General features: G+C 36.1%; 3 protein-coding genes across 4 annotated transcripts; 1 reads left to right on the forward strand and 2 right to left on the reverse strand.

Annotated features, from left to right (window-relative positions):
- The first annotated feature begins 22,846 nt into the window (after positions 1–22,846).
- Positions 22,847–28,179, forward strand: LOC127127296 (vacuolar-sorting receptor 1). Of its 2 annotated transcripts, XR_007805306.1 has the most exons (13): positions 22,847–23,320; positions 23,911–24,606; positions 24,720–24,808; positions 24,928–24,997; positions 25,250–25,333; positions 25,506–25,582; positions 25,686–25,767; positions 25,958–26,040; positions 26,164–26,230; positions 26,352–26,480; positions 26,636–26,736; positions 26,939–27,095; positions 28,018–28,179. XR_007805306.1 is itself a non-coding variant. In XM_051056446.1 (12 exons), exons 1-12 carry the CDS (start codon positions 23,026–23,028, stop codon positions 27,038–27,040), a joined length of 1,875 nt encoding a protein of 624 aa, XP_050912403.1. In that variant the 5' UTR covers positions 22,848–23,025; the 3' UTR covers positions 27,041–27,207. The 2 variants fall into 2 exon arrangements, 1 of the variants encoding a protein (XP_050912403.1); XM_051056446.1 differs by lacking the exon at positions 28,018–28,179 and having other exon boundaries at positions 22,848–23,320; positions 26,939–27,207.
- A 3,391-nt stretch (positions 28,180–31,570) lies between these two features.
- Positions 31,571–34,574, reverse strand: LOC127130997 (secreted RxLR effector protein 161-like). The gene is made up of 2 exons (XM_051059946.1): positions 34,131–34,574; positions 31,571–31,861 (listed from the first exon to the last, which is right to left on the reverse strand). Exons 1-2 carry the CDS (start codon positions 34,572–34,574, stop codon positions 31,571–31,573), a joined length of 735 nt encoding a protein of 244 aa, XP_050915903.1.
- Positions 34,575–41,060: 6,486 nt separating this feature from the next.
- Positions 41,061–45,053, reverse strand: LOC127127297 (protein FATTY ACID EXPORT 3, chloroplastic). Its single transcript, XM_051056447.1, has 7 exons — positions 44,650–45,053; positions 44,153–44,552; positions 43,300–43,467; positions 41,827–41,873; positions 41,693–41,721; positions 41,429–41,531; positions 41,061–41,293 (listed from the first exon to the last, which is right to left on the reverse strand). Exons 1-6 carry the CDS (start codon positions 44,836–44,838, stop codon positions 41,441–41,443), a joined length of 924 nt encoding a protein of 307 aa, XP_050912404.1. The 5' UTR covers positions 44,839–45,053; the 3' UTR covers positions 41,061–41,293; positions 41,429–41,440.
- Between the last annotated feature and the right edge of the window lie 27,036 nt (positions 45,054–72,089).

Consider the following 72,089-nt stretch of genomic DNA (forward strand, 5'->3'; position numbering starts at 1 on the left):
ATCATTCAGAAGATGGTTGTGACTTATAAAGATTGGAATAAGATGCTCCCATTTGCTTTACATGGGTACCGTACATCCATAAGCACTTCAACCAGGGCAACCCCTTTCTCTCTCGTTTATGGCATGGAAGTTGTGCTCCCCGTGGAGGTTGAGATCCCGTCATTGCGTGTCTTGATGGAAGCCAAGTTGACAGAAGTTAAATGGTGTCAGACCAGATATGATCAGCTGAATTTGATTGAAGAGAAGAGATTGGATGTCATGTGTCATGGTCAGTTGTATCAATAGAGAATGAAGAAAGCATTTGATAAGAAGGTCAAGCCTCGTGTATTCAGAGAAGCTGACCTCGTGCTCAAGAAAACTTTATCTTTCGAACCTGATGCTAAGGGAAAATTGACTCCTAATTATGAAGGTCCATATGTTATTAAGAGAGCCTTTTCAGGCGGTGTTTTGATTCTTACAACTATGGATGGGGAAGAGTTCACTCGTCTTGTGAACGTCGATGCAATCAAGAATTACTTCGCCTAAAAAAAAGAAGAACAACTCGCTAAGTTGAAAACCCAAAATGGCGACTTATGCAAAAATGAGCGTCTCGGTGGATTGAAAACCCGAAAGGGCGATCCAGGAAAAAATTACAGACATAAAAAAGAAAATTCATCCCGGTAGATTGAGTACCCCATCTTGGGGAAATATGGGCAAAAATAAGGGATTATGACAAGTAACTACATCCGCCTGGTCCTGATCTTTGAAGTAGTTTGAGCAGTCATTTGGTTCTGATTCATCATTCTCAACCGAAGACAAGCACAATGGATTTTGAAGTTGGTAGGGACAGTAGTGATCATTGTATTTAATGTATCTCTTTTCCATTTAAATTACCATTTTTCAAACTTTTGTAAAAATTCATGGAGTCCCGCCATTTGCGGACTACCATTCTATTAAATAAAGTTGAGCTTTTATCATTTTATTTCTATCCTTATTTATTTCTGTTTTAAAATTCAATTTTAGTGATGATAATTTTGAAATAAATAAATCAATGAATAATTATTTTTCTTAAAATAACAAATACATTCACGTTAAGAATAATCGATTTCAGCAAGGAATGTCAACAACAATCTAAGAACAGGCAAGTCTTGAGGTGTGAGACATTGTTGGTCTTCCCCAAGCAGTTTGCTTGGGTAACCTTATCCTCCCCAATAGTTCATCATTCATCCCCAACAGGGATAATAAGTTTCTCCCCAAGCAATCTATTATCTTCGGTTAAGCTGATGATTGGTCCCCTTTGCAGTTCATCTTCCCCAGCTGAGGTGTTTATGTTTTGCATCCCCAGTATGTGACTTAAGGATCGAACCTTGGCTATCTCAGAACCTTTATTTGGTCTCCAGATCCCCAATTGCATTTGTTTGTGTTGTATAGCCGTGATGGCTCCTCCCCTGCGTGAGTTTGCAGATCCGGTTATCTTAGCCTTGGAATTGGTGTATTTCGCAATTTCCAAGAAGAATTTTATGATTATTGAGGAATTTGATGGTCTTTGGTTTGTTCCAACAAGTCACAGCATCCCTGACAGTTTGCCTAGTTCCTCATTTAGAGCTTTACCTCTTGTATCCCCGGCAGAGTTCGTCTTCTGACGGAAGTTCCCTCATTCCTGGTAGTGCTTAGTTTCGAGCAGTATTGATCGTGTCCCCTGTAAGGTTGTCTCCCATTTGATATGGTATTGACTTAAAATTCCACACAACGTTGACTTATTTGGATCCTCACCATATCCTTCTCTATCCTCGACATGTTTGGTTGATTATCCTTCAGCAGTGCTCTCTTCCCACGTGGAGTTTGCCATGATTGATTGGAAGTATGTTCTCCATGTCTTTCCCCAGCCAAAGCTGATTTATTTGGAGCTAGATGGTTTATTTTCATCCCTAGCAGATTCTCTAGTGGATGTTTCCATTTTGTTGAGATCAGCCGAGTGTTTTCTAGTGATGATTTAAATCTTCGTTATTTGTATCCTTTGTGCTGTTTTGCCGGCATAATCATAATCACATACATATTCATGCATAAAACACATCATAAGATATTTCATTATGCATTTTATCGCATTAATTTTTCTTCTGATCCCCTGTTTTGGTGATATTATTTCCCCATGCAGATGTGGTGTGTCTGTCCTCCTTCAATTATAGAGTGTTAGCCCCTTAAACCGAAAGATTTTATCCTTTCTTCGTCCCCACTGAGTTATTTCCTTGTGGGTGATTATTATTTCATCTTCCTCCCCAGTTTATCATCTGGATGGAACCACTCCCCTTGAGTTACATCCTTATTATGTTGAGTCTTTGATTGATCGTTTCTTTCTAGTTCTTACCTAGATAGATCTTTTGGTCTCCGAGAGTCTATTACCCAGTAACTGGTAATATTCTTCTTGGTGTCGAGTATTTTACCTTTACCTAAAAAGTAATCTACTTCCTTTGTTTCCCCCAGCGGATTCGTTTTTTCCGTTTCCCCAACAAGTATATCCTTTATATGTTCATCTTAATCGGTGAAGGATATTCTTCCTGTTTGGTTTTCTACCCAGTAAAAAGGTAGTAGTAATCCCTATTTTATTCCCCAAAGAGTCTATCCTTGATATGTTCACTTTAACCGGTGACAGATTTTCTCCTCTTTGCGGTCTTCTACCCAGTAAATGGTAGATATAAATCATATTTTCCCCTCAGACTCTATCCTTGATATGTTCACTTTAACCAGTGACGAATTTTCTCTTATTTGTGGTCTTCTGCCCAGTAACTAGTAGTTGTAAATCCCATTTTTCCCTACTGAGTCTATCTTTGATATGTTCATCCTAACCGATGACGGATATTCTCTATTTTTGGTCTTCTGCTCAGTAACCGGTAGTTGTAATTCCTATTTCTCCCCGACGGTCTATCCTTTATATGTTCATACTAACTGATGATGGATATTCTTCCTTTGAGTTTATCCTTTATATGTTCACTTTAATTATTGACAGATATTATCTCTTTGGTCTTCTTCCCAGTAATCGATAGTTGTAAACCCTATTTGATATCTTTCTCCCGTAGGTCATTCTTACCCAGTAACCGGTAATGATATGCATCTCTTTCCTCAGTGAGTCATCCTTGACATGTTTACCCTAACCGGTAACGGATGTCCCTCTGTCCGAGTGTATTATTTTCCTACCCAGTAACCGGTAATAGATAATATATCTCTTTATTCCTATGTTGAAGTTTTTCTTCCCTAGTTAATTTTGGTTTCGTATTTCTTTATGAAATAGAATCCCATTTTCCTAAGTATATCAGCTTTGTTCTGATTTACGCTTTTCCCCTGCAGTCGTTTCTTGTTGTATTAGTGTTATCCCAATATATGTAATATTTTCCTTGTTCCCCAATCGAGTCTTTCCATTGATTTACTTTCATGGAAATCCACTCGTGTCTCACAATAGTTTTTAAGTCGTAGCCTGACCTACGCATAGCTTTTATCCCCCAGAGTCTTTGTCTCCTCAATGAGCTTTCCTTATGGAATGCATTATGCTCCTTTGGACTTTCAGTCTCTCCGGATTCTTTTCCTTTGTGGCAATATATGCCCCACAAAGATTATTTTTGCATTCATATCATATGCATCATGAGATCTCTTAGGGAACAAAATTTGTTTCTTGATGTTGTTATTTAAGTCCATTCTACTGAGTTGATACGAAGATTTTAACCTTCACATCCTCAGCTAGAATGTCCTTAAATAGGGGCAGCTGTAAGATCCCAATTTTGACCCTAAGACCCCTCATGATATCTCATCATTTGCATTGGCTTTGAGATCACACATTGGCATCCTCCTTACCCCTCACTCATTGGGTTTGCATTGGGAGAGATCACCAAACACATTTGATTGTGTCATACTTTGTTTTTCTTTATTTATTAACCAAAATGCCAAAAATATGTCCATGTATAGCTTTGTTTCTTTTATAGGTAATGTGTGCATCCATTTATGCCTCATCAAGCTCACAACTAGAGTTTGAGACCCTCATGGTAAGAGATCAATCAAGGAATGTTTCACAATGGTCCAAAGCATCATATATGGATCCCCATGTTCTTTATTTATCATTTTGATCAAGAATTCATCAAGAGTTTGAAGCTTGTTTGCCTTGGAATCCTTAATTCATCTAGGTATCTTGTGTGACTTCCTTAACAAGTTTCTTCAACATTTGATCAAAAATGTCAAGGTATACTTCATTATACATCATCTTATGCATATATGATCCTCCATGAGTCCAAGAATCAAGATAACTTCAAGTTTGCAAGTTGGTTCATGGTTGTTGACCAGAGAAAGTCAACTGGTCAAAACTGGGGTTCACTAGACCCTATCTCATACTATTTTTGTCATATGAATATTATTACAATATAAAAGTTACTCCTTGTGACATTCCAAACAACTTCCATGTTGACATCAAGAGCTTGTTTTGCTTGGAAAGTCAAATTTTATGGTGAAAGATTATAGGTCATTTTGTTTGTACCCTAATTAGGAGGTCAACTTCCAAGAACCATAACTTGCTCCATTTTTATGATATGAAGTCCATCCAAGTTTCATGATCAAACTCAAGATGTCTTATCCAACTTTTATTCTTTTAGAAATCTAAAATTCAACTTGCAAGGGCATGTTCCAAGAGGAAACATTATAGGTCATTTTGGGCCATCATCATTGAACAAGCAATTTCCCTCAACTTCTAAAATGCATAACTCCCTCATGACAAATCCAAATGATATAAAATTTGTGACTGGATTGAAAAGGGATGAAAGAGATACAACTTTTATGAAGTAGCCATTTTCATTTGGAGCTCATATCAAAAGCTACTCAAGGTGAAAGAAGTGGCCATTTGACTTGGGACTTAGAAAATTTTCAATCATGTTTGATTTCTCAAACTTCCACCTCAAAATTCATCATGATCCAAGCTCCAAAAGGAAAAGTGTTCAACATAAAAGTTCTTACCCTTGATGTCACCTTTCCAAAACATCTAAGATCACTTGATTTGGACAAGAATTGTAGGACTTGTGTGTGGGTTCTTTACAAGGCTTCATTTGGTAAGATCAATGTTCAATGTTCATTTCCATAATGCATGACCACATGATATCATTTCAGGTTGATTAGCACAGAATGTTGGACCATTTGGCATCACTCAATGGGCCTTGTACACGCTCATGCATCCATGCAACCAAACTTTCTAATTTTGGCAAAAAATCAAAGGGTGTCGAGAGCATTTCCTTTGCCTATATAAACAAGTGCATTGCCTCAGAACTTCACACACACATTGCCTAAGCCTTGCCAAGCTATCCCATAACCCTACACCATAGAATACCTTGAGAATTTCTTTGAAACCAAGTTTGAATTTCACATTCTGTTTTGAGATTCAAACTCCAAGGATTCATTGCCATTTTCATCTCAATTGGTCACTGCAAGCAAGAGGAGGAAGAACCAAGTGAATTCAGATCAAGATCAAGCCAAATCATAGCTACCCGAAGGTGAATTTTCAGAAACTTCAAGCCTTCGATTCTCTCTCAATTCTTCACTATTCTCTTTTTTTATTGGTTGTCTGAAGTCCTGCCAATGTAGGCAATAAGATTGAGTTACTTTGAGGCCAAATCAAAGCAACTCATATCATGCACCTCAAACTTCAAGTCCATGTATCTTTCAATATACTTGGAATTGGGTGAAATTGAGACCAGATTCGAGCTCCTGAGCATTTTTCTTTTGAATTGATGTCCTTACTTTTTATTTTAGTGAAGGTTGATGGTGGACCAGCCTGGTGAGGTCCACCGGAGAAGAAGACCAGAGCTAGGGCTCCGGTGGTGCGTTGGCACCTTCCCAACCTTCTGATCTGTTTTAAACGTTTTAATCATAGTCTTTGGTTTAGATTACCATGCATGTGGCGCGTTGACTGAAACCCATCATGGATAGCACACGCTTGACCATCAGATATGCCACCTCAATTAATGAGGGAGATCTGATGGCCCTTGTTTTTTTGAATTTTATTTTATTTTCTGATTTTTCATTTAATCCTCTTATTTTATTTAATTCATAGGAATTTCATTTTTAATCCAAAAAATATGGGACTTTCACCAAAAATCTTTAAATATTTTTCTCTTTCATATTTTGAAGTAAAATTATTTTTTGGATTAATTTTGATGTTTTTCATGAATTAAATGTTTTGTGCATATTTTTAATTGTTTTAAAATACTTATGACTTTCCAAAAATCATGAATTTTTTTGCTAAGGTCCTTTGACCTTGTTTGACCTAGGATAAATCCCCTAGCCATTTATTTGGTGTTTTGAAGGGATTTGAGGTTTTGTCCATTTAATAATGCATTTTAATTCATTTTTAATTGGATTTTCAATTGATTAAATGTTTAAAAATTATGTTGAGCCATTTTTATGGTCTTGTGATGTTTGACTTTCTGTTTGGGCATTTGTCATGGTTAATTTGACTTTTGTTTGATCAATACTATTGGATTTAGAGGATTGATGAAATGTACATTTCATCTCCCAAAATGAATTAATGGTATTAATGAGATGAAATTTCTCTCATGGTCAATTTGTGTTTCTATTTCCCCTTCCCTCTTCATCTCCATCCCTATTTGTTCCCAATCCTTCATTTGACCAATGATTTCTATAATGTCTAAATGCTAGTTGGTTCATCAATGACCTTGTGTCAGATGAATCAACACAAGTCTGACTGAGATAGGTCATCCCCTTTTCTTTCAGTGTGTGGTATGTTTTAGGAGTTTGGTTCTTTGTACCAAATCTCTAACATGCATTAACACCTATATTTTTATTGCCCGGCCTTAGATAGTTGTGACTTCTACATAAGTCCAATTACGATTGCTTAACATATAGCTAAATCTATCCCTTAAGGCATAACATTCTAGTAAGTGAGATTGTAAGTCTCCAATTCTTCATGGCATTGTGTGGAAACTTGACCTTTTTTCCATTCATAAGAACTAGAGGCATACTTGTTGATTTATCCAAGTTGGAGCCCTTCTCATGAATGATGTTTTGGTTCAAGGGTGCATACTTGTGAATGAATGGTTGAGTGTTCTCCAAAGAATGACTTAATCAATTAAAACTTAACACTAACATTTGACTAACCATTAACTAACTTTTCATTAATGTTGTTTTATTTTCAAGTCATTTACTTTATGCAATTTAAATTTTAGTACCTTTATCATTCATTCCCATTTTCATTTCATGCAACTCGTTTATGTTTTAAATCCTTTTCACTTTTCTCATTTGAGCCATATTTTGTGATTGTATATTTGTTTGATCGTTTTTGTTTTGTTTGTGGTCTTAGGACCTTAAAACACCTAATAACAACAAAAACCCTAAAAAACATTTGGTGGACTGTTGGATCTGATCTGAACTTTTGGACTTAGGATTAGGCAACATTCCCTATGCTAAAGGACTTGACCAATGCCAATATTTGAGATTGAGTTATCTTTGACTATGCCTTCATCTGATGCAAGAGCTTGGACCTCTTTGATTCATTTCCTACTTTGTCTCTGTGCTTAACTATTATATTGTTATTATTGTCTATGTCTGATGTTTTGTTCTGAGTTGATCAAGGAATATTTTCTCTACTACATTTGAAGATACTAAAGACTGATAGCTATTGGAATGCTTGCTTGGATATTATGGCTATCTTTATTTGATGCCTTGGTCTTCATTGGTTTGCTTGGCTATTGCTTGTTGCTTGTCAAAGTCCAAAGGAAAATGGGTTTCTATATGACAATCTTGTTTGTTAGATTGCATCCCATTGGTCAGATCTTTTCAACTTAAACTTTTAATTTTTGTATAGGGTAGTCTCTTCATCTCCCCCCACTTATTTAATTTCAATCTCTCCCTCTTTTCAAAAACTTTCTTTGCTTGTGATTTCAAACTTAGACATGTTTTAATGATTTAGAAACTTTGGCCTTATGCCATTGAATTTTTAAACTTCTTTTTCTTAAATCAAACTTGTAAATAAAGTTAACCATATTGACTTAAATTTCAAAAGACAAAAATAACTAACAACCCCATTCAAATCTTTGGCCTTTTGTGCCCCTTTCTTGTTAAACTTTATGTTAAAATCAATTCATCAACTCCTTTGAAATTTTTACCACGAACTACGGGATTTTGATATTGGTATGTAGGCATAAGACCGAAGGTCTTGTCAAACACAAAAATATAATAAATGAATTCTTTTCTCATCCCCACACTCTATATTTTATCAAACATCATTTATACCCAAAAACATATGCACAGAAAAAGGGCTCCCTAGGACACTTTGGGTGCTAACACCTTCCCTCTGTGTAACCAACCCCCTTACCTGTAATCTCTGGCATTTTATTAGTTTTGATTTGAAAACTACTTATCTTTGGGTTTTGTTCATACTTTTCCCTTTTCCTTTGGAAATAATAAAAGCGCGGTGGCGACTCTGGTTTTACTGACGTCAAGTTTATCCATAGCTTAATGGTCATGAATTTACCGCTACGGGTCTCTTCTTATGCAGGCAATAGTTAGTGATTTCTCATTTTGGATTTGCTTTGCATATTTCTTGAATGCCTTGAATGCATCACTTTTCTGCACTAAAAAGAATGTCCAAGTGTATCTAGAAAAATAATCAACAATAACTAAAGCGTACACATTACCTCAGAAGCTTCTTGTTCTTGACGGACTAAATAAGTCCATATGCAACAATTGTAGTGGCCTTGTAGTTCACACCACATTCTTTGAAATGAAAGTTGATTTGGTTTGTTTTCTATTTTGACATGCATCACATAATCTATCTTTGACAAAATTTATCTTTAGGCAATTCAATAACAAGATCATGCTTTATTAGTTTATTCAAATGTTCCATATGAATATGAGCGAATCTTTTATGCCAAAGTCATGGCTCATTATTGTTTGCCATAAGACATTTTACCTTCAAAGACACATCATCAAGGGAAATCATAAATATATTATTAAATCTCGTACCTTTGAGTTTTACCTCATGTGTGACTTCATCTTCAATCAAGCATTCATCCTTGGTGAACTTGATTTTGAAGCCTTTGTCACAAAGTTGGCTAATACTTAGAAGAGTATGCTTTAGTCCTTCAACATAAAGAACATCTTCAATGGATGTGAAAGGTGGTGCTCCAAATTTTCCTATGCCAAGAATTCTTCCTTTGTTGTTATCTTCATATGTAACAAAACCCTTGGCCTTAAGCACTAGATTTGAAAATTTGTTAATGTCTCTCGACATATGCTTGGAATAACCACTATCGAGATACCAAAGATTTGATGTGGTTTTCAATAATACCTACAAAACAAGTTAAGTTTTGTTATGTACCCAAATTGCTTTGGATCCTTCATAATTAATACCTTTCTTTATCCACACGTAATGCCCAATTGTTATGCTAAATTTTCTAACATAGCAAGCATTATGTGTGTGGCCAACTATTCCACAATAAAAACATGTAGGTTCAAAATTGCTTCTATATCTAAGAACATAAGATTTCTTTTTAGAAAAACTTTTTCTTTTAGGATAGTGATGAACAACTTTTGGCTTATTCACTTTGTCTTTGGATAGTTGGTCAGTAGCTTTAACAAAGATAGTTTTACTAGAACTTGGTTTGGAAAACTTTGAATAACCAAGTCCACTTTTGTCATTGGAATATCTTTGTTTGATAAGGACACCTTCCAACCAAATTTGTCCTCTCTCATACATTTCAAGAAACCTTTTTAATTGGACAATTTGGAAAGAAAGTGATTCATAATTTTTACATACAAAATTCTGTTTTTCCCTAATCATCTTTTATTTTTCATCATCAACATCTTTTTCCATTGTAACATATGCCTTTTTATTCTTGAATTCCTTCTTGCCTTTAAAGCCACATTTCTTGGAGAGTTTCGGACAATCTGACTTTATATGACCTTGCTTTCCACATTCATAGCATATGACATCTTGTGTAGATGTGAAAGCCTCCATTTTCCTGAAATGTTTATTTCTTTTTGCATAAAAGGATGTGTCATTTTTACCAAAAAACTTACCAATCCTTTTAATAAGGAGCTCGAATTTTTCATCTTCCTCCGGTGTGCCCTCATCTTTATCTTCCTTTGAGTTTACTTTCAAAGCAATGCCTTTGGATTTCTTCTCTTGATTTTCATGCTTTTCAAGTCTTCCAAGTTCAATTTCATGGTCTTGGAGTTTTCCGAATAATGATGCGGACATCAGGGTAGAAAGGCTTTTCTTCTCCGGTATAGTCGTTACTTTTGGTTGTCATTCTCTAGTCAAGGATCTTAGCAATTTAAGGTTGAGATCATCATTTGTGAAGGTCTTTCCGAGAGAAATTAGATGATTCGTCAAGTGAGCAAATCTTTTTTGCAATGCAACAATGGATTCTTCGGACTGCATTATGAACATTTAATATTCTTGACTCACTATGTTTAATCTGGACCTTTTAACTTTAGTGGTTCCTTCGTGAGTCTCCACCAAAGTGTCCCATAATTCTTTTGCCAATTTACATTGAGATATGCGGAAGAACTCGTCCATACTTAATGCACTTTGAAGAATATTGATAGCTTTCTTTTTATTAAGTATTCTTTTCTTATCGTCTTCATCATATGAGCTTTTAACCTTAGGAGTGTCAACACCATTAACCACATTAATTGGACTATGCAGACCATTTTCAACGGTTTCCCATATACCATCTCCTTGCGCTTCTAAATGTGCCTTCATGCGGATTTTCCATAAGCCAAAATATTCTCCAGAAAATAGAGGAGGTTTCTTGCTACTACCACCATCTTTGAAAACCAGGTTTGCGCTTGCGGAAGCCATCTTCTGGATCTAAGGAGCAAGTTACTAGTAACCCGCTCTGATGCCAAATGTAAGTTATGAATAAGCCTAAGAGGGGGGGTGAATTAGGACTTTTGAAATTTTATCATGATTTGATGGATAACGGTTCTTTGTTTTATAGTTTGGTTAGGCGAAAAAAGCAGTAAAGATCAGAAGATAAAGAACACCGGGAATTATCCTAGTTCCCCTTACAATCCGAGAGTACTCCAGTTCCCTTACAACATGTAAGAGATTTTATTATAGTTAGATCTTCCTAAACAAGCCTCTAACCAAGTTATCAAGAACAATCCTCTTGAAGCTTGTTTCACAAGAAAATAAAATAATCTTTCCTTTTCTTGAAACTTATCTCCAACAATCCAGGATGATATGTAGCCACACCTAATATCAAACAATCCTTGATACTTAGGAATTTACAGTAGTAATTTGTATAAGTAGAAATTTTGTATAATGGACAAGATTTAATCAAAATATTAAAATCTTCTTCTCTTTCAAAATATTAAGATTCAAGACCAAATGCTCTCTAGGTGCTCAAAGATACTTTGTAGAATGTGATATGAAAATGTATTTCAAAAAGTATCTTAGAGTAAAAGTTATATTGAAGAAATATGCAGAGAGATTTTTAATTTGATTGAAAAAGGTGAGTGTATAATGAAAATTTGAAGAGTATTTATAGTGAAGAAAGCATCCTTTCGAAACATCATGGAAATGGTTAGAATTTTTTTTTGAAGATTTGTTAGTGAAAAGATGAGAAGATTGCCATGAAAAGATATGATGAAATGGTGTAAAGAGTGAATGAATTTGTTTCATATTTTTCAAAAAAATATACAGGATCAATCGATTGACAGCAAGGACCAATTGATTGACATAAGGCAAAAATTGAAAAAACTAACTTGGACCAATCGATTGCTTCATACCATCAATCGATTGGCTCAACAAAAGAAAAAAATTATTTCAGAAGCAGAAGCTTCACTCAATTGATTGGTGCATAAAGAAAATGTGAAAAAAAAATTCTAAGTTAAAATACCTAAAAGATGCAACCACCCAACTTTTCATCCAAAACCACAATGAAGTTATAACAAAGGTTTTTTAAAGAAGGCATAATGCATGATCAAAAAAAAATATTTGAGCACTAAGAGTGTATATGTCAAGAATTTCATATACCTTAAAACTTGATCCATGAAGGTCTTAAATAAAGTTGATAAGACCCTTCTTTTTCCTTCTTTTGATATGGAGGTTTGAGTTTGAAATATTGTCTTCATCAAAATCATATTGGAAGATTATCTTCACAACTCCCCCTTTTGAGTTCTGGATAATTCTTTTGTCTCCCTTCAGATCAATGACTTATCTTCTTCAACATATCAATAATGAATGCATGGCATGATAATGATGCAATTAACACAATAATTATAATAATATTTAGTCATCCACAATCAATCACACAATTGCAACCATTCATAACATAATCCACCCTTCTGGACTACCAATAAAATAATGAACACACCCTTCAAATCATTCACAGCAGATCAAATAATTTGTCAATACGGACCTCGTCCATATTCGTCACATCATACACTTGTTTCTCACCTGCTACCGACCTTTGATAAAATCATTAAAAAATCATCTCTAAAACAAAGTTTTAGCCCTCTATTTCAACTACCCAACTCTTCAAACTCCATCCTAAAATGATTTATGAGTTGAAAGTTATGATCAAAACCGTGCACAAAGGCGTTACCAAAAAGTTATTATTTTTTTGAAATTTCCAGCATGATTTTCATCTTCTCCAACCCCAAAACATCCATGAAATCATCACCAAATATATTTTAGGCCTGAAACAAAGTTATATCCTTCTGTCTTAGCTGCCCAACGTTTTAAACACAATCCCAAAATGATTTAAGAGTTGTAATTTATTATCAAAACCGTGCACGAAGGCGTTACCAAAAAGTTGTTGTTTTTCTGAAATTTCCAGCATGATTTTCATCTTCTCCAACCCCAAAACATCTATGAAATCATCACCAAAAATATTTCATGGTTTTAAACTCAATCATAAACATACAAATATCAATCACTATTTATATTCATATAATTACACCAATAAATTCACAATTTGATATCATGTCACCATCATAATCATCATCTCAAATCTTTAACATACAACAAACATAAAATTCAGCAACAATTCAAAATTCATCATCAACAAATATGAATTCCTATAGCCACAAAAATTACAATTCATTCCTCATAACCATGGTCACAAATCAACAACAATGAAAATATGGCATAAGACCAACCTAAGAGGGTAAAGATCCATCATTATCCTCTCATGATTAGACACCCTTATAGGAATAGTTATCCCCTCCCCACCCGTTACCTTAGAATTTTAAGCTCCAAACTCTTGTACAATGATGGTCTTCTTCTTCTTCCTACCCTTTTCTCTTGCCCTCGCTCTCCCTTTTCCAATTCTTTCACGTATGTTCTCAACTCTTTCTTCTCTCTTCGCCTTCTTATAAGTAGACCAACTAAATCCCTTACTTTTAATTTATTTTTTAAATCTTATTATTATTATTATTACTTTAATATTAAATCAAACTAAAAAAATCAAATAATAATAATAATATCTCTCTATATATTATATTTTCTAAATTATATCATTAGGCCAACTACCCAATAAAATAATAATAAAAAATATTATCTTTATATTATTATTGTTATTTTAAACAAATATTAACTTATTTATCATTACTACTAAATTAATTTTATTAAGTCTAATAGTAATACTATTAATCTCATTGTGTCAAACACCCCCTACTTCTCGTTAATTACTACGACACTCCTCACTTAAAATTCTAATATTCTAGGAACAATACCTCATACCCAAGGCTCCCCTACTACCTCAACCATTCAAAATACATACAATACAATTAAATTATTCTATAGATTTAGATCATTTAAATGAGGTGTTACAGTTAGGTTATAGTGACACGGAGAAAAAATATTACAGGGATCTCACATTTGGGATGAATATGCTGGTTGATTATAAATGTGCCTTAGAGATTGTTGATCTTTATAAGGTGCATCTAAGTGTTGATATCTATATTCAACACCCTTTATCTTAGCCTGAGTATAATGATGGTCCCTTTGATGACATAGAAGTAGATCATGAAGACATTGTAGATGAGAGTGGGGAAATGTTTACTACAATGTATGAAGAAGTAATTGGTGGGAAGTTGAAGGGTGGGGAGTTTAAGAAAACTGAGATGAAGGAAAGTGAGGCAAATGAAGTTGAGTTGAAGGAAGTTGAGGAAAATAATGATAATATGCATGAGGGTGGTGAGGTGTATGCTAATGTTAGTTTTGATGACACTAAGGATGTGAGCTTCAATTATGATATTTCTTTAGAGATAGCTTTTGATGATGAATCTGATGAGTATGATGATTTTGAGGAAGGCGAACTTGTTAATCTAATTGACTAAGAACATTAAGATGATCAAGAGGGAAACAACAACAAAGGGAAATAAAAGTGGGAAGAAAACAAGGAATAATTTAAAGGGAATGATAATTAGAGTGAAGAGGTAGAAAGTGGATGTGAGAGTGATAATAGCAGTGGAGTTAGAAAACAGAAGTACCCAATGTTCAAGTTACAAAAAGACATGTCCAATTACAAAAGGGAGGTATGAATGTATTTTAGTGATAATGGTGATTTTAAGGAAGCAATAACCTCATATGCAGTCCAATCTTGTAGAAACTTGAAGTTAACTAAAAATGACAAAATAAGGTTAAAGGTTATATGTAAAGATGGATATGAGTAGGAAGCATATTATGCTAAGTTGACATTCATAGTTGTAGTATAGAGTATAAAGTCAGAATGATAAGTACTAAATGGTTGAGAAAAAGGATCCATAATTCTTTGAAAAACAGTTATACGATGAAGACTAAGGATATAAAGGAAAAGGCACAAAAGAAGTGGAATGTAGGAGTCAACAAGACTAAGGCCAAAAGAGCTAGATTTGCAGCTAGAAACATGGTTGATGGTTCTTTTCTAGGGGATTATACTAGAACTTATTACTATTATCATGAGATATTAAGAACAACCCCAAGTCCAATAGTAAAACTAAATGTCCAACCTGTCCAAGAAGGTATTGATGATCAAAGACCCCATTTTAGAAGGTTATCACTACAACAAATAGTGATTTTCATGAAGAAGCTTTCATCTTGAACAATAGAAAACCGAGGTATACAGTCAAGGCGCGCTACTTTTTATTATTTAAAAAAATAAAAAAAAAACCATACATTCCCTCGATTTTTCATAACACCGAGGTGAAAAAATAACTCAGGATAGACTTCGATTCCCAGCTAACGCAGTTTATGATTTAATTTGTTTATAAGTGTAAATAAAATGTTCTCACTCTTAGGTTTTCTATTTAACTGAAGAGTTAGAACATAAAAGCAAAAATATCAGCGAAGATATTCAATAATAAGAGTAAAGATTTGTTGTAAGCAAATTATTTTAATATTTTGTGTAAATAATATAATTTCAACAAAAAAAGAACTATTCACCTCGATTTTTGTCATCCCTGAGTTGATAGTTAAAAGGAGAAGATAAAAAACCTCAATTTTATAATAAAACTAAGGTGTTTAATCATCATATTTTACTATAAAAACACTTGCTAAACAGATTTTACCCTAAGTTTTTTCTGCTCTTGCAATCTATCTCACATAATGATGTTGTTGTTGTTATTGTTGTTGTATTTTTGTAATAAACTTCTTATTTTATCGATCAAAGAAAACAGTGCGAAATTTATTGCTTTCATCAGTTGACAATATTGAGAAATTTATTACTAAAAACAATTTTTTATTTCTCTTTCACGTTCTCTGTCATGTGAAAGCATTTGCCATAAAAAATATTTTCTCAAGATAATGAAATCTCTCTGGGATGAATTGGAGATATAGAAAAAAAATTCTTATTTGGAACAAATAACTTATCAGAAATTTGAAAAGATATGTTGTTCTCTAAGAATCCTCGATTGAATAATTTATTTTATTATTCTGTATAAACAATGTAAATATTTTTAAAAAAACTTTTCCCCCTCAATTTTTAACAGAAAACGAGAGGTGTGTGGTTGATTTGTTTGAAGAATTTATTTTATTATTCTATGAAAAAATGTAAAATTGAAAAAAAAAAGTTTTTCCCTCGATTTTTAACAAAAATCGAGAGGTATTTGCCGCTTGGGTTGAAACATATTTTATTGAGGTAAAATATAAGTGTGTTTCTTCATCGTCCTTAAACAAATCTTTGTTTTTCATTTAGTGAGTATCAACACTCAAGACACTGCCACTAGTGATCCTCGTAAAATCTAAAAGCCTCATTATAAAAGCATTATGAATATTAGTGAATCCACAAGAAACCCAAACATTGTGAAATCCTCTATGTTTAATCAGAGCACTGTATCAATGTGATAGATTGCAAGATAAAAAAAATAGGTTTTTAATATGTAGTTGGTGAGAGTAATGTATTTACTTTGCAAGTGCAGAAAATATTTGGGGTTCAAGGTTTGTGTTCTTATATAATCATATAACTGGATATTCATTTTATTTATCTAACTTTCTTTTTGTTTTATATCATAAACAAATGAATGCAAAAGCCATAGAAATATATTACATTCAACATTTGATCTTCCTCAAGATCAAATAACCGCTAAAACTTAAAATAGCAAACGAAAATAGATTAAAGGAAAACATGAACTTAAATCTAAAAACATAATAAAATAGTAAAATAAGCAAAATAAACTAGATAAATGCCCAAGTACAATTATAGAAGAATGTGTATCAAAATGCACTGATCAAATTCCCCCACACTTGAACTTTTGCACTCCGGGCAAAATTACAATTTCAAAACAAAAGGAAAGAAAATAGAGCATGCACTTCCAAAAGTTTTCAAGATACAAGGTATAAGCATAATTCTAAGTCTAAGCTTCAAGAATATGGTGTTAGTAAGAAACTTTTTGTGACATTCAAAGCAGATAGAAAAACATATTACCAAAAAGTACATCAACAGCAGTAAGATCCTCACAGGATATAATTAATTCAACTCTCAAGTGTTTAGATTAACTGTTTACACTCAAAGCACAATATGAAAATTAGTACTACCATAAGCTTGAAAGGACTCTAACATCCACAGTTGAAATACATGCACACAAAGATCAAAAGGACTTTTATTTGGTTGTAACGTGGTCAAGGTAAGGGTGAGATAAATCCTAAGGGGTACTAGGCTAAAATTCAAAGAGATAAAAGAGACTTGAAAGAAACTGCGGAAGTTGAATTTACAAAATATTTCATTCACTTGAACAACTCTATAGCAATTGTTTTCTCTTCTCCTTCCTATTTTTATTCTTTTTTTTGAAGGAGTATGTATTGACCTGTATTGAAATATTACAAACATAATTCCTTTTTTTTTCTTCCTCTTATCCTTCTATTTTTTCTTCCTCTTATCCTTCTATTTTTTCATTCCTTTTTCTTTTCTTTTCTATTTTTTTTCTTTTTCTGTCAACTTCTGAAATATTACAAACATAATTATTCAACCCCACACAACTCCAAACAATACTCTTTCAACCCTTTGAATAGGGCGATAACATTGTTTTTCACTTCTCAACTTGTAATGAGTTTTAAATATAAAAAGGATAATAGGCTCAAGGGATTTCAAACAAGGGATGCAATTATTTTAGGGTTGGCTTTTTTGCTATCTGGCTAAAAAACAAAAGAAAACAAAATTTCCTTTATCATATCAGTGTGCACAAGTAAACAACAGCATCAACAAGAGTCAATTCAAGTTCTAGAGACCAACAAACATAAGTGAATCACACAAGAAAGAAAGAGATGGATTTTTGTATGTTATCCATATAAGGCTCAAAGCTTACCTGGGTTAATGATCTACTGCTAAAGATATACAATTTAGAGTCTAGTCCTACCTATCGTACTAAAAATGCAAAGCAAATTTTTCACATCACACCACAAGACTTTATTCAAGAGAACTAAGAAAAATACTCATAATTGTAACTCAAAAACCAAGGAAAAAACATGCAATTTTTATTTATTTTAAATTTTAACCAAAAACAGAGAAAAACTGAAAACAAAACAAATAAATGGTTCCCTCCCCCACACTTAAAACATACATTGTCCTCAATGAAAGAGCATAAATATAAAATAAGAGTGAGAGAAAGGAAAGAACACACCCGAGGAGTCAAGGCGGATAAATGATCGCATAAGCAGCCTTTCCCAAAGAGAGCTCTTCTACAGTCTCTTCTTCCAAAGTCGGGTTCTCATGGAGTATGTTTGGGTAGTGTCCATTGACCTTGAAATTTTGATTAGTGCATTTGCCTTGTATTCCAGGATCAAAAAAGTATCTTCGATAAGTAAAAGTGTTGAATGGACACGTGAAAGTGATCTCCTTTTTCATAACATCAAGAATTAAAGGATTACGGGGCTGCCTCACTACTTTTGTTTCATTTTTAAGTGAGATCATATGCATACATATGGATGAGCTAATATCACGAGTGTCAGTCAAGATCCATCCAATTCCCTTCTTATATTTTTGCTTAAGTTGAAGCTTTGATGAATAATATGAATCCTCAGGAAGTGATTTAGGCTCTAAAGAATGTGGTTGTTCAATGGATGATATGTTTGGGGCAGCCGGGATGTCGAGAGCTTCAACTGCATAAACAAATTCATGGACAAATTCACTTGTAGGAAAAATGTTACCCTGCAAGGCAGCATCAATCTCAGCACATACAACATAAAGTTTAGTGTCAGTGCAATCATCACATGAATAAACATCATCAAACCCATATAGAGATGGAAAATCAAGTGAAAACAATTCAGAAAAAGTGTCATCAACCAACTCAGAGATCAATTCAATATGAAAAACAGAATGCTCCTCCAAGGGATGTTTCATGGCATCGAAAATGTTAAATTTTGCGACAATGTCACCAAATTCCATGGACATGGTTCCATCGTCGACATCAATTTTTGTTTTTGCCATTTTCATGAACGGTCTGCCTAAAATGATGGGAGATATGCTTGAATTTGTTTCTCCATACATGTCCAGAATGTAGAAATCTATAGAAAAATCAAGTCATTAGCTTGAACAAGCACATCTTCCACTACTCCAATAAGGCGAGCATTGCTTTTGTTTGCCAGTTGAATGATTAAACTTGTATGCTGCAAAGGACCAAAATCAAGGTTATTATAAACAGAAGCAGGCATAACATTAATTCCCGCTCCCAAATCAAGCATGTAATTTTCGAATTTACTATCCCCAATGGTACACGGAATAACAAAAGTTCCTGGATCCTTGCACTTTTGGGGTATGGCCTGATTGAAGGATGAAACAGTAGCTTTTTTAGGTGAATATTTAGGCTGGATAAGGGCTGAAATGTTTCGTCCCAAATTTACTCTCTCATTGCCCTTCAACCTTCTCTTACTTGTGCACAAGTTTTTTAGAAATTTTGCATACTCTGAAACCTGCTTAATAACATCAAGAAGCGGAATGTTTACCGCCATTTTTCTGAACACATCTAAAATCTCTCTCTCCTTGTCTCCATCATCAGTCCTTTTATTTTTCAGAATTCTATGTGGGAAGGGAACTGGTGGCATATACTTCTTCTCTTTTTCTTTTTCAGTTTCTACCACAACAAAGGGTTCAGTTTCTATCACAACGAAAGAAGGTTCAGGTGTTACCTCAAGATTTTTTTTATTTTTTTCTGGGGTTGGTTCTGTTACCTTCCCGAATCTCAACGAAATTGCACTTACATTAGTATTAGGGCATTTTGGATTCACAACTGTTTGGGCAGGAAGTTGGTTTGATCCTTGGGCTTGCTGCATGGCATTCATCGAAGTGGCAAGTTGTCCAATATGTGTCTGCAAAGTCTGAATACTGGAATTTATTCGTTGCTGAAATTAGAGATTGTTCAGAGCCATTTGTTTGACAAGATCCTCTAATGAAGGTCCGGAAGGTGCAGAGGTGGAGACTTGGGGAGTGGTATATGGTTGTGGCAGGGGTATGACTAATTGTTGTTGGGTGGGCTGCTGGTTTCCATATCGAAGGTTTGGATGGCTCCTCCAATTGGGGTGATATTTGTTGGTGGACAAGTCAGGAATGTTGTATCCTTTCTGATTGTTGATTTGGTTGAAAAAGTTAGCTGTATATGCTTGAGGCAACTGAGTGACTGACTCATCTTGAAGAATAGGACATGTGTCAGTTGGATGTTCAGTAGAAGTACAAATACCACACAACTCTGTTGTTTGAGGTTTACTCACTACCATTTGTTTCACTAAAGAAGTAAGCTCTTCAATTTTGGTTTCTAAAGCCTTGTTGGAAGAGGAAACATGAATGTCATTACACCTTTTATTTGGACCATAGAATTATTTCTGGTTGTGAACTGTTGGGAATTGAGTGACATGTTCTCAATCAGGGCTTTGGCAGCAATTGGAGTTTTATCGACAAGTGCTCCACAACTAGCAGCATCAAGAATGTTTCTATCCATTGGTGACAATCCCTCATAGAAATACTGAATAAGCAGTTGTTCGATAATTTGATGTTGAGAGCAGCTGGATACTAATTGTTTGAATCTCTCCCAATACTCAGCCAATGACTCATTTCCCTGTCTAATACCACATATATCTTTTCGGATTGATGCAGCCCTGGAGGCAGGAAAGTATCTCTCTAGGAAGACTCTCTTCAAATCATTCCAAGTCGTGACAGAATTCGGCTCAAGATAATATAACCAATCATTGGCAGCACCCTGTAGTGAAAACGGGAAGGCTCTCAGCTTGATGTGATCTTCGGTGATTCCTTCAGGTCTCAATGGTGTAGAGCAAACAACCTGAAATTCCTTAAGATGCTTATGCGGATCCTCACCTGCAAGACCACTAAACCTTGGCAACAAGTGTATTAAACCAGACTTCAACTCAAAAGGAACAGTAACATCAACATATCCAATACATAAACCATTGTAATTCATATCAGGAACAGCAAGTTCTCTCAGAGTTCTTTGGTCAGCCATATTAAACTCAATAGAAAAAAATCAACTAACAATGAGAAAACACATAACTAATTCAGCAATGCAGCAACAAATAGGAAAATACCGACAATGTCCCTATTAAGAACAAACAATTGAAATATGTAAAAAAAATTATTAAAATAAAAGGAAACAAATACAACAACACAAAAATTAATCTAATAACGTCAATTAAAATTTTTGAGAATTTTTTCGGAATTTTCAGAAACTATCAAAACAGAAACAAAATCATAAAAAATAGAAAAATAAGGAGTTTCGGGTTTTTAGGATAACTTCCACTATTTAGTTTCTAAATAGAGGCTTTTGATCCTTGATTTTTTCTTAATAAATCGACAAATAATCAGAATAATCTGAGATGATTTTCTTAAAAACAGATTTATTTTTCCTAAACCGCAAAAAGACCCGAACACAAGAAAGTTAGGGCAAAAAAAAAATGTTAAAACACAACACCTATGACTATAATAATAGTTAGACTATAATGATGGTTAAAATCTACACGAATCCCCGGCAACAACGCCAATTTGATCCGCTGTCGCGCACGGGTCAAAACGAGTAATTAGAAAATTGTAGTTTAGCGGAAGCGACAACTCGAGTATCGTATCGCAAGGATTCTTGTATTATTCTTAACCTAATGAAATCGATTTAAGGGGGGGTTTACGTTTTAGTGGTCGATTTAGAAAACAAAGCAAAAAAAGTGATTAAAATAAGTGATTATAAAATAAGTCAATCTACTGTTTTCGGTTTCCGGCTAATCACTGGTTTTTACCTACCAATTCTCTAAGCAGCTTCGATCTCTATTCGATTCAAATTTGATTGACAAGCGCAATAGATATATGATAGATTTATATTCTTATATTCCGAAAGCAAACGGATAAATACAATCGTGAATTAAGCAAACACGATTTACAAACGCAATTTAACGACAAAGCGACGAAAACGACGATTAATAGTTAGGAATGCAATCATACGAATTTAATCAAAACCATTCCACAAAATACAGATTAAGCAAATGTAATTTCATAGAATAGAATTGAAAGAGAACGAAATTAAATTGATAGAATAAAAACCTCAAAGCCTTAGAAATTCGGTTACAGCAAATTGACTCTAGGAGATTAGTTCCTCTTCATGATCGCACAAAAGCAAAAAGTTGTTGTGAATAATGTGTAATTGCTACAGTACTGCGGCTGCCCTTTAAAACAGAATAAGGGTTTCACTAATAATTCAAACTGGGCCAGAAAACCTAAATTCGGCCCAACAAATGGCCCAAAAGAAAATATTTCCTAAAGTACGAAACTTCAACGAATTATTTGAGACATCTTCCCTCCTAATTAGCTTTTGGATTCAACATAAAAGTTGTAGCTTTTTCTCTTAGCTTTCCAACGCATGTTAGAACTTGCAAAACGACATTCCGTAGCTCAAGTTATGATCCGAACAATGGACAGATATCAAATAACCGCTAAAACTGAAAATAGCAAATAAAAATAGATTAAAGAAAAACATGAACTTAAATCTAAAAACATAATAAAATAGTAAAATAAGCAAAATAAATTAGATAAATGCACAAGTATAATTATAGAAGAATGTGCATCAAAATGCACGGATCAAAGAGTCAAGCCACTAATAACCATAATGAAAGAAATTAAGACCTACATATGCTAGAAAAATGGACAACCAATAGGATAAAATTTCAAAGAGACAAAAATGGATCCAAAAATAAAATTAAAGGATAAAAAAAAAGTTACTTTACCTTTTAAATATCAATTAGAGATAATAATGAATGAATTAAAAAGTTTCTATTTATTACTTTGTCAAATTTTGCATGAAAACATTTTTAAAAATTAATATTAGTATTAAATGAAGCTAATCTCTTCTTATTATACTCCTTATTACTTGGCGACAATTTCAATTACAGTTAAACTTACCAACACGTTTCGCCCCATTATTTCGACACCTTTTAAGATTTCAATGCTTTTACATTCTTACGCATCCCTCTTCTCTTTCTAACCCACAAAACCTTAAACCTTCTTCAACAAACAAAGCTACTATTTCTGTTTTTCTTGTCATTTGCACTAAAAAAAGGTTTATGTTCTGTGATAAGACAAGAGAATGAGCATTAAGTTGAATTTTTTGTTGTGTGTTTCATTTTTGTTTTTGGAGTGTTGTTTGGGTAGGTTTTTGGTGGAGAAGAATAGCTTAAGAATCACTTCTCCAAAATCGTTGAAAGGTTCATATGAATGTGCAATTGGAAATTTTGGAGTGCCTCAGTATGGTGGAACATTGATTGGTTCTGTGGTGTATCCAAATGTGAATCAGAAAGGATGCAGGAACTTCACTGATTTTGATGCTTCGTTTCAGTCTAAGCCTGGAGTTTTTCCCACCTTTCTTCTTGTTGATCGTGGAGGTTAGAATTTTATTACTTCTTTTAATCTCTTATTGCATGTTAGAATTGGTAGTGAGATTGGTGAAATCATTGTGGTATTGTGATTTTGTTGAAGTTTCAAAGTGTAGTTTCGCCGAAATCGTGATGGTTCAGAGTGATCATGTCAATGACATTGTTAATCTTAACATGCAAATAATGTTTGTGAATCTCATAAGTGTTGAAAAAAGATTAATGATTTGTAAATTATTCAAGATTTTTGTGGTTGGTTTTGCTTGAATGATATGGTTTTGCTTGCTTGATTGTGGTGTTTTGAATATGTTGTGCATTGGGATTGTTTTCTTTTCTTCTATGCTATTTATATAGTGAAGTTACATTGAAAGTTGGTAGGTTTTTAAAACTTGAAGACACGATTACATTCTTATAATTCGATTACATCCTAATAATTCGATTCTAAAACTGTCAAAAGGGGTAGCGGCGCAGCTTGTTGTCAGTTTGCCTTCTATTTCTGTATAAGCATTCATTAAAACTGCTAAAGGAACTGGTTTCTAAACCGTTTTCGTAAGATATAGCACTTCTCTATTTTTAAATCTATTCACTGGTGATTTTGGTAGATTGCTACTTCACTTTGAAGGCGTGGAATGCGCAAAATGGTGGAGCAGCGGCTATTCTTGTAGCTGATGACAAAGAAGAAACACTAATCACGATGGACACTCCTGAAGAAGGGAATGTTGCAAAGGATGATTATGTGGAAAAGATTAATATTCCTTCTACTCTTATCAGCAAATCCTTGGGGGACAGAATCAAGGAGGCTCTCTTGAATGGTGAGGTTGTTAATATAAATCTTGATTGGAGAGAGGCTCTTCCGCATCCGGACGACAGAGTTGAGTATGAGTTATGGACGAATAGCAATGACGAATGTGGTCCAAAGTGTGACAATCAAATTAATTTTGTGAAGAGCTTTAAAAGTGCGGCTCAGCTACTTGAGAAGAAAGGGTTCACTCAATTTACTCCTCACTTTATAACTTGGTATTGCCCTAACAATTTTCTCTTAAGCAATCAATGCAAGTCTCAGTGTATAAACAACGGGCGATACTGTGCTCCGGACCCTGAGAATGATTTCAATAAAGGGTATGATGGGAAAGATGTCGTTCTTCAGAATTTACGACAAGCTTGCTTCTTTAAAGTCGCAAATGAAAGTGGAAAGCCGTGGCAATGGTGGGACTATGTGACCGATTTTTCAATCCGTTGCCCAATGAGAGAGAAAAAATACACCGAAGATTGTTCAGATCAAGTTATTAAATCTCTTGGTAGGTTGAGCTTTTTATGCCTCTTTGTATACACCTTGCATAATGCTTTTTTATTTCACATCATTCTAAGATATATATGCCTATCCCCTTCTTCTCTTCCATTTACTTCTCAGGTGTTGATCTTGAAAAGATCAATGACTGTGTTGGGGATCCTGATGCTGATGTTGAAAATCGTGTTCTCAAAGCCGAGCAGGATTTACAGGTTAGTTTCCTAAAATGCAAAAAAAACAAAAACAATTGCAGTATTCTTTTTTGTCCACTTTTTTCGGTCATTGTGTTGTTTCATGATTGTATTGCATTTTGTTCCAACTTTGGTCTCAGATTGGCAAAGAGTCTCGGGGTGATATTACTATACTGCCAACTCTTGTTATAAACAAGAGACAATATAGAGGTATGAGCTATGTAGCACCGACACTTCTGAAAAAATATGTGTCCGTGTCAATGTCTGTGGCGGACACCTGCACCGACACTTGAGATTACGTTTAATTTATTCATTTTTTCAAATTATTATCGGTGTCCCCATGTCAGTGTCGGGGTCATTTTCGGGGTGTCCATGCTTCATAGGGTATGAGGTAGCTTCTGAAGAAGATATCCAACCAATATTAAATTTTACTTTAGAACTAAAGTTTTTAACTGCTTTTAGGTAAGTTGTCAAGACCGGCAGTTCTCAAGGCAATATGTTCAGGTTTCCAAGAGACCACCGAACCATCAATTTGCTTAACTTCAGGTCTTCATTTCACAAATTCTTTAATTTCAAATTTTGGTAATTGATGATGTGCAGTAACCAGTTAAGAATTTTCTTGATTTTGATCTATGTAAAATCATAAATGAATAGAAAATTGACTAATTGATATTCGATCTTGTTCAGAAGCTAAAAATGTTACTGATTATTATTGCAGACATGGAAACAAACGAGTGTTTGGAAAACAATGGTGGCTGCTGGCAAGATGAATCTTCTAACATTACTGCATGCAGGGTATTTGGTTAACTAAACCTTGTCAGGCACATTATTGCAAAAACTGTTTTGCGTTTTTGGTTCTTTTGATTTTAACCGTCCGCTTGTGTTTTTCTTATTATAGGACACTTTTCGAGGAAGAGTGTGTGAATGCCCTATTGTAAAAAATGTGAAGTTTATTGGGGATGGATATACTCACTGTGAAGGTAAATTTATATTTTGAATTCAGATAAAGTGCTCCATTCTCCATTCTAGATTCTACATTTCTGAAATCCATTAAATAGTGCAAAAATTAAACACAAGCCTAATGAGCTTCTCAATGTAACTTTCCAAACAAAACAATTTTAATATCTTTTTCTTGTTTCATTCTCATTGGAAATTTGAATTTCTTAATAGCTTCAGGAGCCTTAAGCTGTGAATTCCACAATGGAGGTTGTTGGAAACAATCCCACGGTGGAAGGCTTTACTCTGCTTGCCATGTAAGCTATCTTGTTCATCTCTTCTTTTGTACACGATTTTAGTTACGAGGGGTGGAAGTAAGATCAATATGCTACATATTATTAACTGTCACATATTTCCTTTTTTCTTAACTGATAATGCAGGATGACTATAGAAAAGGCTGCGAGTGTCCGTCAGGGTTCAAAGGCGATGGAGTCTTGTCATGTGAAGGTACTTACACATCAGGGAGAGTTGCTACTTCGGAGTTCGGACCAGATTCTGGCAGTTGTTTTGAACATGCTACCATCTATTCCTGAAGTATATTGTCGTTAACATATTGATTATGTTGCAGATATTGATGAGTGCAAAGAAAAGCTGGCCTGTCAGTGTCCACAATGCAAATGCAAAAACACCTTTGGGAGTTACGAGTGCAAATGCAATAGCGGTTTGCTCTACTCGCGAGAGAATGACACGTGCATTGGTGAGTCTTCTATTTTTTCTTTTTCTATCACTTCCAAAACCAATGATGTGAATTGTGAGGAATAATCTGCCTCAGTTTTTCTAATTATAGTAGATATTTTTTAAGAATAATGTATTTTATTCTCAATCATTTGGTATTATTATTTATAAATGCAGGTAGATTTACTTCTTCTTCAGTGGCGAGTATTTGGATGATTATCCTTGTCGCGGTTATTACTCTTTCGGGAGGATATGCCTTTTACAAGTACAGAATCCAGGTAAGATTGTTGCAGGCTTGTTCTTCTAACAGAATAGTTGAAATATTTTGGTACAAACTAAGTGTCGCAACCTCGAGTCGAGTAGGATCACATGAGCGGAAAAACTCATCTCTCAAGAGTTTGAACTTGAGATCACTGACATTACATATTTATATGCACATTTATTCACTGCCACTGAAACTGTTTTTTTTCTTTTATGCAGAGATACATGGACACTGAGATACGAGCAATAATGGCGCAATACATGCCCTTGGATAATCAACCTCTTATTATTCCTAATCAAGAAGTTCATCATGATATCTAGGAGATGTTAGGGGTCTTTTTCTGAGAAGAATATTAGTCTTCTGAGAAAGATAGAGGTGATTTGTTTCTTTAGCTATATCCCTTTTGTAAAGTTGAATAATGTGGTTGTGAACTGTCCTGATTTTCTTGAGGTAGGTGTAGTATTTATATGAAATTTATGTTCTTTTACCTCCTGATTTGTCTCTTCATGTTGCACTATATTATGCTCAAGTGTGGACACTACTTAAATAGAGTTAAGTCCAATTCTCTTGCGAATTAAAACAAATTTAAATTTTTTATGCAAAGTTCAAAAATTTAAGCCAAAGTTTGATAACTTTGAGTTGTGTAACTTTTGTTTTAACAAAGTTGTTGAGTAACTTAAAAACTATGTGTTGTATACATCAATTTAAAAGGTGTTGAAGGAAAGATAAAAATTGTTGGAACTATTAGGATTTTTAAGAAGAATGAAGAAGAAGAGAGAATAAAAGAGAAACTATATTCTGAAAAAAAAGAATTTTATTACGAAGTTGTTGTATGTTTGATTTACAATGTCACATGTATATATAGCCAATCACTATAGTATTTGAAATGCTTACATACTTTGACAACTACATGTTGTATATTGAATACAACTAACTCCTACTCTACTATCTTTGACTAAGTTGTCTATAACTAGTTCAATTATGCCGAAGACAACTATATCTAATACAACTAAAACCATGAATTACTAGCTTCCAACACACCTCCTGGTTCATGTTTTCTAGGCTTTTATCCCAATGCTTCTCTTCAACTCATCAAATTTGACTTTCATCAGGGGTTTGATGAGTATATCAGTTAGTTGCAGTCTAACTTACAATGTTCAAGCTCAAGTTTTCCTTTATTTACTTGATCCTTAAGGAAATGATACTTCTTCTCTATGTACTTACTTTATCATGATACACTGGTTGATTTTTCAGATCGATAGTTGACTTGTTGTCTACAAATAATTTCAATTTTTAGGTTTCATGATCTTGAGCTTTTCGAGCAACATCTCTATCAATACTATGTTGTATAAGATGCAACTACGTATTCGGCTTCACATGAGGATAATGCCACAATGCTTTGCTTTCTTAAGTTCCAAGAGATTGGTGCTTCCCCAATCATGAATATGTAACATGTAGTACTTTTCTCTCCATCTTGGTCTCCATTAAAATCTGAGTTAGTGTAGCCATGTATCTCTGCATGTGTACTTGTATTCTTTTGTCTTGGCATTAACATACCATGGTTGATTGTTCCATTTATGTATCTTAACACTCTTTACTACTGTGAAATGACATTCTTGTGGGTTCTCCATAAATTATCTCAACAACTCAACACTTTGACAAATGTCGAGTATGGTATTGCATAAATACCTAAAGGATCCAATGATTTGCTTGTAAAATGTTGCACTTACAAGCTCATAATTTGTATCTTTTCTTAATTTTTCTTCAGTCTTTAATGATGTGACAATTTCATTACATTTGCACATCTTGAACCATTTCAAGATGTTTTGAGCATACATATTCTGGTGCAAAAACACTCCTTCACTTGTGTTGTTAAACGCTATCCTTAAGAAATATGAAAAATTCCTTAGTTCAGACATTTCAAATCCATGTATCAGTTAAACTTTGACTCCTTTTATTTCTGCTTCATCTTCACCTGTAATCAATAAGTCATTCATGTGCAAGTATAAGATGACTCGATTGAGCATGCTTGCATTGTTGACATACACTCCATGTCCTGTGACACATTTTGTGAAACCTGCTTTGATCAAAAAGCTATCGATTCTCTTGTTCTAAGTTCTTTGGGCTTGCTTTAAATCATATAGAGTCTTCCTCAATCTGTACATCTTTTGTTACTGCCCTTTGATTTTAAATCTTGGTGGTTGACTGACATATACCTCTTCTTCCAATGGTATGTTCAGAAATGATGACTTTACATCTAATTGATGTATCTTTCATCCTTTGAATGTTTCATTCGACACAACAATCCTGATGGTTTCCAGCCTTGCTGCAGGTATATAAACTTCTCAAAGTCAACACCATGTTTTTGTAGAAAACCGCTTGCCACTAGTCTTGTCTTATACTTAGCAATTTCACCATTTGGCTAACTTGTAGACGCACTTCACATCAATTGACTTCTTGATTGACTTTTCGACAAGCTCATAGGACTTGTTCTTCTCGATCGCCCTAAGTTCTTCTTGCATAGGTGCCAACCAATATGAATAATTCATGGCTTTATCCAAACCAATTGGTTTTTGATTCAGCCATCATCATCAATTCTCCTATGAAGTCACCATCTGCGTCGATTGCTTGATCTGGAAATCTCTCATACCCGGTTAGCTTTGTTGACTAAGTTCTAGTTCTAGCAGATCTTCTAACATTTTGCTCAAGTGGTTGTGGCTTCAGTTTGTTTGTGTTCTTCAAGCACTGTTATGATTGTATCTTGCCCATGTCGAACTAACCCCCGAGTCTAATTCCACCATTTGCTTTCGTCCACCAGAACATATTGCTCACTAATTTATCATTATTTGGTGAATACAACTTTTATGCACCAATTGAATGATAAACTATGAGCATCATAGCCTGACTTCAATCATCTAGCTTCTTCCTCAATTGCTCAGTACATGCCTGAAACACATTGATCCAAATTAGGGGTGGCAAAACGGGCTACCAGCCCCACCCCGCCTTAATCCCGCCAAAAGGATTGGTAGGGCGGGCAAGTCCGCCAAGTGAAATTGGGCTTAACACTCTAGCCCGTCCTGCCAAGGTGGCGGCCCGCCTGTTTATTTATTTTTTATTTTTTAATAGATTAATAGGCTTATTTTTACATTTCAATTAAAATTTTCACTTATTTTTTAGAATAATTTTTTATAAAGCATATTTTTAACAAAATTTACTTTAAAAATATTGCATATATTCACAAATAAATGTATAAAATAGAACCATCAACAAGTATTCGAAAACTATAGTTCAAGTATTAACCTTCAACGGATTAATATAAATATTTTGAGTGCTCATAACTAAGTTGGTGGACTGACGGGTCAATCCGCCCCTTTTTTTGGTGTGCTTAAGACGGAGCGGACTTAAAGTTGGACGGACTGAGCGGGTAGGCGGGCATAAAGTTCCAACCCAAACCACCATTTTTTTACGGGTGCGAGGGTCGGCACGACGGGTCACGACCTATTTTGCCACCCCTAATCCAAATACTCTAAGATGACTAACATTTGGCTTTACTCTTGTCCAAGCTTCATAAGGTGTCTTATCGAATATCTTTTTGATTTTACATTTGTATACTACTGTCGAAGTTGCTTTACCCCAAAATCTCTTCGGCGCTTCTTTAGCTTTCAACATACTTCTGGTCATGTTTAGTATACTTCTATTTCTTCTCTCAGTTATACCATTATGTTAAGGTGTATATGGTGCAATGACCTCATGCTTTATACCTTCTTCATTGCAAAATCTTGCAAATTCTATAGAGGTGTATTCACCTCACCATCAGTTCTCAGTTTCTTTAACTCGCATTCACTTTAGTTCTCGACATGCAATTTAAACTTCTTGAATTGTGTGAATACCACACTCTTTTTTTCAATAAGATAAATCTACATATATATGGTGAATTCATATATGAAGTTTAGGAAATATCAGTTACCTCCATTTGATCTTACATCAAAAAGTCAACACTCATCAGAGTTAACAAGCTCTAGATTTTGCTTCGACTTCATAGACATGTCATGTTTGAATGTGTTCCTAGCCTGCTTTGCTTTGCAGCACTCCTCACACACCTGACTTGGTTCTTTCACTTGAGGTAAGTCATGCATCATCTTATTCAACTTGAGCATACCTAGACCTCTAAAGTTTAGATGTTCATACATGTGATGCCATAGGCAGTTCTTGTCTTCTACAACATTCAAAGTAAGACATTGATGATTGACCATGTCGATCTTAATTTTGAAGGTTTTGTTATATGTCAATGATTCTTTCAGGATCATCCTTCCTTCACCATTATACACTTTCATCTTATTTTCTTCCAACTTCATGTTATACCCTTTTGCAAGTAATTGACATATGTTTATCAAATTACTTGTCATCGAAGGTACATACAATACATTAGTAATATTGACCCTCTGACCATCTCTTCTCACCACAACTATGTTTACTTTTCCATTTGATGTGATATGTCTGTCATCTGCAAACCTGATCATTTTCTTAATCGATTCATCTAGCTTGGTGAGCCAATTTGTTATGTGGTTGTTGTATCCTGAATCTAGATATGACATATTAATTTGTTCATTCTTTGAATTAGTATTAGCCATGAGTAGCATATCATTAGAGTCGCTTTCTCCAGCATGTGCGCATTGCACTTCTTCATTATCTTTGGCACTTGATTCCTTCTTTCTCCGACAATCTCGAGCATAATGACCAAATCATTGACAGTTGTAAGACTACGCCTCCTTCATAGCGAATTTCTTCTTTGAATACTTGTTGATCGTTCCTTTCTTGGTCGAATCAGAGTGATTTTTTTAATTCTTGCTTTAGTTCTCATCATTAGCAAGATTATTTCTCAACTTCGCCTTTTCTTTTCCAAACTTCTTGATGAATCTTGCTTGCAGTGCTTGTTCTGCCACTTTCTCTTTTTGTGAGTTTCTTTGCTTCAATCTCATCTCATGAGCCTCTGATGAAGCTTGAAGTTCTTCCAACTTCATCTCAGCTAGGCTCTTGGACCATTCGATATACACTACAATATAATCAAAGCTTGTAGCCATAGATCTCAACATCTTCTCGATCTTTTGTAAATCATTGATTGGTTCACCACGTGCATTCATCTGATTGGCGAGTAACACTAATCTTAATAAGAAATCAGCAACTAATTCATCATTTTTCATCTGTGTTATCTCAAATTACTTTCTCAGCGTCTGCAACTTCACCCTCTTTAGTTTTTCATTTTTCATTGATACCAATTTGTTGGAACAGTTAGGATTTTCAAGAAGAGGAAGAAGAAGAAGACGAAGAAGAAGAAGAAGAAAAGGAAAGAATAAATGAGAGAGAAACTATATTCTGTAAAAAGGAAATTTTATTATGAAGTTGTTGTATAGGTGATTTACAACGTCACTTGTATATACAGGCAACCAAACATATTATTTGTTAACTATATGTTGTATTCGACTTTGTCAAATACAACTAATTCATACTCTATTATCTTCGACTAAGTTGTCTACAATTAACTTCTACTCTACTATCTTCGATAAAGTTGTCTACAACTACTTTAATTATATCGAACATAACTACGTCGAATACAACTTTCATATTAAAATCATGAATTACTAGTTTCTAACAAAAACTATTTTTTTTTGTATGAACACTTACTTTTATAACCTGTGACACCTACTTCTAGAGATATTCGTGTTTCATAAATTGTTTTTATCTTTTTTTCACTTTATCAAACACAAAATCATGGTTTTGTTTAAAAATTTTGGAGGGTAACTAAAAGGATTAAATAATGAAATGCAAAAGAATTGAAGGATTTTAGATGAGATGGTTTTGAAGGGTTTATTTTTTTTTTAATAACACAAACCTCCTAAACAATTTTATTAGAGAAGAACTTTGTGAGATTTTGGAGAAGTTTCATAAATTCTTTAAATTTAATTTATGTTGTTATAATAATTTAAAGGGTGTAATAAATGTATGGTCCCTTTAAATATATTAAATTTATTTTTAATTTTTTAAAATATTTCTTTTAAATATTGGTCTCCTTAAAATCTTCCGCCAATATTTATCGTCTCTTTAATTAATTCTAACTAACCGAAATTAACTTGACACTTTACGTAATATGTAACATTTCACACATGTGATATTGAGAGGGTTGTAATGTAAATGATATGGTTTTAAAAAAATTTAAGAAAAAAAATGTAATTACTATATGTTATAATTGTTATTAATTCTATTTATAATATATTAAATCAAAAGTATAATCTATCTTCATTTTGCAAAAGATAAAATCACTATTGAATTTCTATTGAGGTTAAAGATTCAAACTCTAAAAGATGTAAAATTTAATTAATCTAACAATTACTTATTAAATTTGATATATATTGTTTTTATAAACCTTGTAAACACTATTTTTATTTTCCTTGTAATTATTTTTAAAAATTTATAGAAATTTTGATATATCTTATCCACATAATTTCTTAAATTTAGATTTTTCTTATTTTGAAAAATTGAATGTTAGAGTACTTTTCATCGTACTATTTACAACAAAGAACATTCTCATAAGAAGTTGATTGTTGGTTTTAATATTTGATTTTCAAATCACATTATAAAAACTTAAATACGATATAATACTTATAATATTTGACATTCATATATATGTCGTAGTTCTTCTATTTTAATTTTATTATTGAATGAAAAATGTGTATGATTTATTTTGGAATTGTTATAAAATAAAGAGAAAGAAGATAAACGTTTAGAGAGAAAGAGGAGAATGGTTTCTTTTCTTATTTTGTTTTGTGTAATAGTATACAATGAGATTGGTCATATTTATATGACATCATATAGACAATATAATAAATATAAATTGTTATAAAAAAGGAATGAAGTTATTTGGGAGACAAATCATTCATTATTCATAACACGTCTTGGATGTTTGTTTTGGATATGCCTCGTTAAAACCTTACTAGAAAAAATTAAGTGGAAAAAAATCTAGTGAAGAAAAAAGAGTACAATATCCTTTTTAAACTAAATTCATTTCTCTCATCATTTGAACGATTGTTTCTTCGACGTTGAAGACCAATCATTTGTACTATTTGGTTAAAAGTTCTACTTGGGAGTGACTTTGTGAAATGGTCTGCAAGATTATCACATGAACAGATTTGTTGGATGTTTATATCACCACTCTTTTAAAGATTATGAGTGAAAAAGAACTTTGGAGAAATGTGTTTTGTTCGGTCTTCTTTAATGTAACCATATTTCAATTGAGTGATGCATGCACTATTATCTTCATATATGGTTGTTGTATTTAATTTTTTCAGAAGATAAACCACAAGTATTTTATATATGTTGACTTAAGGATCTCAACCAAACACATTCTCGACTTGCCTCATGTAATGCTAAAAGTTCTGCATGATTAGATGAAGTTGCTGATATGGTTTGTTTCACTGATCTCCATGAAATTGTTGTACCACTGCATGTAAACAAATAACCTATTTGTGATCTACCATTATAAGGATCTGACAAGTAATATGCATCTGCATAACCTGTTAATTCGAATTTGGATACTTTGGTATAAAACAAACTCATGCCTATTCTACCTCTAAGGTAATGAAGTATATGTTTTACTTCGTTCCAATGTCTTCGTATAAGTGAAGAAATATATCTTGTTAATAGATTGACAGCAAATGATATATCAGGATGTGTATAATTAGCAAGGTACATTAGTGCTCCAATTTCATTGAGATATGGTACTTCAGGACCAAACAATTCTTCATCCTTTTCTCGAGGTCTAAAAGGATCTTTCTCCATATCTAATGATCTAACAACCATTAGAGCAGACAACGGGTGACATTTGTCTATATAGAAGAGTTTTAACACTTTTTCTATATAGTCTTCTTGATGTACAAATATTCCTTTGTCCAAATGTTCAATCTGTAAACCTAGACATAATTATTTCTTTCCTAGATCCTTCATCTCAAACTCTTTCTTTAAACAATTCATAACTTTTGGAAGCTCTTCAGAAGTTCCAGTAATATTTATGTCATCCACATAGACAACTATTATTGCTAATTCTTTTCGTGATATTTTTATAAAAATACAAGGACAAATGAAGTTATTTGTATATCCCTCTCTAAGCAAATATTCATTGATACGGTCATAACACATGCGTCCATATTGTTTCAGTCCATAGAGAGACTTGTTCAATTTTATGGAGTAGCTTTCTCGAGATCCAAAATTATGTGCATCTGGTATATTGAACTCTTCAGAGAGTTTCATGTAAATTTCACTATCAAGTGAACCATACATATAAGTTATTACAACATCCATCATTTGCAAATTAAGCCCTTCATGTGCTACAAGGATTGTTAAATATTGAAAAGTGCTTCCATCCATTAAAGGTGAATATGTCTCATCAAAATCAATTTGAGGTCTTAGCGAAAGTCCTTGAGCAAAAAGTCTATATTTGTATCTCACAATTTCATTATTTTCATTTTGTTTTCGCACGAAAACCCATTTGTATCCAACTGACTTCACACCTTGAGGTGTTCGGACTACAAGTCCAAAAACTTATCTTTTGTAGAGTGAGCTTAATTTTGCTTCAATTGCATCTTTCCATTTTGGTCAATCCTCACTTTGCCTACAATTTTTAATAGACTTGGTTCCCGATCCTCTTTGTCATTTATCTCATTTAGCGCTATATTTTATGCAAAAATATTATCAATGTTGACTTCGTGTCAATTCTGTTTTATTCCATTTTGGACATAATTTATTGAGATCTCTTTATTTTCATGAGTTTCAGGTACCTGATCAATCTCTCCTAGATATGAAATGTTTATTATGTCTGAAGATTCTTTTAGATTTTCTATATCCTCACTTGGACCATCTTTATTATTAGCTCCCTTTCATGTTCGAGGATTTTTATCTTTGGAATCGATTGGTCTGCCATGTTTCATGTGACGTTGAGACTCGTTGGATTATCCAATAGGGATATCCATTTTTATTGGAGCATTTGCAACTGATATATATGATTTAGTCACACCTTTTGGATCAGTGAATGCATTTGTAATTGATTTGCTGAGATTTGCAGGTGAATTATCTTTTGAACTTCTAGTTCACATTGTTTTGTTCGAGGATCAAGACGAGATAATGATAATTCATTCCAACTGATCTCTTTTTCCAACTTCTTATTCTCTCCCCCTAATGCTGGAAAATTTGATTCATCAAAATGACAATCAGCAAAAAGAGCAGTGAATAAATCTCCTGTTGTTGGTTCAACGTACTTTACAATAGATGGAAATTCATATCCAACATATATTTCCATCCTCCTTTGAGGACCCATCTTAGTGCGTTGTGGTAGAGAAATTGGAACATACACCGCACATTCAAAAATTATTAGATGGAAAATATAGGTTCTTTACCAAAAACTAATTGTAAAGGGGAAGAGGTGTGGTAACTTGTCGGCCTGATGCGAATCAATGTTGCAGCATGCAAAATTGCATGTCCCCAAGCAGAAACTGGGAGTTTGCTTTTCATAATAAGTGATCCTACAATTAATTTTGTACGTTTAATAAATGATTCTGGAAGTCCACTTTGTTTATGAACATGTGCTACTGGGTGTTCAATGTCAATTCCAATAGACATACAATACTCATTAAATGCTTGAGATGAAAATTCTGCAACCTTATCAAGACGTATTTTCTTGATAGGATAATCGAGAAAATGAGCTCTTATTCGAATTAGTTGAGCTAGCAATCTCGCAAACGCCTGATTGCGAGTTGACAACAAACAAACATGTGACCATCTAGTTGATGCATCAACTAAAATATAAAATCTCTAAATGGTTCACATGATGGGTGTATTGGCCCACAAATATCACCATGTGTACGCTCTAAAAAACTGATAGATTCATTTCCAGTTTTTATTGCTCATGCTCAAATTATCAACTTCCCTTGCGAGAAAGAGTTGCATGAGAACTTATTTGATTGAATAATTTCTCGACTGATTAATTGATGACTGCATAAATTTTCAATTATTTTTCGCATCATTATATAACCGGGATGGCCCAACAGGTCATGCCAAATTAGAAATCTATTTATATATATATATATATATATATATATATATATATATATATATATATATATATATATATATATATATATATATATATATATATATATATATATATATATATATATATATATATATATATATATATATATATATATATATATATATATATATATATATATATATATATATTAAATCCAATGCATCAAACTATCTTGCAACACTTCAACTTCTTCTATGCCACATCACTTATTTTCCTTTGTGGCATCTCTCAAAATTCATCTTCAATTTTCAAAAGGTCAAAATATATTGTTTCTCTCGATAAAAGGTCATGGGTTCGAATCCAAACAAATGCAAAAATACAATTACCTAATATTTGATTATTAAATTTATTTATTTCAAAAAATATCATACTAATTTACTCACAATAAATTTATTATTACTCCAACTAAATATATTATTCAAAATTTTAAAAATAAAAGAGATGTTGAGATCCACACACTTTAAAATATTTTTTGTTTTCTTAAAATAATAGCAACAAATGAAACACTTGAAAAATACTTTTAATCTTAAAGTATATATTTCATAATTTTCATGGTTAAATTACTCTCATTTGATCTAAAAAGATATTAGAGAATGCAACACTCTTTATCGAATCTATATATTTATTCTCTATATTTTTCTTATCTTATTAGACAAATAAATTAAAGAGAAACAACAAAATTCTCAATTTCTCATATATATATATATATATATATATATATATATATATATATATATATATATATATATATATATATATATATATATATATATATATATATATATAATTAAAATTTGACATTATGGACATAGATTTATAAAGCTATTGAATGCTTTATTAGATAATAATTAAAAATAAAGTTTAATTTTTATTTAAGATTAAAAATAAATATATGTCTTATAATTAAATATTTAAAAGAGAGATAAATATTAAAAATAAAAAATAAATCAATTGGGATATCTTTTAAAATTATTTCAATTTATAAAATAAAATCTTATATGTCATTCTCAAATTACAAATATACAGTTTTTATTCGTAATTAATTCATATTACTGTCTCATTAATTTATAATAAAATATTATAATATAAGTTTGTTGTTCATATTTTCAAAATAAAAATTCTTAACATATATAAAACTCAATACGAAATAAATAAAAATTAATTAATAGCAGCGCATCGCGCGGGTCTCAATCTAGTTTATCATTATTTATAAGTTTTTAATTAATGGTTGTATGTGCTTCAATTGTACTAATATAAGTGTAGTACAAGCCAGCGAATAAAGCCGGTAGCTTTTCCATTACACATTTCGTGTTTGAATTGTGTTTTGTAATACAAAGATATTCAATACCTCCATCATCTCTTATTTCAATATGGTATCCATTTAGGCTATAATATATTTGAAACTTAATAAGTTTCTACGAGACTTGGGGAATATAATGCATTATCAATGTGCAATATTGTTCCTCCACGTAACAACACATTTGATCTTTCAGAGCCTTCAATTATTTTTGAGGTGCCATATATAGTACTGAATCAGTCTTTCGATTCACTAAATTAGAGAAACATCTTTTATTCTTGAGAATTGTGTGAGTTGTTGAACTATCGACAAGGCACACATCTTCATTATTGGTGCTAGTGCCAATATTCATTCTAAAAACAACAATAATTTTTAAATATAAATTATAAGTGCACTTTAAAGACACAAGTCATTTAAACAATAAATTATGTAAACAAATAAGTAGAAAACACACTTTATTATTATTATTTGAAAAGAAAATTCAAAACATCCATAAAAAGAAAATCCAAAACATCCATAAAAGGAACATTCAAAACATCCCTAAAGACTTATTATAAGGTGTTTTGGAGCACGAAAACTGAGTCTAAATCATTGCCTTTCTATTTTTCGGTGATTTTTCATAAAGATTAATAAGGTGCTTTGGAGCACTAAAAGTGCGACCCCAGTGACTTTTTCCTCCACAACAATAGCAAGTATTTTCATTGGTTTTGCTACTCTAACCCCTTTTTCATTCTTTTCAATATTTTTCCACTTCAGGTGGAAAGACGTGTTCTTATGATTACCATTGTGATCATGATCAAAACCAAGACCATGAGCATAATTATGACCACGATCATGTGCGCGTGCACGGCTGCGACCATGATTTTTCCCATAGTGATCGTGCTTTGCTATATTCACTTATGGGAATGGAGTTGTACTAGTGGGATGAGCCTCGTGATTTTTCATCAATAGTTCATTATTTTGCTCAATCACAAGAAGACAAGATATTAGGTCAGAAGATTTATTAAATCTTTTTTCTTGATATTGTTGCTGGAGAAGCACATTGGAGGCATGAAAAGTGGAAAATATTTTTTTTAACATATCTTCATCAGTTATTTTTGCTTCACATAGTGTTAGTTTAGAAGTTATTCTAAACATTACGGAATTATAATCACTTACACTTTTAAAATTCTGCAAACGTAAATGCATCCAATCCTATCGAGCTTTTGATAGGATAACTATTTTCAAATTTTTTCACGGGACATGTAGGTCAGTTACGGTAAGATATTCATTTTTAATGTCCTTATGAAGGTGACAGCAAAGGAATATCATGGTTTTTGCCTTTTGCTTATCAAATGATGTATTTTCTTCTTAAACAGTATCGTTGCGACCTTATGCGTTTAAATGAATTTTAGCATCTATAGCCCATGTCAAATAGTTCTTTCCCGAAATATTAAGAGTCTCAAAATCCAATTTCGTAAGATTTAACATTCTTAGTTCTATCATAAATTAAAATAATAAAAATTAGATAAATATTAAATATTAAATATTATAATAAAATAATCATCATAAACACAATATTAAATATTAAATATTATAATGAAATATTCAATATGAAATAAAAAATAACTTCATAAAATATGCGTGAAAACACTTTTCTTAGATGAATCCATAGAAAAAATTAAAAAATTTAACATACCATTATACAACATCAATCAAAAATCACTAATTAATATATATATATAAACAATCTGTAATTTTCGTAACTCAATATATAAACACAAATTTGAATCATCAATGCTAATTATTTAATTTCTCTACTCTTTATTCTTTTGACACAATGGTTAATTTGTAAATTCCAATAGAAAATAACACAATAATAAACTCGAACGGTCTTAAAATTATCTATTAAAAAATATCAAATTAATAACAAAATATATCCTGCATTTTCCTTTTAGTTGTTATTAGATTTAAAATTTAAACTGCTAACTCGATAAAAATCATGAAATAATAATACTTCATATAAATTTTATTCTTTTGACACAATGATAAATATAAGAATTTGCAAATTTTGATATTTTAAATAACAATGATACACATCCCATAAATATTTTAGAAGACCGATTTTAACTAAAATATCAAACTTCCATCTTTATTAAAAAAAAATATTCCCCTTAAACAAAATAGTTAGTAGAGCGTTACAAATTCTTCAGGAACTTTTTCTATCCTTCAAGGATGTTCTATAAGTTCTTCAAGAATTCGAAATGTTTTATAAATTCTTTAGAAATTATATAATGTTATTTTGTTATACTATATAATGTTATTTTCCTATATGTTCGATAAATTCTTCAAAAACATGTATAAATATTCTTTTGCTATCTTTTAGAGATGCTCGATAATCTTTATTAATTTTCTTTTCTAATCAATATATTATAAATAACAGATAAAAAATATATATTATAAAAAAATTCTTTTCTAATCAATGTATTATAAATAACCGATAGAAAATATATATTATAAAAAAATAATAATGTTACATTACAACACCAACAGATTTTTTCAAATTTTGTAGCTTCGTGGTGATAATATATTATAAAATAATAAGAAATAAGATAAACTTTAAAGAGAAAGAGGAGAATTATTTCTTTTTCTATTTCATTTTGTATAAGAGATCATATAGATAATATAATAAGAATTTAATTGATCATTATTATGATTCGTCAACTACTCACCTTTGTTCAACTATTAATAAGCAATAGCGAGCTTAAACAAGCTAACACTCATTTACATCCTTTGTTTGGGAAAAAGAAACATCCCAATATAGTTACTTGACAACCCCATGCTTACTTTATTATGGAGTGAAGAATCAAAGAAGTCATTCATTAGTTTTCAAAAAATAAATAAAACCAGTTCATAATATCCCACCTAAAAGAAAAGTTCATTCATAAATCATCATAATTATACACTAGAGTACTTCTAAAGTATATCAAGATTTTCCAGATGCTCAATTTTTTCATGCATGAAACCGTAACCCTAGTCCTCCGCTACGAGTCTTGACAACCCGGCCACAGAATATCAAAGAAATAAATAAATCACCAAAAATTTACTATGACAGTCTTCATGCATCTTCTGTTTTTTTGTCTGATCTTCCAATTGACACTGAATGGCAAAGAGGAAACGATTACACTCGTTGTGTAAAGGGAGGATATGATGAAAAGATTATTACTTTCTTATATGTTCAACTGAACTTTATTGGTACTAAGAATATGATATCTATAAACTGAATAGGCTAACCTTATCACTGAACTAGTTTCCTGCTTCACCTTCCAAGTTTGAACCTTTTTGTGGTTTACCTTCCAAAACCAGTCTATAGACGTAAAACGCCGCTACCGCACCACTGCAAATGCCAAACAAAATTGTTATTATACATGAAACAACAGCAAGTGGCTGAGATTATCGATAAGGGTTTGCATGGGAAAACGCTGGAGTAATAGAAACTCTAAAATGAAGATAAAAACTATATATTTGTAAATAAAACAATAATGAAGTTTCAAGAACCTGATCAAGGCAGTGAAATAAGTTGATCCCTGGAAAAGGAAACAAGAACAGGTAGTTATCAGAAACATATAGCATTTTTATGAGCATGAAAAATAGAAATTTTTGACAAAAGTTTAATACAAACTATCTCTTACTCTGCCAACTGAGTTAATCTCCCGCAGAAACAAGATAGTTGCTATTGCTGCAAGCCCAACAAGTAATTTAAAATCAGATTTGTTACGGAGAAATATGCATAATTGAAAAAAGAAAACTACTAATCAATAAAAAATAGAAACATCATGATCTAGAATAGATAAGTGCATGTTAAGTATCATTGGAATGTAAATAATGAATTGTTTCAACTCAAATTATAATATATTTGATCACATTTTATTGAGTATTTAAGCTTTTGTTAACAAAAGACAAATTAAAGCAGAATTTAAATCCTAAAATATGCAACATTTTCGTCAAACAAGTACAAGTCAGCATTATACTGTTTAAGTTCAGTATGGCTAATTGCCATTTCCAACACATACTAGTCAGATTTTATTTTATTTTTAAAAAGAGAAACAAGATCAAAAAAGTAAAAACAAATTAGAATTGGTCAAACCCAATAAATTAATTGGAACTTGTAACTATGTTTATTATTGATCTCATGCAAACATATTTGTTATGTTTACAAATATTTTACATTCAACTGGTATGATTCCACAATCCTACAGTTCAACACTGTTACCCAATCATGTTCAACCGAAAAATCATTTCTTGGTGCGGTTGGTATAGGATCGCCGTGAAAACTCGAAGACTTGGGATATTGACATGCTTCTGCAATTCGGATGTTCACAATAATGCGGGTCTAGTGGGTGGCCTGTAAATTCCATCCCCATTTTAACCTAGTCTCACACCTTCCTTCTCAAATCAAACCTTTGTCAATCTCAATCCCCCATTCATTCCCTCTTTGTTCCCGACCAGAAACTGTATGTGGGTCTGTTTTAGTCTTGCATTTTTTTTATTTCTGTCTGTTCCTCTCTCAATTGTAGAGCTGAAATTTCTGTCTTTGCGTTTCGATCTCTAGAATCTTGGGTCTGGGCCGGTTCTCATTCCCTCTTCCGGTCACATCATGGGTTGCCTGTCATGGTGGCGCCGTAGGCCGCAGTGGCATGACAGATTTTCGCCCTTCCACCATCAACAACACTGCTGTGGGCGGACTTTTAACCTCATTTCTCCTGTCTTTACCTATGTTTACTCTACTTAGAATTGTTAATTTGTACATTTAAGTTAAGATGTTACCTTGTGACTTGTATGCAACCTATTTAAGGCCAATTAAGTTTTTGTGTTAATTCAAAGGTGGCCAGGGTTTAGGGTTTGTGGTGATTCAAAGGTGGTCACATTTAATTTTGCATTTCATTAGGGTCTTTCAACTCCCCGATTAAAGGGTCTGTTTGGTTGGCAGAAATAGGAGGGGTTCTGTTGAACCAAACAGACCCTAAATATTCTCTCTCCACTTCCAATCCTAGGTAGGAAATTTCATTTTTTTAAATCTTCGAGGACGGATGAATTTAGGACGAAAATTTTGTTGAAAAAATAAATTTAGCATTTTTTATTACATATAAAGCATATGAACTTACCTGTCTGGCCCTTCAAAGCTAGAGAAGAAGGCTGTCCTTTTTTATATGATTTCAAACTTGAAATGCTTAGAGCCAACAGACCACCGCCTAAAATCACCCCAAACCTTATTGCTGCAAGGCTTCCGGTTACCATAAAGGAAAGGAAGCCACCCAGAGATAGTAGCAAACCTGCAAAATAATAAATATTAAAAACTGATATTTGGGAGGTTAAAAGGGCAACAAGATCTTTCCATTCAGCTTAATAAAACCATATCATTAATATTTCTATATTCACTAAATTATTTAATGAGATGACGTCTGAACAATACAGATATTGAGGTCAATGAGCCAGTCCTATTATGGTAGTCAAAACCGATATCCAATATATGATTGGTAATGTGAGCAAAGAAACATTAACCGTGTGATACATCATAACACAGATCACACACTCCCTCTAACATAATATAAATAACAACAATACTTAAATCATCAGAAACAATTATTTAAAACTTGCATTGAAAATGCATAACAAGGTAATTTACAGCTCAAAAATAACAGACTCATAACTTTAGCTAAAGAAACAAGTTAACAAACACTAAATAGCATGGCGGATTCTGTGTCAGCCACCATAGGCAACCATAACGCTGTATCACTATGGCAGGTTTTTGGCTAGCAGCCATAATCTGTCATCCGCAATTGATAACATTGATAAGAACTTTATTAGATGATAACTTTCTTCAAAATCAATATAACTCCTCATCCATAAACGCATCTAAACAGTTTCTGCTTTATGTTAGAAACCATATCATTCATATTTCATAAAATAAATTTCCATCTAAAATACATTTACCATACAACACGCATAATCACATACCATAGGGTATCCCAACATAAAAATCCCTCACTCCAGAAACATTGCTAAGATCATCCTCCGGGGAAGTAAAAGTCTCCACAATCTCCTTCACCTCAGGCGAATTCTCCGCAGCAGAAGACAAATACTCTTTCCCTTCTTCCGTAATTTCCTTCGCCACAACACTCAAATCATGTTTGGCCTTATCAGCATGTATCTTCAACTGCTCCGAAGTATCCTTCAAAATAACGACCGCCTTCTTCGAGTACAATTCATAAGCCTCTTGAGAAACCCCTTGAACCTTCAAAGCCTGTTCCTTGAATGTATCCAAAGCCTGCTTCCATGCTTCCTGTGATTCCTCCTCGGAACCAACATCAACATCAACATCGTCATTCCCCTTCTCCACTTCAACTTGACCATGATCCTACACAGTTCACAATACACATCAGCAAATTCAAATTCAAATTCAAATTCAAATTCATGATTCTAACTAATAATAAGCCACAATGTTTTGGGCTCACGGAGTCGTGTTCCGGCGCGGCGAAAGTGACGGTTAAGGGTTTGGGTTGATGGAGAGCATAACGGGGAAGGGAGAGTTTGAAAGTGCGGTTTTTGAGTAAAGGGTGAAAGGTTGGGAGAGAGGGACGGGAATGGTTAAGTTTAGGGTTTAAAACAGAAACTGAATCCATTGTGAAACTCATGGAGGCCATTAGGTTCAGATATTGAAAGGGGCGAAGGGAACGAGAATTTTGGTAAGGGTTGGAAGAAGGAGTAAGAATCAAAGTAAAGGGAAAAGAATAATGGAAACCGAAATCAAAAGAAGGGTTTATGAAATGAAGTAATGTGAATTTCTTTTTTGTAGGTGTGGTTTGGAAAATGCAGAGGAAAGTTTGGAATAATCGGTGGCTTGGTCACGTGTTGTTGTTTTTTTTACTAGAACAATGTTGGTTTTTTTTTTTTTTGGAGAGTAATGGGTTGGGTTTTATTTATTTATTTATGAATTGAATTTATTTATTTTGTTGAAAACTAGAGGAGGCGGAGTCGGCAGTATCCAAACAAAAAATGAGATTGCAAATAAGGTCAATTCAATACTCGTCGTTTGGACACGCAGCAGGAGTTCATCGTTTTCTAATGTAAATTCAAAGGATTCTTCTTTTATTTCTTTGCCCTGATTCATCCATATTCAATTTAGAATTATTTCAGTGGGCAGGGCCGATGTCCAAACTGAAGGGAAAAAAAGATTAAATAGGTATATTCTAAAAGTAGAAATCTTTGTCATTGTTTAGTTTCAGAATGGTTGTGTTTTTGTCTTTTTCTCTCGATTTTATTAATTCAGACAATGTATTTTTTGCTTTGGTAGGAGGCAGAGATCGAAAGACACGTGCAGGTGTTTCTATATAGGATAAGTTAAGAGAGCGTTCTTTTAAAGGCATGGTGACGGGATAACACGGAGAAAGTTTTTTATTTTCTCATGTTGGGACTTAGCAGTTGGGTATGGTCCTAAGAATGCTAGCAGTGTAAATGGAATGAGTACCTGTTTTTATCAAATGGAGATTTTCTCTTTAGTCATTGGCGGTTCAGGAATGAAATCCCTTCATTCACCGGTTTCTGATGGGAGAATCGTGTAAGCCATTGGATTCTTCCCAATATCAAATTTGTTGGATGAAGTGTTGGTTGCCATTGTTGAAGTTTGAAGAGCTTAATGTGAAGAAAAATATTTTTCTATATGCAAAAAACTGATAGCTAAAATGAAGAAGATGGGAGGAGGATATTATGTAAGTATTTATAGAGTTGTCAAGATATTCTCCCCGCAACTGAATGAGGTGTAAATGGATAAGATCAAACAGTTATTGAAGGACACGTGGAAAGACATGGAATACTCTGCTTAATCGACTGTTATAGACGGTTAATTTAGGATCAGTATATAAGTAGAGCATTTACTTTGAGTTTTAGAGGTCCGCAATAGTATGCAAATTCTATAAAACTCAAAGTATATGTATGATTGAGAAAAGAGTTGAGAATGTACGTATGCGTTCCACTTTTTACAAATTAAAGTCTTTATGTTCAAATCAATTTCTACAGTTAAATTACTCAGTCACTTTATTTCAAGTTCTTTGCATTTCGATTTTAGTTTAAGTTAAGTTTATGATTAACAAAAATATGTCATGGGATCTTTTCGAGTTTAATCTCTTAAGTAAATTAAAACTTGTTTTTGTTTACTAAATTTCACGGTAAACAAATTGGCACACCTGGTGGGACCCTTTTTGTGTGAATTTATTATATTCGTTTTGAAAAAAAAATTAAGTTCTTCATTTAAGAAACTTCTCATATTGTGAATGTGCATGAGATTAGGGAGTGGTAGGATAACCAAAAAAGAAATTAGAAACCTAGTGAGGAGATACATTAGGAAAATGATTACTCCCAGAAACAACAAATAATGGAGAACAACCAGCCAATAACATTGGGGCAGGCACAGTCACTGCAAGTTTGACCCAACCATTCGCCTCTATTGCTAACACAACAGTCATACCGTCAACGACCGTTATGCCATCAAATCTACATGAATGGATGGTTTTCCCCTTTGATAACATAGAGTCACCCAATGACTCCTAGACCAATTATGGCAACAAATGTTAGACCTTTTGCCATCAGTTTTACAATGCATATGTCTGGGCGTAAACAAACTTATGGTATGTCAACATCAATGATGGCAAACCTACATGTTAACCCTTCGACATTTACTAACAATGTTGCGAGTGCGTATTCGCCAATACTGGCCTCTAGGTTAGCTATAGGTAACCATGGTCGAACCATATAGCCCAAATAGGAATGGAGTTTGGTTCCCAAGCAATGTCAACACTTACTATAAATTCAGTGATGGCGATTAGACAGCAGATGGACGAGAGTAACCATGATATACTTAATATGCTTACTCAACAAATGGTTACCATATTTAACACATTAATTCAAAATAGAAATCAGAATTACCAACAGTTGGAAACTCAAATGAATCGAATCACTGACTTCTTTGGCGCTCCTCCAGTGCAGGTTCGACCCATTGTACAACCTCAATTAGTCAAGCCAATATGAAACAGGGGGATAGTCCTTAAGGAATACACAGTGAATCAGGGGCATCAATTTGTGCCCCAGGTAGTCGAACAAGGAGGCTTGGAGAGGCCAAACGACCACCAATTTTGGTAGTTAATCAAGACCAGAACGCTGACCAAGTGGTTTGTCAAGTTCTACAAGAGAATCTATTAGGAGAGAATAATTTGGTAGCCATAGTTGAAAGAATAATTGCGCAGAATGGTGTTAACATGGGCCTACGGTGGCCAAATTATACATCTCCTTTGTCGGAATATGTTTTACAAATGAAACTCCCAAGGGGATGGAAGGTCCCTAAGTTGACCGAATTTTCTAGTGATACTAATGAGTCCACGGTCGAACATATTACTTGATATTTAACTAAAGCGGGGAACATGGCGAATAATGAGAACTTGAGAATGAGATACTTCCCTACTTCCATTACAAAGAATGCATTTACATGGTTTACAACCCTCCCTGCACATTCTATAAATGATTGGACTTGTTTAGAAAGGTTGTTCCATGAAGAATTCTATATGAGGCAATCTAAGATCAGTGTGAAGCGAAAGTTTGCTGAAACAATTGATGACTACCTTAATAGATTCTGACTATTAAAAATAAGGTGCTTTACTCAAGTGTTTGAACATGAACTAGTCAAAATGGCCACTGGGGGATTAGATTATTCTATTAGGAGGAAATTAGATACACAATATCTAAGGGATATAGCCCAACTAGCGGACAGAGTTCGACAGGTCGAACGATTGAAGACTGAGAAAGCTAGAGTGAACAAAGGTAAGAAGGAATGAGTGACTTATGTCGATATAGAAGACAGTGACTTGATGTCAGATGTCGAATATAACCATGTCGAAGAAATTGAGGTCAGTGTGGCCGAATTAAATCCAGGTGCCCCATATGTGTGTAAACTTCTTACACTTGTAAATGGGAAAAACCCCTTCTAAACTTGAGAAAAATGATAAGTTCCCTAAGAAAACCTATACTTTCAACGTGACCAAATGCGATGAGATATTCGACTTATTGGTTGCAGGTGGCCAAGTACTAGTGCCACCAGGCGCGAAAATGCCTCCATTAGAACAAAGAAAGAAGCGAGGGTTTAGTAAATATCATAATTTTCTAGGGCATAAAACCTCACAATGTTTTCTTTTCAGGGATCTGGTTCAGAATGCTTTGAATGGCGGAAGGCTCAAGTTTGCCAAAGGCAGAGCTCTCATAAATATAGATTATGATCCACTGCAAGTCGGGGAAGCCAGTTATGTTGAGCCTGTGGGAATCAAGATGGTCGAGATCACTGATTTCGACATGGAGGCAGAGGATGAAGCTTTCGAAAGCAATGAGATTGAGGTTATGTATCCTAAGGTCGAAAAAGGTTTTCTCGAATTCCTCCACCGATGCAAAGATGATGATTTAGAAGTTATGTTGTTCCCTAGGTATAGTGTTGTGTTTGACAAAAGTGAAATTCTAGTTATCAGACTTTCGATGTCACACGGGTTGTTATGACATCCAATTCTGCACAGACAAGAATTATGCAGAACTTAAAAGTAAGTGCAGTAAATAACACAAGTAATTGTTTACCCAGTTCAGTCCAACATGACCTACATCTGGGGGCTACCAAGCCAGAGAGGAAATCCACTAACAGTAGTATTAATTCAAAGCTAAACTCACCCGTTTACAACTCTTCACTTAATCCCTACCCAATGCAATTTCAATCTTACTCTAAGATCAGAGTTCCTACTCACTCCCCCTCAATCACCTCAGTGATTACTACCTTTAATCAATATTAAAGACAATTTTGAAGTCACACTTCAAACAACTCTTGATTGTGCTTAACAGCTTTAATCAAGATACACAGCACTCACGCTTAAAAGCTTTGAGCGACACAACACTTACAACTCAATGAACACCCCAATGCGATCATCTACGTGATAATGGCTTGGCTTACAAGATATGTCTAATACAAGACTCACAAAAATACAGCAGTGAAGTATGATGGACACACTAAATCTTCACGCCTCAAAATCCCCAGTTCTGAATGAAGGAGCGACTTCCTTTTATATTGCAGTACTTGGGCCTTTGCACTTGTATTCTCCTGAATTTAAGGTCACGCGAGTTCCCCTAAATTCCACATCTAGGTTACTAACAAATAGGCTATTTGTTAGGTTCATTAAATGTAGCTTGGTTGTTGATTTCCTGGATTTTCTCTCAGCTGTTGAATCCCTGAAGAATAGCCTGAGAAAAAGCTGAAACAGAAAACTGAACAACCTACAATATAGCATATGCTGTCAGGAATGAATGTCACAACATTCAGCTTGACATCAAGGATCATATGCTAAGTCTGTTTTTCCTGAAAACAGACTGTACAATCTTTGTTGAACTGTACAGGACCAAACTGTCCATTCTACAGTAGCAGCTTACAATAATAAATGCCAAAGCATCCAATTTGACATTTACACATATAGCCTTTAGTCAGTTCTGTTTTACTCTTGAAGAATAGACTAAGAAACATACTGAAGTGTAGCAGAACTCCACTCTGTTTATTGTTCAGTATATGCTGTCAATGATGAATATCATAACATCCAGTTTGACATTCAGACAGTAGGCTTTATGCCAGGTCTGGTATTTCCTTGATAACCAGACTGGAAATGAATACTGAGCTCTAACAGAACACCAATTGTTCTATTCCTCAGTATCTGCTGACAGGGATGAATGTCACCACGTCCACTTTGACATTCAATAAATCCTGTATTAGCTAATCTTGCAGTAAACTCCTCAAGTATGCCATGACATTAGTCAAGACATCAGAGTACAGTTAGATATTCTAACCTACACTGCAGTTACACAAACATGTCATGACATCAGTCAAGACATTAGAATCCAGCTAGTGTTTTACCATACAATGCAGCCAATTAAACACCTACAAACTCCCCCTTTGGCAAATTTTTGGCTAAAACACTTTGATCCCCATAACAGAGTTCATAGCAGCGGAAATCACACATCTAGCAGGAAATAGACCTAGCTAATACACTCAGAGTGGCAGCACACTCACACATATGGAAGTTAAGCAACAACTTCACATAACAGCAGCTGCAGGGGAGGGAAGTTAAATAAAAACTTCACACACACATCAGCATACAAACAGAAGTTGAAAAAAAAAACTTCTAATTGCAGCACAACCTCTGGATAAGAGGATCTTGAACATCTGTCCTGAATATCTGTTTAACAAAACAATCTGTTGTCCTGGGGTATCACTTCTGCATGAACAGCGTCCTTGAACTCCTGCAGGTGCATAGGCCGCCTCACATTAGGATATCTCCTTATCCTCTTATTGCCACACTTGTTGTAAGTGGAATAGCTATGATCTGTTGACCAATCAGAGCATAGTTCCAATTGTTTAATATGCAGAGATATTAAACAATACATTCCAAACATCATTGGTTGCTATGAGTTCTCAGAGAGACATATTCCCAGTTTGCCCCTTAAGTTTTCAAACTGAGTAGCATCCAGAGCCTTTGTAAATATGTCAGCCAGTTGAAGTTCAGTGGCTACATGTTCCAGGGTAATCACTTTGTCTTCCACCAGATCTCTGATGAAGTGATGTCTAATGTCAATATGTTTGGTCCTGCTGTGTTGGATGAGATTCTTGGAAATATTGATGGCACTAAGATTATCACAGAACAATGTCATGACATTTTGAGTGACATTGTACTCAGTGAGCATCTGTTTCATCCAAACCAGTTGGGAACAACTGCTTCCAGCATCTATGTATTCAGCCTCTGCAGTGGACAGAGACACACAATTCTGCTTCTTGCTGAACCAAGATATGAGATTGTCTCCCAAGAAGAAACATCCTCCTGATGTGCTTTTTTTGTCATCAGCACTCCCAGCCCAGTCAGCATCATAGTACCCAGATAGGACAGGCTCAGACCCATGTGAGTACAGCATCCCATAGTCACAAGTCCCATTGATGTACTTGAGAATCCTTTTGACTTGATTCAAGTGGCTCACTTTAGGCTCTGCTTGGTATCTAGCACACACTCCAACAACATAAGAAATGTCAGGTCTACTTGTAGTTAGGTATAGTAGACTGCCTATCATGCTTCTATACAAGCATTGATCAACACTAGGCCCTCCATCATCTTTGGTTAACTTTAGATGTGTAGGTGCAGGAGTCCTCTTGTGCCTAGCATTATCCATACCAAACTTCTTAACTATGTTTTTGGCATACTTGCTTTGGGAGAGAAACATAGAGTCTTCCATTTGGTTGACTTGCATTCCAAGAAAATAAGTCAGTTCCCCAACCAGACTCATTTCAAACTCAGATTGCATTTGGTGAACAAAATGTTTTACCAGTTGTTCTGACATTCCACCAAAGACTATATCATCCACATAGATCTGAGCAATCATGATTTTCCCTTCTTCATCCTTCACAAACAAGGTTTTATCTATCCCACCTTTTCTGTATCCATTTGAGGTCAGAAATTCAGTCAACCTTTCATACCATGCTCTAGGAGCTTGCTTCAACCCATACAAGGCTTTCTTCAACTTGTACACATGTTTAGGTTGATTAGGATCACAAAACCCTTTAGGTTATTCCACATAGACTTCTTCATTCAAGTAACCATTCAAGAATGCACTCTTCACATCCATTTGAAACAGTTTAAACTTCAGAATGCATGCTACACCTAACAACAATTTGATGGACTCAAGCCTAGCAACAGGAGCAAATGTCTCATCAAAATCAACCCCTTCAACTTGTGTGTATCCTTGAGCTACTAGTCTTGCTTTATTCCTAGTAATTACTCCTTTCTCATCAGACTTGTTTTTGTAGATCCACTTGGTACCAATGATGTTGGTCCCTTCAGGTCTTGGAACTAGCTCCCATACTTCATTCCTTTTAAACTGCTCAAGTTCCTCTTGCATGGCATTGATCCAGTATTCGTCAATCAGGGCTTCTTTCACATTCTTTGGTTCAACCTTGGATACATAACAGGAATTTGAGCTTATTCCCCTTGACCTGGTAGTCACACCACTATTGGGATCCCCTATGATAAGATCCTTAAGGTGGTCTTTCTGAATTCTGGTGTAACACCTCAAAATTTGCCCTCCTCTCTTGGGACTAAGCTTAACATTGTACATATCATTTTAGGTCATTAGGCATTGCATATCATGTGGTTACATTGTGCAAGCTATCTTCCCAAGTCTTGGCCAGAAGATGGAGAAGTCTAAGTGCAAGCCTAGGGTTTATTGATTGATCATTGGCCATCTGAGGATTGGGCTGTGAATTAGGGTTTCATGATTCTCAATGGACATTGATCTTCATCTTGATTGCAATGGTACATCATCATCATCATGGTTGGGTATCATCAGGAGATTGGATCAGATTCATTGAGATTAGGGTTTTGACCACTGGTCAACCCTAATCAGTTGCATTGGGCCAATCAGGGCATAATCAGGAGATGGGGTCTATGATGGCTATGGGGTTCATTTTATGATTATATGGTGCTTATTGAGGCTAGGGTTTCACCCTTGAGCTATTTCAGTTGAAGATTGGAGCTCAATTTGATCTATGCATTGCCAAGTTCATCTATCAGATGAAAAGTCAACTGTGGTCAACTGTACATAATCTGATGGATTTGGAGGTGGAAATGAGTTGGATACACTTCATTCATGTTGAAACAAGTGTTATTTGACATCTCAAAGCTTAAGAATGAAGAAAATCAAGTCAGGACAAAAACTGCCAAAAATAGAAAGTGACTTGTAATTGAAGTTTCCAAAAATGGAAAGTTTTTGACCTCAAAGCCACGTGTCCAAAGAAGCTTCAAATGGAAATTTGTTCAACATGAAAGTTGTAGATCTTGTTCTCACCTTCCCAAAAAGTCCAAGAACTTGAAAATCCCATGTATGGTTGGAAAATTAGGGCTCAGTGAAATTCAAAAATGACCCATAATCAGGAGGCCATAATTTCCACATGGTTTGTCCAAATTGCAAGTTCTTTATATGCACAAACTCCATTTGACATGTACTTTCATGGTGCATAATTGGATTTTTCCAAAAGTGGCCAATGCAAAAAGTCAATTTTCAACTGGACAGTTAAAATGGACCAAGGGCAAAATTGTCCAACTTGTGAAATAATTGGAATTTTTGGATGGGGATTTTTGCAACACCTCATAAATGGCATTTGAAATTTGTTGGAATCATCATTTCATGCCTAAGGCTTATGGTTTGAAACTTGGCCATTGAAGTGAAAGTGCAAAATTGGACAAAGTGGCATTCACATGTGATTTTGCAAATTACACAACCAATGAGAGTGAGACAAGTTTCAATGGATCACACATGGTATTTGGAGGTTGTATGAGCTGTCAAACAGGTGGCAATGAGCTGGCATGTTGAAATTCCAATTTTACCCCTAAGCTTGAAAGTTAACATGTCACTAACAAATGCAATGTGGTTAATTACATGATTAAGCTTGGATTAGTGCATCATATATAAACCTAATCACACAATAATCATAAGAGAAACTCACATTTCCCAAAACCAGATCTGAAAACTCTCCAATTCTCTCAATTTCCTCAAGAACACCAAAACTTCAAATCCAAAATTCATCATCAATTCTTGATCAATCTTGAGAATTCCTTTTGCATTGAACTCCTTTCATCATCATCATCGACTGTTTGTGGAGTTTGGAGTGGAAAAGGCTTGGATTCGTGACTGTCCAACATTGCATCTTCAATGGCAATTCCAAATTTCACGCATTAGGAGCTGTTTCATCACAACTGAATCACATCATTCAATTGTTTGGAGCATCTAGTGCATCTGTTTGAGGAGAAGTAGCTCGAATTCGTCCAATCTCATCGCTGCCATTTCCAGGTTTGAGAAATTCGAATCTCAAGATTTGTTGTATGCTTAGGTGCGTTTTGTAGTTCATTGATGGTAGGTCATAGTGATGCTTGTGGTTTTGCAAACGGATAACTATAGCGCACGAAATCTTGAATTTAAGTTTCAATGTCAAACCCTAACTCGATCGATTCACAAAATAGAGAAACAATTAGGACAAATTGAATTGATATTCGGATTGTGCTTGGTGAGACGGTTCGAACGGTTACTCGCATGTGTATTTTGGTGTTGGTTTGAAAAACTCATGTTCTTGAGTGTTCTTGTGTTTGCTGGGTTGAAGACGATGATAAACGCATGTTTGATCTTCAAATCCGTTTGAAATTTTAAATATCACGTTTACCGCCCCCGCCTAATTTAATTACAAATCTGCCATTGTGAATTCTTAATTAATTTAATTAATTCTTAAAAAATTATAAACACCTTAAAAAATTCATAGAAAACTGAAGAAAATTCAGAAAAATATGGAAATTTTTGTGTTGACTTTGTTGTTGAGTGTAGAATTTGTTTGACCTATTGGTCAAAGTTGTGCATGGCAAAAATATTGTTTGACCTAGGCTTATTTCACATGTGTTCACATTTGATACATTTTACCATTTGGTTCATGAAATGCTCATAATGTAAAATAAATTCTTGACAATTTTTGTGATGATTGTTGACTGGCTGATGTTCATTTATATGTAAATTTCATGAATTTTTGATACTTGGCCATTGAGATATGAATTTTGGAACTTAGGTGTGACAATTTGTGTCACACCTCTTGATGTCAACTTGCTGGATTTAATTGAGTGGTCTATACTTGTTAGAATGAAATGAAATTTTGCATGGTGAATCATTAACATGTTGAGATGTTGTATGAATTTTTGTGGAATTTTACATTGCATTTTCAAATTGATTGTGATTTTTCATCTCTGTTGGTCAAATATGCAAGTCCATGTGGTACATGTTTGTAATTTTGATGTGAAATGCTCATATGGTATTGGATAATCATGAAATTTGGCATGCTTGTAATAGACACATGATGTGACATCCCTGTTTTGGTCTCACTCATTTCTTTACTGTTTTCATTGAGTTATGAATTTTTGAAGTGGAAGCATATGTTGATGTTGTGATTTGGGGCATGTAATTGTGTCTGTTTTTGTTGATTTTCATTGACATAGTTATCTTGGTCCAATTAGGCTAAAATTTGACATGATAGACCTGGATTAGGTCCTGTTTAGGTGTAATTTATTTGAGAATTTTTGAAGTTGTTTTGATGTGGATTTGAATGCAATAGTTCTGTTTGCATGTTTGGTGCTTCATTTGAACTAATTTGCCTTATTTTGTGCATAACATGAGCATGATGAATGATGTGGACATGAGACTAATTGTGTTGGCTTTTGTTTGACATTAATTTGACTTTGGTTGGTGAATACCTTGCTGTTTAGGAATTTTTCTTGCCTTTGGACCCTAGGCTTAGCCTAGTGGTCTTGTTGCTAATGTTTGCTTGATTTTTCAGGATCAAAAGCATAATGCACATGGATGATGAACAAAGTTAAATGCAATTGATGTTGTTTGATGTTTGTACACTAACATAACATTGTTTTGTAGGTTGTGAAGTTTGGGCTTGAGCTTTGAGCTTGCTTTGTTGTGCATTGATCTGTATAGATTAACTGATTGAACTTTTGCTGTTTATTTTTGTCTGTCTGAGTACTAACTGTGTTTGACTGTTTCCAGGTACTTTTAGTTGCTCAGTTCCTTGTGAACTTTTGCTTTGCTTTGCTTAAGCAACTTGCATTGAGGTATAACTTCCTAACTTCATGTAGTCTGGAGACCCGGTCTGTTATTTGACCGGGCAAACTGTCTGAAGTCCTCCTTAAGAGGCAATGATTGTGGTTGTTTATTTTTCGTGCCAAGCAGGTGAAAGTCCTCTAAAAGAGGCAATTGGTGGAAGTTAGGGATAAGCAATCTATCCCCCACTATTCTGTGAGTCTTCTCCTTGCTCCCATTACATGGTTGTAGCATTGAGATCGCAAGCCCAAGATCTTGTGCAGTGCACATTGTGTCAGAGTCTCTGAGTATAGAAGGGTTCCCCCATTCTGGACCCATGCTCATTTGTCAGAAGCTCTCCCTGGTCAGGGATAAGAGCTGTGAGGTCTGATCCTCACTTCACCTTTCATCTGCTTCACCTTAGCCTCGTAATGGCAAGGTTAAGAGCAAACACAGCCCGTACAGACGACTTGCTGAGGCAGTCAAACCTATTGTGTGAGCCACTTGTTTGGTTATAGTGCGTGCTATGTGGATATCTGTTTGAGATGCTTGTTCTCATTTGATGTATGCTTGAATTATTTTGTATGCTTGTATGCTTGCTTCTTTCCTGGATAGGAGTAGTTTGCTTATGCGAGTAGGATAGAAAACCGAACTTAGGGTAAACGATGCATGACAACACTAGGCTCGAGTCCAGCTCCCTAGTAGTGTGTCTTTCCCTGGTTTCTGGCTAGCAATTCAGTCCCTTTCAGGGGAACTACATCGCCCTGATCCTTGTTCCAGACGAGGTATGTAGGCAGGTGGTCGTGCGAGACCACTCCGGGCAACCTTTTTCTTTTTTGCGTGTGTTTACTTGTTATCTGATTGTGTTTTGGTCCGGATGCCGACGTAAGCCCAGTGATTGGCCGTCGGGCTCCACGTTTGCCGTTTTGGTTATGTTTTGGTTCGGATGCCGACGTAAGCCCAGTGATTGGCTGTCGGGCTCCACGTTTGCCGTTTTGGTTGTGTTTTGGTTCGGATGCCGACGTAATTCCATCCGGTGGTTGTCGGGCTCCATGTTTGCCACCCTTGTGTGTTTGTATGTTTTGTGTTGTTTGGCGTGCGTAAGCCGAACTACAGTGGCTCTGATTCTTGTTCCAGACAAGATATGTAGGCATAGGATGCGACGTCCTATCGAGCTCCCTTCTCTTAACCCCACCTGCGTTCCCCGTGTGTGTGTGTGATGTTTTAGCAACCTATTCTTTATTTTAGAACGTGGATCCCGTCGAGTACGACGGACGTGAGGGGTGTTAATACCTTCCCCTTGCGTAACCGACTCCCTTACCCTTTCTCTTTGGTCGCAAGACCGTTTCCTTTCCAGGTTTCTCTGAGCGTTTCCTTTCCCTATCTTGGGATAAATAACGCGCAGTGGCGGCTCTGTGTTGTATTTTTATTTGAGCTTCGCCGGTTGATTTTTCGCAGGATGCGACAGCTGGCGACTCTGCTGGGGATTTTTCAGATGTAGACCTGTGCTGGTCCATCGTCCCTGAGCGAGTCCTTCCTAGCGTTCTAGGATTGGTTTGGGTTGCTTATTGTGTTTTATTTATTGCATTTATTATTCTAACCAGTGTGTATCTATATTTGCATTAATGTCTGCATGCATCATACTATCATGTTGTTGCCGTCCTCTGTGCAGGTGATTCCTCTGTGTGGGGTGGGTGTTCTGAGTGGGGCTAAAACCCAGGCCCGAGTATACACCTAGGACTAGTGTGGTCTCATGTCGCCTCTTTCATGTTAAGTCAACATGTGCCTGGCGGCGTGATGTACCACAAGCCGGACGAGGCTCATTTGGTAGTGCTCATCTCTGTGGATATTCCGCTTTGTTTGAGTTACTCCATCTGGGTTATTGACTCTAGTGACCGATCATTTCCCGGATCTTTGGATTAGACGATCTTAAAGGAGCTACAATGGCACACCCGAAAGGGCAAACCCATTGAGTATCTCTGCCCGATTGTCGAGACCATTATCCGCCTTAGGATAACCTGATTAGAATTTACCTGTGAGGGGAGGGTGATTCTTTCAGATGCATGTTCAGATGGTGACTCAGATGGTGACTTTTTGTTCCGTGGATCAGAGTCCTATTTATAAGTCGGATTTATGGTCATTTATTGCCGTGGCGCCGGAGTGCTGTCCGTGGTATTTATCAGTGGGGATCCGGTTATTTCAGGATTCCTCGGGCCGATTCAGATGATGATGGGTATCTGCTCAGAGCCTGGTGATGATGATGATGTATCTGTCTTCCGTTTATTTCGGAACCCGTGGGTCAGATTGGTGGTTACTTGCTCCTTCAGATGGTTATGATCAGTTCAGAAACCAGGTTTCAGAGCAACAGATGATCAGAGGACTTGGAGGATGGCACAGTGCATTGCATTCATGCATCATTCTCATTTTGCATTCATCTGCACTAAACCTACGTCTAGCCATATGGGGAGTATTATTGATTGAGAATCTGGTTGAGAGACATCTGGATGTCAAAATGTTATTGGTGAAATGTTATCTGTTTCGATGAAACCAGAATCAAAGGACAGAAGCTTCCTCATATGGATAGACGTTGCATTCATGCATATTAACCTGTTTGCTGTTTTGCAGGAATCATTGCTCGTGCTCGTAGAACTGTACCTTTGCACTCAACCCGACCTCACAGATACTTCACCAGACGCAACACTCCTAGGCTGATGGATCTTCCGAGTACTGATCTCCTTGAGCTGAAGGACAAGATGACTGAGCTGATCAACATCATGCAGGGTTTTGCAGTTGGTCAGAAAGCTTTAGCCGATAAGGTTGAGAAGCTTGAGCGGGCTTCTGCAGCTAACAGTGTTGTTAACCTGGATGGTGTCTCCAACCAGGGGCGGGTTGGTTCCAGAGACGATGAAAAAAAAGCAACCGTAGGTATGGTGAACAACAATGCCGGTTTTGGTACTGCTGGTGGTCAGCCTGGGCCCGGTCTGGGGCAGAATCTGAAGGATAATTTTGTGCCTCCATTCTATGGCTTCGATGAAGATAGGGAGGAAGACAGAGAGGTTGATCAATTCTCCATGCACAATGAGCCATTCGGTCAATATGGTGCTCAGCCACAAAGAAAAGAAATTCAGTTACTGGCAGAGAAGGTAAGGGCTCTGGAAAGCCATGCTACTCCCGGATTTGTCAACATGTCGAATATGGGATTGGTTGAGGGGATTGTGATCCCACAAAAGTTCAAGGCGCCTGCATTTGACAAATACAATGGGAGTTCCTGCCCGGAAACTCATCTTCAGGCCTTTGTCCGCAAGATCTCTGCGTACACTACAGATCAAAAGCTTTGGATGTATTTCTTCCAAGACAGTCTGTCTGGAGGCTCTATGGAATGGTACACCAAGCTAAAATCTTCGGATATCAAAAGCTGGCAGGATCTTGGTGACGCTTTCTTTAAACAGTATCAGTTCAACGCTGATATGGCTCCGAGTCGTACCCAGCTGCAGGGTATGTCTCAGAAGAATAACGAGGGGTTTAAAGAATATGCCCAAAGATGGAGGGAGTTGGCTGCCAGAGTGCAACCTCCGCTAGTGGACAGAGAGATGTCTGATCTCTTCATGGGTACCCTGCAAGGGGTTTTTGCTGAGAGAATGGTGGGTTGTCCGGTAACCAACTTTGCTGACATTGTGGTGGCTGGAAAAAGAATCGAAAGTTGGCTAAAAATGGGGAAGATTCAGGGTAATGCTTCGTCATCAGCATTGAAGAAGCCATTCGGAAATGGCCAAAGGAAGAATGAGGGTGAATCAAGTGCTGTGTATGCCCAGAGAGAACACGGTAGGGATCGTTACTACCAGCACACTGCTGCTGTAACTATCCATGCTGGTAATCAGTCAGTACGACAGCAACGTCAGCCGCCTCAACAGAGAGCTGGGAATCAGGTAAGAGGAAAAGGGGTTGATCGCCATTTTGATAAGCCGCCTGTGACATACGCAGTTCTGTTCAAAAAGCTGATGGATCTTGGGTTGGTTCAGCCGAGGGCGATGGTTCCGATGAGATCAGATCAGAGGCCTCCTAACTATGATGAGAACGCCCAGTGTGATTTTCATTCTGGAACACCGGGGCATAACATTGAGGGCTGTAGAGCATTCAAGAATGTTGTCCAGGATCTGGTAGACTCCAAGGCTATCAATTTTGCGCCATCACCGAATGTTAATGCCAATCCCATGCCGGCACATGGTCAGGCGATGGTGAGTGCAATTGCTGAAGATTCAGATCACGCCTATACAGTGGGTGAAGAGAATGACAATAACTGCAAGTTCAATAGTTGGATAAAGCCGTGCGTACCAGGAAGCTGGAAGGCTTAAAAGATCAGCACTGACACTCGTCCGGAAGAGTAATAATTTCTTGTTTTCAGTTTTATCTGCATGAAAGCCATACGTGTTGCCCGACACGTAATGGTCCATTGTAAGGGCCACCTCATGTTTAAATTTGCATTTTCTGCATCATTAATAAATGGATGTTTTTCAGTCAAAAAGCGGTGTTCCCTGTTTTTCATTTATTTTTGCAGTTTAAAAACAAATAAAAATGGCAATGTTTATTTTTCATTTTTTTCTCTTTTTTTGATTTGTCTCGTCCGAATTCAAAAATAATTCTCCGGATCTCGTTGATAACAATTTGGTTACACCTCATATGACTTCGACAAACCGAGCAGTCATGCCGAAGAAAAAGGCGAAGAAGATTGTGATCTGCTGGGAGATTAGCCAGGTTGTTGAAACAAGAGGAGAGGGTGATTCAGCTGCATGCGGAGCGGATTGAGGTTGTTATTCCAAGCACCGCCGAGGTCAGGAAAGAAATAGGAAAATAAGGCCGCTTCAGAGGCAAGTCGAGAGCAGAATGGTAGCCCTGTTGAAAGAGCATGTGGATGCTTCTACCTGGTCATGTCAGGATATGCCAGGGCCGAATACCAATGTCGTTGCTCACAAGCTACCTTGGAGAGAAGACTGTCCTCTGGAGAAGCAGAGCGCCAATGCCTGTATCAGAGAGCCATGGTGACTTTGTTTCATGATATGATTCATCATGAAGTTGAATGCTATGCTATGACATGATAGCAAAGTCCCAAACAGGAGAGGGGCATCTGGCAGACCGGGGCAAGTCGTTTGACCGGTTGAGACAATTCAAACTGAGGTTGAATTCGAGTAAGTACACTATCAGAGTGTGGGCCGGTAAGCTGTTGGGGTTCATTGTAAGGGAGGAATCAAGGTTCATCCTGCAAAAAAAAAAAAAAAAAAAAAAAAAAAAAAAAAAAAACGCCTGAACCGAGAAAAATAAAAAAGAAAGGTTCGTGGTTTCTTAGAAAGATTGAACTACCTGTCATGGTTCACATCTCATCTAACAGCCACGTGTGAATCCATGTTCAAGATGTTGAAAAAAGATCAAACGGTCAGGTGAAATAATGATTGCCAAGGGGCATTGAAAAATAAAAGGATAAGTTGCAGGAACATCCGATTCTTTTACCTCCCTAAGAAGAGAGACTGTTAATCTGGTACTTGACAGCCTTCGAGGGGTCTACGAGGTGTATTGGGGCAGCATGACGAGTCTTGTCGAAAAGAGCATGCAATTTACCTTAGCAAAAAGTTTATCGACTGTGAAACAGTACATTCACTGTTCGAGAAAACTTGATGTACTTTGGCATAGGCTGCTCGCCGACTGAGACAGTATGCTGATTCATACCACTTTGTGGATTTCCAAGATGGATCTGATCAAGTACATATCTGAAAAGCCAGCAATGACCGGACGGGTTGCGAAGGGGTCAATGATTTTGTTTGAATACGATATTCGATATACCTCTCAGAAAACAATCAAGGGGAGTGTATTGTCTGATTACATCGCTCCGCAACCCATTGAGGATTATCAACCGATGAAGTTTGAGTTCCCTGATGAGGACATCTTGAGGTGCTCTAATCGAAAGATTGAGAGTGACTGATCCCGGAGGAGGGGCCTGACCCCGAATCCGAACGGATTCTGATGTCTGATGGGGAGGTTAAGGTGAATGAGCTTTTGTTGCCCGGACAACGTTTGAATGCACCGACGGTGTGGTTGTGCAGAAAATGGTGGTAACCTACAAAGACTGGCACGAGAGGTTGCCGTTTGCATTGCACGGGTATCGAACGTCGGTGCGCACATCTACTGGGGCAACTCCTTTCTCATTGGTATATGGGATGGAGGCGGTATTACCTATTGAGGTTCAGATTCCCTCTTTGAGAGTCCTGATGGACGTGAAGTTGCAAGAGGCTGAATGGGTAAGGACCCGGTACGAAGAGTCGAGCCTGATTGAGGAAAAGAGGCTGGCAGCCATCTGTCATGGACAGTTATATCAGCAGAGGATGAAGCGTGCTTTTGACGAGAAAGTACGACCTCGGGTGTATCACATGGGTGATATGGTGCTGAAAAGGATCCTTCCTCCTCAAAAAGATCGAAGGGGCAAATGGACACCGAATTATGAAGGTCCATTCGTGGTCAAGAAGGTTTTCTCTGGCGGAGCCTTGTTGTTAACGACCATGGATGGCGAGGATTTTCCATCCCCCGTGAATGCGGACGCAGTTAAAAAATACTTCGTATAAAGAGACCCGCTGGACGAGAAGAATAAAATAGTCCAGGCAAAAATGGGCATCCCGGCGAACCAAAAACAGAAAGAAAGGTTCGGGCAAAAGTTAGGGATAAAGTGAAAACTGTACACCCGGCAAGTCGAAAACCCACAAAGGCGACTTGGGCAAAAAAGGGTATCCCGGTGGACTGAAAACCCGAAAGGGCGGTCCAGGCAAAAGAGGGATTGAAACGAACAACTGCGTCTAGCATGATCGTTTGCGCTTTGGTTAAAGCATCATGGATAATACCCGGTAGGGATCAGTTGGAAGCGTCTTGTTCAGAAGGCAGAAAGCATGGAGAGTCTGAGGACATATGGGGTGTAACCGAGTTGGAACTCGATGAGATTGCGGGTTTCACATTGCCATTAGGATAGATTTTTCCTTTTGAGCGCAGTTACCTCTTTTCAGGAATTGCTTCCTTTGTATTGCTCAATTTGAGCCACACTTTTCAAATCAATAAAATGCAAATTCAGTCAAATAATTTTGTTTTTGTTTTTCATAACCGCTTTGATTGCAAAAACATCCAGATATTTTTGATAAAGAATCTTGCATTTTAAGACATACAGGTTCCTTCCAATGCATGTTTATAAGATTGAAAGCTGGAGATCTTATTTGGAAGGTTGAGTGACCCAAGTGTTGAAATCTTGACACGCCTGGGGCACGGTTTTATCTGACGATCTGTTTTGCAGGAACTGTTCGGTATTCGTCACTCACTTGCAGGTTGTGATGTGGAAGCTTTGTAACAGATCCCCAGAGAGTTCGCTCAGGGACGAATGAATGAAAGGATGACGAAGACGTTGAGACGTACGATGATCCTTGATGATAATCAAGAAGACTCTTCAAAGTCGGAAGACTTGAAAGTATGTAATTCCCCGCAGGGTCCAATCCGGGACGAATGAATGGGTAGAGAAGGGATGACGAGAAGACGACGAGACGTCCGACAACCCTTGAAATTAATCAAGAAGACTCTTCAAAGTCGAAAATTGAAAATTCTGTATAACTCCCAGGAGTACGTCTCTCGTCGAGCGCGGAGCGACTTGGAATATAAGATGATGGAGCAGAAAAGGTCCAGACGAGTCTGGGAATTCTCAAAAGTGGAAAGCCGATGCGAGTATTGGAGGTGGATACCATGGTTCGATGAGTCGACGGGTGTGCTGTACCTACTTTTCTCATTTCCCAGCTAGGTCCCCAAGCAGAGTTATGAGGGCCAACTCCCCAGCGGATTCCAGATCTGTGACTTTCCCAGCCGAGTCAGGATGGTTATCCCCGGTAGGTTTACAACGGTGTTTCCTCAGCAGCCAGGCCAGAAGGTTGCTATTCCCCGAGTGGAGCGAGTCTTTTTCAAAGAAATATATCTCCAGCAGCGTTCATCCTACCAGAGGATTGAGTAAGTGCCCATAGCGGACGGATTTTTGCATCTCCAGCTGAGCTGATTCTACCTATGGATTGCATGGGTTGTCCCTAGCGGAGTAGCATTCGTTTTCCCTAGCAGGGTCAGGATGGTTATCCCCAGCAGGTTTCAAATTGATGTTTCCCCAGTCGACAGTCCTGGAGGTTGCTATTCCCCAGCGGAGTATTTGTGAGCATTTCCCCAATGAAGTCAGCAGGTATCTGTGAGGGTTTTCCCGAAGCAGAGTCAGGATTGATATCCTCAGCAAGTCGAAGACTGTTGTATCCCCACAGAGTGTTGGTGGTGCTTATCCCCAGCCGTTTCTCGAGTGGATTGTGTGCAAAGGAGGCTCTTTCCCAGCAAGGGTTGCCTTATTCCCAGCAGCGGTGCTATTCCCCCAGTGGGGTGGAAATCGGAGCGGTGACGAGTTCCTCAGCGGAGAGTCTCGTATTCCTCAGAAGAGTCCCTTGAGGGGGATATTTCTTTTTATGCATTCATCATGAAAAAATAACATGGCATATTGCATAGAAAAATAGATAATCGCGTAGCATTTCCATAATTATGGAGCATTACGCAGAAAAATCGATCATGCATCATATTGCAAGCATAGAGCCAGTCTCAAGCTGTGGTTACCGTTTGAGAGGTGATGTTGCATCAAAGTTTCTGTCGAGCGAAGATGGGAATGATAATCCAAAATTTTTCCGGTGTTCTGACCGAGGCGGTATCCAGACCGACGTGACGTTCAGGCCCAATTTCCGATTCTCAGATCGAAGAAGTTTCCAACGATCAGGTTGAAGTACTTTTTCCGGTGTTCAGACCGACGTGGCGTTCAGGCCCAATTTCCGATTCTCAGATCGAAGAAGTTTCCAACGATCAGGTTGAAGTACTTTTTCCGGTGTTCAGACCGAGGCGGTGTCCAGACCGACGTGGCGTTCAGGCAATGTTCCGATTTTCAGATCGAAGAAGCTTCCGACATGTAGATCGATGCAGCTTGTGGCATTCAGGCCAATTTTCCGGTGTTCAGACCGAAGTGGCATTCAGGCCAATTTTCCGGTGTTCAGACCGAAGTGGTATTCAGACCAGTTTTCCGGTGTTCAGATCGAAGTGGTGCACAGATCAGTGCACCGGTATTCAGACCGAAGCGGTATCCAGACCGAAGTGGTTTTCAGACCAAGTTTTTTTTTTTTTCGGGGTTCAAGCAAAGCATAAAAAGAGAGAGAATAATAATCCCGAGCGGATGTGTGGTGATCAGGCCATGGTTATCCCTGAGTTACCATTTATTTTGGTATCCAGGTCGACGTTTTTCGAGTTTGTTTCTACGCCGATGCTGACAGGCGTTGTTAATTATTTTCCCATCAGAGTGCAAATTGTTCGTCTGTTTCTGGGTATTCAATCACTCTTCATCCTGATCATCCGAAAGCCGAGGCTATTTCGTATCAACAGGTTCACAGTGGATTGAATAGGGGCAGCTGTAACACCTCAAAATTTGCCCTCCTCTCTTGGGACTAAGCTTAACATTGTACATATCATTTTAGGTCATTAGGCATTGCATATCATGTGGTTACATTGTGCAAGCTATCTTCCCAAGTCTTGGCCAGAAGATGGAGAAGTCTAAGTGCAAGCCTAGGGTTTATTGATTGATCATTGGCCATCTGAGGATTGGGCTGTGAATTAGGGTTTCATGATTCTCAATGGACATTGATCTTCATCTTGATTGCAATGGTACATCATCATCATCATGGTTGGGTATCATCAGGAGATTGGATCAGATTCATTGAGATTAGGGTTTTGACCACTGGTCAACCCTAATCAGTTGCATTGGGCCAATCAGGGCATAATCAGGAGATGGGGTCTATGATGGCTATGGGGTTCATTTTATGATTATATGGTGCTTATTGAGGCTAGGGTTTCACCCTTGAGCTATTTCAGTTGAAGATTGGAGCTCAATTTGATCTATGCATTGCCAAGTTCATCTATCAGATGAAAAGTCAACTGTGGTCAACTGTACATAATCTGATGGATTTGGAGGTGGAAATGAGTTGGATACACTTCATTCATGTTGAAACAAGTGTTATTTGACATCTCAAAGCTTAAGAATGAAGAAAATCAAGTCAGGACAAAAACTGCCAAAAATAGAAAGTGACTTGTAATTGAAGTTTCCAAAAATGGAAAGTTTTTGACCTCAAAGCCACGTGTCCAAAGAAGCTTCAAATGGAAATTTGTTCAACATGAAAGTTGTAGATCTTGTTCTCACCTTTCCAAAAAGTCCAAGAACTTGAAAATCCCATGTATGGTTGGAAAATTAGGGCTCAGTGAAATTCAAAAATGACCCATAATCAGGAGGCCATAATTTCCACATGGTTTGTCCAAATTGCAAGTTCTTTATATGCACAAACTCCATTTGACATGTACTTTCATGGTGCATAATTGGATTTTTCCAAAAGTGGCCAATGCAAAAAGTCAATTTTCAACTGGACAGTTAAAATGGACCAAGGGCAAAATTGTCCAACTTGTGAAATAATTGGAATTTTTGGATGGGGATTTTTGCAACACCTCATAAATGGCATTTGAAATTTGTTGGAATCATCATTTCATGCCTAAGGCTTATGGTTTGAAAATTGGCCATTGAAGTGAAAGTGCAAAATTGGACAAAGTGGCATTCACATGTGATTTTGCAAATTACACAACCAATGAGAGTGAGACAAGTTTCAATGGATCACACATGGTATTTGGAGGTTGTATGAGCTGTCAAACAGGTGGCAATGAGCTGGCATGTTGAAATTCCAATTTTACCCCTAAGCTTGAAAGTTAACATGTCACTAACAAATGCAATGTGGTTAATTACATGATTAAGCTTGGATTAGTGCATCATATATAAACCTAATCACACAATAATCATAAGAGAAACTCACATTTCCCAAAACCAGATCTGAAAACTCTCCAATTCTCTCAATTTCCTCAAGAACACCAAAACTTCAAATCCAAAATTCATCATCAATTCTTGATCAATCTTGAGAATTCCTTTTGCATTGAACTCCTTTCATCATCATCATCGACTGTTTGTGGAGTTTGGAGTGGAAAAGGCTTGGATTCGTGACTGTCCAACATTGCATCTTCAATGGCAATTCCAAATTTCACGCATTAGGAGCTGTTTCATCACAACTGAATCACATCATTCAATTGTTTGGAGCATCTAGTGCATCTGTTTGAGGAGAAGTAGCTCGAATTCGTCCAATCTCATCGCTGCCATTTCCAGGTTTGAGAAATTCGAATCTCAAGATTTGTTGTATGCTTAGGTGCGTTTTGTAGTTCATTGATGGTAGGTCATAGTGATGCTTGTGGTTTTGCAAACGGATAACTATAGCGCACGAAATCTTGAATTTAAGTTTCAATGTCAAACCCTAACTCGATCGATTCACAAAATAGAGAAACAATTAGGACAAATTGAATTGATATTCGGATTGTGCTTGGTGAGACGGTTCGAACGGTTACTCGCATGTGTATTTTGGTGTTGGTTTGAAAAACTCATGTTCTTGAGTGTTCTTGTGTTTGCTGGGTTGAAGACGATGATAAACGCATGTTTGATCTTCAAATCCGTTTGAAATTTTAAATATCACGTTTACCGCCCCCGCCTAATTTAATTACAAATCTGCCATTGTGAATTCTTAATTAATTTAATTAATTCTTAAAAAATTATAAACACCTTAAAAAATTCATAGAAAACTGAAGAAAATTCAGAAAAATATGGAAATTTTTGTGTTGACTTTGTTGTTGAGTGTAGAATTTGTTTGACCTATTGGTCAAAGTTGTGCATGGCAAAAATATTGTTTGACCTAGGCTTATTTCACATGTGTTCACATTTGATACATTTTACCATTTGGTTCATGAAATGCTCATAATGTAAAATAAATTCTTGACAATTTTTGTGATGATTGTTGACTGGCTGATGTTCATTTATATGTAAATTTCATGAATTTTTGATACTTGGCCATTGAGATATGAATTTTGGAACTTAGGTGTGACAATTTGTGTCACACCTCTTGATGTCAACTTGCTGGATTTAATTGAGTGGTCTATACTTGTTAGAATGAAATGAAATTTTGCATGGTGAATCATTAACATGTTGAGATGTTGTATGAATTTTTGTGGAATTTTACATTGCATTTTCAAATTGATTGTGATTTTTCATCTCTGTTGGTCAAATATGCAAGTCCATGTGGTACATGTTTGTAATTTTGATGTGAAATGCTCATATGGTATTGGATAATCATGAAATTTGGCATGCTTGTAATAGACACATGATGTGACATCCCTGTTTTGGTCTCACTCATTTCTTTACTGTTTTCATTGAGTTATGAATTTTTGAAGTGGAAGCATATGTTGATGTTGTGATTTGGGGCATGTAATTGTGTCTGTTTTTGTTGATTTTCATTGACATAGTTATCTTGGTCCAATTAGGCTAAAATTTGACATGATAGACCTGGATTAGGTCCTGTTTAGGTGTAATTTATTTGAGAATTTTTGAAGTTGTTTTGATGTGGATTTGAATGCAATAGTTCTGTTTGCATGTTTGGTGCTTCATTTGAACTAATTTGCCTTATTTTGTGCATAACATGAGCATGATGAATGATGTGGACATGAGACTAATTGTGTTGGCTTTTGTTTGACATTAATTTGACTTTGGTTGGTGAATACCTTGCTGTTTAGGAATTTTTCTTGCCTTTGGACCCTAGGCTTAGCCTAGTGGTCTTGTTGCTAATGTTTGCTTGATTTTTCAGGATCAAAAGCATAATGCACATGGATGATGAACAAAGTTAAATGCAATTGATGTTGTTTGATGTTTGTACACTAACATAACATTGTTTTGTAGGTTGTGAAGTTTGGGCTTGAGCTTTGAGCTTGCTTTGTTGTGCATTGATCTGTATAGATTAACTGATTGAACTTTTGCTGTTTATTTTTGTCTGTCTGAGTACTAACTGTGTTTGACTGTTTCCAGGTACTTTTAGTTGCTCAGTTCCTTGTGAACTTTTGCTTTGCTTTGCTTAAGCAACTTGCATTGAGGTATAACTTCCTAACTTCATGTAGTCTGGAGACCCGGTCTGTTATTTGACCGGGCAAACTGTCTGAAGTCCTCCTTAAGAGGCAATGATTGTGGTTGTTTATTTTTCGTGCCAAGCAGGTGAAAGTCCTCTAAAAGAGGCAATTGGTGGAAGTTAGGGATAAGCAATCTATCCCCCACTATTCTGTGAGTCTTCTCCTTGCTCCCATTACATGGTTGTAGCATTGAGATCGCAAGCCCAAGATCTTGTGCAGTGCACATTGTGTCAGAGTCTCTGAGTATAGAAGGGTTCCCCCATTCTGGACCCATGCTCATTTGTCAGAAGCTCTCCCTGGTCAGGGATAAGAGCTGTGAGGTCTGATCCTCACTTCACCTTTCATCTGCTTCACCTTAGCCTCGTAATGGCAAGGTTAAGAGCAAACACAGCCCGTACAGACGACTTGCTGAGGCAGTCAAACCTATTGTGTGAGCCACTTGTTTGGTTATAGTGCGTGCTATGTGGATATCTGTTTGAGATGCTTGTTCTCATTTGATGTATGCTTGAATTATTTTGTATGCTTGTATGCTTGCTTCTTTCCTGGATAGGAGTAGTTTGCTTATGCGAGTAGGATAGAAAACCGAACTTAGGGTAAACGATGCATGACAACACTAGGCTCGAGTCCAGCTCCCTAGTAGTGTGTCTTTCCCTGGTTTCTGGCTAGCAATTCAGTCCCTTTCAGGGGAACTACATCGCCCTGATCCTTGTTCCAGACGAGGTATGTAGGCAGGTGGTCGTGCGAGACCACTCCGGGCAACCTTTTTCTTTTTTGCGTGTGTTTACTTGTTATCTGATTGTGTTTTGGTCCGGATGCCGACGTAAGCCCAGTGATTGGCCGTCGGGCTCCACGTTTGCCGTTTTGGTTGTGTTTTGGTTCGGATGCCGACGTAAGCCCAGTGATTGGCTGTCGGGCTCCACGTTTGCCGTTTTGGTTGTGTTTTGGTTCGGATGCCGACGTAATTCCATCCGGTGGTTGTCGGGCTCCATGTTTGCCACCCTTGTGTGTTTGTATGTTTTGTGTTGTTTGGCATGCGTAAGCCGAACTACAGTGGCTCTGATTCTTGTTTCAGACAAGATATGTAGGCATAGGATGCGACGTCCTATCGAGCTCCCTTCTCTTAACCCCACCTGCGTTCCCCGTGTGTGTGTGTGATGTTTTAGCAACCTATTCTTTATTTTAGAACGTGGATCCCGTCGAGTACGACGGACGTGAGGGGTGCTAATACCTTCCCCTTGCGTAACCGACTCCCTTACCCTTTCTCTTTGGTCGCAAGACCGTTTCCTTTCCAGGTTTCTCTGAGCGTTTCCTTTCCCTATCTTGGGATAAATAACGCGCAGTGGCGGCTCTGTGTTGTATTTTTATTTGAGCTTCGCCGGTTGATTTTTCGCAGGATGCGACATCTGGTAGATGGCATTTTGGTGGATGCATCTACTTCACATTCAGGAGGAGGTTCCTGTACTTCTTCAGACTTGACTGGAATGTCTGTTGAACTGTCAAGGAATGTTTCAACATCCTCTATGACATCGATTCCTTCCTCTTTATCATCCACAATAACATTTATGGATTCCATCAGGACATTGGTCCTGTAGTTGAACACTCTGTAAGCTCTGCTGTTAGTGGAGTATCCTAGAAATATACCCTCATCACTTTTGGGATCCAGCTTCCTTCTCTGTTCACGATCTGTGAGAATGTAGCATTTACTTCCAAAGATATGAAAGTACTTCACAGTGGGTTTTCTGCCTTTCCATATTTCATACAGAGTGGAGGAGGTTCCTTTTCTCAAGGTGACTCTGTTGTGAACATAGCACCCAGTATTCATCGCTTCAGCCCAAAAGTGCATGGGGAGCTTCTTTGCATGAATCATATCTCTGGCAGATTCTTGAATAGTTCTATTTTTCCTTTCAACTATCCCATTTTGTTGGGGAGTTATAGGGGAGGAGAACTCATGACTTATTCCTTCAGACGAGCAAAACTCATCAAACTTGGAATTCTTGAACTCCGTACCATGATCACTCCTAATCCGGACAACACAACTGTCCTTTTCCCTTTGAAGTCTGATGCACAGGTCTTTGAAGACATCAAATGTATCTGACTTCTCTCTGATAAAGCTTATCCACGTGTATCTGGAATGGTCATCAACCACCACGTAAGCATATCTCTTCCCACCAAGACTTTCAACCTGCATAGGTCCCATTAAGTCCATGTGCAACAGTTCCAGAACTCTGGAAGTTGTAGGATGTCCCAGCTTCGGATGTGACATCTTGGTTTGCTTTCCCACCTGGCATTCTCCACAGACTCTTCCTTCATCGATAAGCAGCTTTGGAATTCCTCTGACTGCTTCCTTGGATATAATCTTCTTCATTCCCCGTAAGTGGAGATGTCCAAGACGTCTATGCCACAGCTTCACCTCCTGTTCTTCCTTGGCTGAGGAGCATATTGTGGAGAAGTTAGAGACTTTAGGTTCCCACAGATAGCAGTTATCTTTGGACCTGGATCCTCTCATAACTTCCTGATTGTCACCATTTGTCACAATACATAGCTCCTTAGTAAACTGAACATAGAACCCTTGATCACACAGCTGGCTTATGCTGATGAGGTTGGCAGTTAGTCCTCTTACTAACAGCATATTATTCAGTTTTGGAACTCCAGAGCAGTCCAACTTACCCACACCTTTTATTTTTTCTTTGGCACCATCACCAAAGGTCACATAGCTGGTAGTGTGAGGTTGAATATTCACCAATAGATTTTCCATACCAATCATATGTCTTGAGCACCCACTGTCAAAGTACCAGTCTTCTCTGGTAGAAGCCCTTAGAGCTGTGTGAGCTAGCCTAGCATACAATTGTCGCTTCTTGATGGGGACATGATGCTTATGTGTCTTATGCTTAGGCCTGACATGAGGGACTTGGTTCGGGTAACCATGAAGCCTGTAGCAGAAGGCTTTTATATGCCCAAGTCTACCACAGTGGTGACATCTCCATTTCTGGAATTTCCTCTTCTGATGATTATTCATCCTGGTTCCCCGATGTTGAGACATTGGATGTGACCTCCGCTTGAATTTCTGAACTTTAGCCTTTGGGCGTTTGCGTTCAGCTGAGGATCT

This window comes from Lathyrus oleraceus, chromosome 3 (assembly GCF_024323335.1).
Source record: "Lathyrus oleraceus cultivar Zhongwan6 chromosome 3, CAAS_Psat_ZW6_1.0, whole genome shotgun sequence".
Taxonomy (NCBI): Eukaryota; Viridiplantae; Streptophyta; class Magnoliopsida; order Fabales; family Fabaceae; genus Lathyrus; species Lathyrus oleraceus.

What these genes read in the sequence shown, in the direction of transcription:
- LOC127127296 (XM_051056446.1), top strand. Translation starts at nt 23,026, where the DNA reads ATGAGCATTAAGTTGAATTTTTTGTTGTGTGTTTCATTTTTGTTTTTG. An exon ending in CTAACATTACTGCATGCAGG is followed by an intron (nt 25,583 to 25,685) that starts GTATTTGGTTAA and finishes TTCTTATTATAG; the next exon opens with GACACTTTTCGAGGAAGAGT. An exon ending in TTTACAAGTACAGAATCCAG is followed by an intron (nt 26,737 to 26,938) that starts GTAAGATTGTTG and finishes TCTTTTATGCAG; the next exon opens with AGATACATGGACACTGAGAT.
- LOC127130997 (XM_051059946.1), bottom strand. Translation starts at nt 34,574, where the DNA reads ATGGTTGTTAGATCATTAGATATGGAGAAAGATCCTTTTAGACCTCGA. An exon ending in AACTTTTAGCATTACATGAG is followed by an intron (nt 31,862 to 34,130) that starts GCAAGTCGAGAA and finishes CTCGCCAATCAG; the next exon opens with ATGAATGCACGTGGTGAACC.
- LOC127127297 (XM_051056447.1), bottom strand. Translation starts at nt 44,838, where the DNA reads ATGGCCTCCATGAGTTTCACAATGGATTCAGTTTCTGTTTTAAACCCT. An exon ending in CCGCGCCGGAACACGACTCC is followed by an intron (nt 44,553 to 44,649) that starts GTGAGCCCAAAA and finishes TGAACTGTGTAG; the next exon opens with GATCATGGTCAAGTTGAAGT. An exon ending in TTATGTTGGGATACCCTATG is followed by an intron (nt 43,468 to 44,152) that starts GTATGTGATTAT and finishes ATTATTTTGCAG; the next exon opens with GTTTGCTACTATCTCTGGGT.